This window comes from Cyprinodon tularosa, unplaced genomic scaffold, assembly GCF_016077235.1.
Source record: "Cyprinodon tularosa strain WSP-4 unplaced genomic scaffold, ASM1607723v1 ctg126, whole genome shotgun sequence".
Classification (NCBI taxonomy): domain Eukaryota; kingdom Metazoa; phylum Chordata; class Actinopteri; order Cyprinodontiformes; family Cyprinodontidae; genus Cyprinodon; species Cyprinodon tularosa.
Window position 1 is genome coordinate 38,338 of NW_024038070.1, and position 71,801 is coordinate 110,138.

General features: G+C 37.4%; 4 protein-coding genes across 5 annotated transcripts; 3 read left to right on the forward strand and 1 right to left on the reverse strand.

The window, feature by feature from the left end:
* Positions 1-18,061: 18,061 nt before the first annotated feature.
* On the forward strand, positions 18,062-31,221 carry sgsm3 (small G protein signaling modulator 3). Its single transcript, XM_038276615.1, has 21 exons — positions 18,062-18,263; positions 22,627-22,699; positions 22,834-22,919; positions 23,089-23,152; positions 24,490-24,701; positions 24,878-24,985; positions 25,256-25,399; positions 25,530-25,725; positions 25,803-25,948; positions 26,095-26,328; positions 26,420-26,602; positions 26,735-26,890; positions 26,988-27,042; positions 27,134-27,183; positions 27,303-27,455; positions 27,562-27,632; positions 28,434-28,482; positions 28,687-28,772; positions 28,866-28,988; positions 29,280-29,340; positions 30,258-31,221. Exons 2-21 carry the CDS (start codon positions 22,693-22,695, stop codon positions 30,339-30,341), a joined length of 2,268 nt encoding a protein of 755 aa, XP_038132543.1. The 5' UTR covers positions 18,062-18,263; positions 22,627-22,692; the 3' UTR covers positions 30,342-31,221.
* A 649-nt stretch (positions 31,222-31,870) lies between these two features.
* gtpbp1 (GTP binding protein 1) lies at positions 31,871-40,340 on the reverse strand. 2 transcript variants are annotated; one of them, XM_038276616.1, is made up of 14 exons: positions 39,939-40,340; positions 38,275-38,386; positions 37,971-38,151; positions 37,673-37,856; positions 35,279-35,443; positions 34,997-35,120; positions 34,760-34,874; positions 34,530-34,674; positions 34,226-34,408; positions 33,964-34,099; positions 33,425-33,603; positions 33,189-33,350; positions 32,907-32,957; positions 31,871-32,762 (listed from the first exon to the last, which is right to left on the reverse strand). In XM_038276616.1, the coding sequence occupies exons 1-14, from the start codon at positions 40,131-40,133 to the stop codon at positions 32,646-32,648; spliced, it is 2,049 nt and encodes a 682-aa protein (XP_038132544.1). In that variant the 5' UTR covers positions 40,134-40,340; the 3' UTR covers positions 31,871-32,645. The 2 variants fall into 2 exon arrangements, with proteins under 2 accessions (XP_038132544.1, XP_038132545.1); XM_038276617.1 differs by lacking the exon at positions 32,907-32,957 and having other exon boundaries at positions 39,939-40,338.
* A 14,034-nt stretch (positions 40,341-54,374) lies between these two features.
* Positions 54,375-56,034, forward strand: LOC119777699 (beta-galactoside-binding lectin-like). Its single transcript, XM_038276691.1, has 4 exons — positions 54,375-54,505; positions 54,784-54,863; positions 55,449-55,620; positions 55,707-56,034. Exons 1-4 carry the CDS (start codon positions 54,497-54,499, stop codon positions 55,851-55,853), a joined length of 408 nt encoding a protein of 135 aa, XP_038132619.1. The 5' UTR covers positions 54,375-54,496; the 3' UTR covers positions 55,854-56,034.
* Positions 56,035-57,252: 1,218 nt separating this feature from the next.
* lgals2a (lectin, galactoside-binding, soluble, 2a) lies at positions 57,253-63,470 on the forward strand. Its single transcript, XM_038276618.1, has 4 exons — positions 57,253-57,409; positions 60,936-61,015; positions 62,535-62,706; positions 62,799-63,470. Exons 1-4 carry the CDS (start codon positions 57,401-57,403, stop codon positions 62,943-62,945), a joined length of 408 nt encoding a protein of 135 aa, XP_038132546.1. The 5' UTR covers positions 57,253-57,400; the 3' UTR covers positions 62,946-63,470.
* The last annotated feature ends 8,331 nt before the right edge of the window (positions 63,471-71,801 follow it).

Consider the following 71,801-nt stretch of genomic DNA (forward strand, 5'->3'; position numbering starts at 1 on the left):
GGACAATGCTAGACCTCATGTGGCTGGAGTGTGTCAGTAGTTCGTGCAAGAGGAAGGCAATTAAGGAACGGACTGGCCTGCCTGTTCCTCAGACCTGAATCCGATTGAGCACATCTGGGACATCATGCCTCAATCCATCCACCAATGTCACATTGCAGCAGAGACTGTCCAAGAGTCAGCGGATGCATTAGTCCAGGTCTGGGAGGAGATCCCTCAGGAGACCATCCACCACCTTGTCAGGAGCATGCCCAGGCATTGTAGGGACCTCCCGGTCATTAAGGCAAGTGGAGGCCACACACAATACTAAGCCTCATTTCGACCTGTTTTAAGGACATTACATCAAAGTTGAATCAGCCTGTAGTTTCCACTTTGATTTTGTAATGACTCCAAATCCAGGCCTCCATCAGTTGATACATTTTATTTTCATTGATGATTTTTGTGTGATTTTGCTGTAAACACATTTACAGCAACATTACAGACCTTTGTACAGAACAAAGTACTCAATAAGTATATTTAATTCATTCAGATCTAAACTCTTATGACACAACATTCCAACTGCTTATGAATACAGTTTTGCTCATTTCAAGCTATGTAGGCATTGTTAGCTTCATGCCCTCAGCATCATGTTTGTATTACGAGAGCATTGTTGAACTGTTGTCTTATAGTGACAAATGGTGTTGCTTATTATTTTGCAGAGCTGCAGCATCACAGCTGCTGAGCCTGACAGTCTCCAGGAGTGATAAAATGTATCATACCAAGAAAAAGTCTGGAATTATTTATAGTTTCATTCCAAGTTGCCAGGCTTTTTGTGATCTTTAAAGGGGTATTGATTAATAATTCTGATGGTCTGTTGAAGTTTTTATTTTTATTTTTTGTATCTTCGCTGCTTTTTAGAAGTGTCCTAAAACACTTTCAGTTTAGTATACAAAACAAAGATGATGGCACATCATGGTTTAACCACCTTTTGATTACTTTATATCATTCCAGGAGGTTGCAAATTGTGTCTTTTTTATGCAAGAAAATGTTGTAAATCTGATTCCAGATGTTTTCAAAGGGCTACTTGTGATGCTGTTTATATATTAATGAAAAAAAATCTCAAGCACAGACTTAGTGGTAGTTTGGATGTTTATTTTAATACTTGTTGACTAAAAGCACTGATTATATTTCTTTAATACGTGTGCAGTGGAATTATGATTTATCTCCAGAAGACATTTCAGTTTCTCATTTAACTTGCACACCCACTGGGATGCCTTTCCATGAAGCATCTGTAGTGAATCCCCACTGGAAACATTTTTAAAAACCATTTGCATCCAAATTGCACCCAGGGTTTTAGATAAATCTTGGCTGATCAATTTTAAAGTTGGTGTTTTTTTTAATAATGCTGTTGTTTGTCACACTGTTAGTCTTTCATTATCACAACTAATGGCTGTGAGTTATTGGCTGCTTCCTTTGTTTTGTAGCGGATTTGTAGTGCAAAACACTAGAAAGCTCCAAGTCTGCTTTCTTTCCACTTACACACTAACATTTTCACACTGAACAATCTCTTTTAGTACCCTCCTAGAAAGTCTCCTCTATACAGTCAAAACAGCTCAATTTTCTTTTCAGAACATGGACTTCACTTAAGCTCCAAATACATCCTGTGTTTTTACATTCACACATGTGTAAATGAATAAAACAGTGTTTTTGTATAGATTGCATCTATAATAGATGATTGCATTGATGTAGAAAAAAAAAGCTAACTAAAACAACTTTCTGCTGCATTTGCCATTATTTTAAAAGTCAAAACATGGAAAACAGGAGGAGAGAGAAGGAGGGATAACATACAGTACCGTATTTTCACGACTATAAGGCGCACTTAAACGTCTTTTTTTCCCCTCAAAATGTGCGGTGCGCCCTATGGTGCGGTGCGCCCTATGTGTGTTGTAACTGCGACTTTTGAGACCACCTCATTGAGGAGATGATGAAAGAGTGGCTGAATGGAAGGAGACCAGGTGTTTTTTTTCCACTCATCACCATTAATCTGTGACTCCATGCGTGCCCATCTAACAGCTGATGTGAAAAACATGGGGAAACAAATTAACCCTGTGCTCGCTGTTCAACAGCTCGACATCGGTGGGAACCGGACCCAGCAGGTGCAGCAGAAGCAGCGAGTTTACATGCAAAGTCAATGGTTGACGCGCGTATAGGTGCAGCAAAAGGTCCTGCAGCGCGTTTTGAGCCGCAGGTGCAGCACGTCGGGATCATTTAAGCATCTGACGCACCGCCAACGCGCTGCTGCTGCTCGAGATGGAAAAATTGAAGTTTTGCTGCTGGACGCGCCGCATCAACCAATCAGAGAAGCTGATCTGGGAGCTGACAGCGAGACAGACACAGCGCTCTGATGACATATGATATTAAATGAAAAAGGCTGGATGGATGAGGAGATGATGAAAGCGTAGCTGAGGGAGGTGTAGCCTATGTGAGGAGACCAGGTGTTTTTTTCCACGCATCACCATCGCTGCGTGCCCATCTCACAGCCGATGTGAAAAAAAAGGTGAATCAATGAACGCTGTGCTCGCCGTTATCCGGGGGGTCTGACAAAGGAGCTTCAACCGCTCGACATCGGTGTGAAGCGGCCCTTCAAAGTAAGGCTGCGAGCGGCGTGGGAGCGATGGATGACAGGCAGAGACCACAGCTTCAGGATAAGTGGAAGGCAGCGCCGGGCAAGTTACGCCACCGTTTGCGGATGGATTGTAGATGCTTGGAATAACGTGTCTGCTGGCTCTGTTGTTCAAGCTTTTGCAAAAGCAGGCATTTTTTCTGAGGAGCCGCGCTGCACGGAAAGTGACTCTGACAGCGAAGAAGGGGAAACTGGCATCTCTGATTTAGCGCAGCTGTTTAATTCAGAAACAGAGGATGATGACTTTGATGGGTTTGATTAATACTTTGTAATAAATAGCCTACATGAATAAAGCACAAACATACTCAGTTTTGCTCCCGCTCTATTTTTCTACCTGAAAACTTAATTCAACAGCAGCCTCAGGGCGCGTCTCCTCCTCTTCACCTCGGTGGCTGGCAGGTGTTTTTTCATCTAAATAATCTAAATCTTGCAGCTATATTTGCTGTGATCAGTGGGAATAAAGTAGTTTTAATATGTTTTTAAGTGAGAAAGTCCACCTGAAAACTTCATAATTGCAGTCAGTTCATCCAGATTATCTATTTCTGTCGGAGCCGCTCAGACCCCCACATACCAGCGGTGCACCGACAGCAGAAATCCTTTCGTTCACAGCGGCTGCTGGCAGGTGTTTTTCATCTAAATAATTTAAACGGCAGGCACTAGGATACCGGTAATAAAAGCGAACATATTCTGTCGGCAGGTTTCAGGATTTTAAGTTAATTTAGGAGTGACCACAGCGCTGTGTCATCTGCGATGTGTCTGTCTCACGGCCAGCTGCCAGGTTTGATTAATACTTTGTAATAAATACATGAATAAAGCACAGTCATACTCAGTTTTGCCCCCGCTGTATTTTTAAATACGCAGTAGAGGTATTTAAAGGTAGTAGAGGACATGTACCTGTATATAAAAAACGCGCCCTATAGTCCGGTGCGCCTTATGTGTGTGTTAAATACAGAAATGGGACACATAACTGAGAGTGCACCTTTTAGTACGGTGCGCCTTATGGTCGTGAAAATACGGTAGTATAATAAGGATTTGAACTCGGCAAAGCTGAACCAAGGCCTTCAAACATCAGTCGCATGTGCTGTATGTTTACATTGTACAGAAAAAGTGTTGAGAAATTAAACTTAATGGAAGGCATATTGGCACCCCCAACTACTCGACGTCCTTTCACTGATAGGATATGAATTTGCTTTCTTTCTATAACATTTAGCAATACTGGAGCACACAAACATCCAACAGAATTCTGGGTCTTCTCTAAAGTATACTCCACAGGTTTTCATTAGGCTTTGAGCTGGTGCGCTGTGGTGGCCATGGTGGAAGATTCATTTTATGTGAACCTTTTTTTGTGTACTTGTGACCATATGAGTTGGATCACTATCCCGTTGAGCATGTTAAAGTAAATTTTTGCAGATGCAAACAGATTAGGTTTGAGGTTCAATTCCCGGCCTGGGGTCTTTCTGAATGTAGTTTGCATGTTCTCCCTATGCATGTGTGGGTTCTCTCCGGGTACTCCGGCTAAGCAGGATGGATGGACGGAAGGACGGATGGATGATAATTTGAACAATCTATCTTGCCATGCTCTCTTAAAAGGTTCCAATAAACTTTAGATAAGAAACATACCAGCAGCCTAACCCAACCTGCATCATGTCGAACAGTAGGTGGGTAGTGATCCTACACATCCTTTTATATTTAAGCCAAAGCAATTTAATGTATTTGTTTCTTAAAAAATCGATCGTAGTATAAATTGACTAAAAGACTCTCCAGATTAAGTCCCAGTAGAGTTTAACAAATGGCACATGCTTCAAATTGTGATTATGAGACAGAAAATAATATTTATGCCAAGATAACTTGTCATGTAAACAGCATCATTTTTACAGAAAATTATGCCTGCAAGGTTCTATTCCTTCATACAGGTATTTAACATAGCATTTCAAAGATTTTATGTTGTTTTTAACAAATAATTAAAACTCCTTGTTCAGCCTACAGTTAAAAGAGGCTCAATAAAATGTGTTGTTTCTTGTTTTAACCATTTGACAAGCAGGAAGTCTCAGATCACTAATCTTGTTTTCCTAAAAAGTCATAAAATGATTCATATGAGTGCTGTAAAAGATTTAATTAAAATAAAACACTTGCAATTTTAACACTACTGAGTTTTTGGTTTTTTTTTTAAGATACATAACAAGATTTGGGATTCAGAAAAAAGATTCATTGGATCAGGACACAAACCCAGCAACAGTAAGGGATTCATACATTCCTATACCCTTGTCTCACAGATGCAGCTCCCTGCAGCCTTTCTAAAAGAAAAATGAGGAATATTAGATTTTCTGCTGCAATTGATTTTGACAATTGATTTTTACTATGAGATACACATCGTTCAAATGAAATAAACCATTTTCATCATAGTATGAATCATGTATAAAACCGTAGGAAAACATTTAATTATAATGTTGGGCTTTGTGTATGTTTTCCAGGGGAAAAGCAAGACCTTTGTTTGGAGTACATCTTTAAATCTGGAGTGAGATTAGTATCATCCAAAACAAAACAACTACAAAAATATATCAGTTCCAGATAATTTTGCTTCAAAACATTCTTTGAGATTTATATTACAAGTCTGCTATTCCAATAGTTTAGTGTGATTTCAGTATTTGCAACAGGACATGTATATTAGACAAGGAGAGTTTAGTGAAAACTGGCAGGCTAAGATGTCATGGATATATAATTTTCTCTTCAGGCATGGCATTGCAAGATGTTGCTTGGTAAATTTCCTATCAAACTTTGTAGATGATGAACTGTGTTGAACTTTAATTAAATGTCAATTGATCCAAACTAATTAGTTGACATGAATCCAACTAAAAGCCCTTCCATATGGTCGAAAGATTGGATTTGAATCTTCATTAATAATTTAGGATCATGGGAATAAATAGCCCTAAACAGTTTTTTGGGGCTGTGAATTTTAAAGTTGTTAATATCAAAACCCTTCTAGCAGGTATACACCCACTTTTCACTGATTCCATACTTCTGTGTTAAAAACAGTTTTTATGTATTTGATGTAGGCCTAGTATTCTTATCTTAGAAATTAAATATCTTTAGCTGTAATTTATAAAATTATTATATTAAAAGAAATGAAAGTTTGAAATCATCAGCCATTTTTAACTCATCTAATTATATGTTTCACTTTTTGACTGAATTACTAAAATAAATGAAATTTGACACTCTAATCGATTTAATGGGACCTTTGTCTCTTGCTGTGTTCAGTTTTGTCTTCCTTTGTTTTATTTTCCACTGCAGCTACTGACAACATGAATGATTAAGCAAAAGGCACAAGCTTCCTCAATTCCAGCCCTAAAGGTCCTTCACATTTTAGATGTGTCTCTGCTTCCACACCTGAATCAAATTGCTGAATTACCGTCTCAACAGTTGTCCAGAGTAATGCTAATGACCTGATTATCTGACTAAGGTGTGTTGAAGCAGAGACACATATAAAAGGTGCAGGAAAGCGGTCCACAAGAACTGTATCTAAGGATGCCTGCTATAGAGGATAAATAAACTGTTAAGGAAATAAGATATTAGCTTCTTACAATGTACAAGTATAATATGTAAGGTGTAGAGTTTATTAACCCTGAACCAACCCCCAAACTTTTGAGGGAACATATTTTATGGTCCAATGGAACAAGGCTTGGGCAATAGTTATTAAAAAATTTAGCATTAAAAAATAAAAAAAAATAAAAGTTCAGTAGCATTAAATATTTAGAAGCTGTAAAACAGAATAATTTATTTCCAAAATAGTTTTTATTGTCAATCTTTTTTAAGTTACAGACAAAGTAATTACTTGAGCAGTCTGTGATTGAAACTGGTTATGTTGTTATATAAAAAGCAAAAAAGAGCATTTGTGGTTTAGAATTAAAATTGATTCAATGGGCTTTGTTACCCTGTCTACTTTTAAGGGTAGGCTTACAACTTTCCTTTTTTATAAAGCTTATAGTTAGAGTGGTTCAGTTATCCTGAGCTATCTCTATAGTTATGCTGCTATAGGCTTAGACTTCTGGAGGACATAGGGACCCCTATTTCATAATTTTGCTTCATTCTATCTCTATTCTCCCACTCTGCAGAATCTGTTAGTTTAATATCTTACATTATGATCTCTCTGCCTTTTCTCATAGTAGCTTTGCCTCCTCTGTTCCTGTTTGGCTGTGAAACCAACCTGGAGAGAAATAGGATGTGCTGCTGCCATCAACACCCTTGTTTATAGATGTTGGAGATCAGCCTGTTTTCCAGTGTAGTCCTGTTTCTCTAACTGTGACTGGCTGGATGCACTCTCTTCAACCTCTGACATGGGAGTTGGTTCGTAGCTCGTCTGCCTGACTGTGTGTTTCCTGGACAGGGCCGCCTTTTACAGCTGCTTTTTGTATCTCTGCTTCTGTCTCCTTGAACCCCAGTCAGCCTCAGCAGATGGCCACTCACACTGAGCCTGGTTCTGCTGGAGGTTTCTTCCTGTTAAAAGGGAGTTTTTCTTCTCCGCAATCGCTACAAGCATGCTTAGTGTGAGGGATTGCATGCAAGTCAATGATTCGATGCAATCAACTAGTTTTCCTTAGATAGAAAACTTTGAATCAATTTGACTGTATGATCGGGTGAACTGTACAGTGCCTTGAATGAATTGAATTAAATGTTATCTGAATCGGCTTACAAGGGAGGAAAGTAGAAGTAGTGTCAGGCTATTAGTAATTTGTTTACCAGTGGTTTGACTACGGTAGACCAGGGGTGGGCAATTCCAGTTCCTGGGGGCCGGTATCTTGCAACTTTTAGATCCATCCTTGGTCCAACACACCTGAATCAAATGGCTGAGTTACCTCCCCAGTATGCAGTCGGTTCCTGCAGAGTCCTCCCAATTATCTGAGCACTTGATTCAGGTGCGTTGAACCCAAGGCACATCTAAAAGTTGCAGGATACCGGCCTCCAGGAACTGGAATTGCCCACCCCTGGACTAGACTGTTTGATTGTTTTCACTGTTTGTTTGTTCTAAATGCCTGCTATAGACTTAAGCTCCACTAAGTGGTTTAAGGAAATAACAGGGTGGCGATTCATACAACCTCAATTTTTCTCTAAAAAAAAAAAACTTACTTTTCTTAGCCCTGTTTCAGAAAGTGGGATAAGTCAGAACTCAGAATAATTTATGGGGTAAATCCCTGCATACGCAGAATATTCAGCTTTAGAAAGCCATCCATCCATCCATGCATTTTCTGTCACGCTTATCCCTGCTGGGGTCACAAGGGGTGCTGGTGCCTATATTCAGCTGTTAATAGGTGAGAGGCGGGGTACAAACTGGTTTAGCTTTAGAAAGTCAGATAGCTGTTATCCTGAAGAAAAAAGTCTTCCCTCAAGTTACTCCATTAATTAACTCTGGTTGGCAGCAGGATTTCTAGAAGTTATCCCGAGTCTGTCACACATTTGAAATGACATAAAAAACAAGAAAGGCCCTTGGATGTTGGAGGGCAAATGCTCAATATGCTCTACATGATTAGATTCATTCGATTACTGAGCCTCACCATTTTTTTTTTCAGAGTCAATAACTTATCTCAATAAAATTTCAGCCACAGATCACTCATATGACATAACGGTGACAAGTTCTTTGTACTGCACTTCATTTTAATGCTGAAGGCAATTGCAGGGATTTAGCATTGCAGTGTTAGCACACAGCTCAAATAACTATCAGATTGATCGGGGTTTCTTCAAAGCATCCTTTAGCAGAGAGGGGAGCATCTCTTCCTGCAGTCCATAACATCAGGGTTTAATTCCAGACCAGGGTTGGAGTGCTCATGTAGTCTTTTTTTTCTCATCAATCACTGAGTAGCTTAGGTTTTGTTTTATTGTATTTTACAACAAAGATTTGCAGATGAGAAAGCTCTATAAACATTTGTAGAGTAATTTAATTACTCTGTTACCTTCTGCTGTCGCAGCTTTGGGGTTATACTAAAAAAGCAACAGCTGGCAACATAAAGTGACTGTTGAAATCATTGTACATGAAAGCCTTTTATCTTGACAAAGATATTATTTTTTATAAAAATACAATCTATAGGATCTATATGCCAACAGTATTACAACCAAAACAGATATATATTTACACAACTTTATTTTCTTACTGACAGCTGGGACCAACCTTGATTATCTTGGATTCTCACAAGCCTTAAAAGTACATAGGACAAGCCCTTGCAGCCTCAAAGTAATTTTTAATATGAACAGCCATTCAGAAAGGATCGATTATATGCCATTCTTGGGATGTTTTAGTAGCATTTCTTACCCCACAGGAAATGCACTATTGCACAACAAATGTATTCTTTTCAGGTTTTCCTTTCTTACTTGTTTCCATAGCCTTGAATCCTCATTGGATTAATAAAATACAAAATACCAGCCTGGCTAAGGATGATATGAGAGTCTTTTCTGTTGTTGTTTATGCTTAGCAACCTTGAAATTGAATTTAAAGTAGAAGGCAAATATTAGGACATGGATTTTCAGCCTGTTGGAATAATGATAGTCACACAGCCCTCTAATATTTAAGCTTAGATAAAATTCATGAAGATCTATATTAAGGTTTTTGACATCCAAGTACCTCTTTATTTATTAGAAGTGGATGATATCTTGAGACCTATAAGACAAAACATAGTCTGATGCAGGAGCACAGTCACATAAACGTGCATTTAGTAATTTAGCCTAGAACAGCTTCAGTGAATGATGGTGTTCCGCCCACACATTTTCATTATTCTCATGCTTTTTACCTATTAGGTTTTGATATGAGGTACATTCTTTTAAAAAAAAAACTGTTGAATGGTTATAGCCATTACTTTCACTACAGAGGTGTTTGAGCACTAGCTATTATTATGTGTGATATAATTTAGCACATGGATTAAAAACATACTGCTCTTTCATCCTCTTGGGGTGCACTTAGTCACAGATAGGAACCATAAATGTGTAGCTGTAAGTCATGTTTTTATTTTTTTATTTATTTTTTTCCTTCATAGCATCTTTTGTGTAACCTATTTTTTTAATACACAGAGACAGGTGGTAGATTAAAAAATATTTTTATGTGCAGTGTATGATATTAATTCTTGAAAAGAAAAAAAAAAAGGAAGAATAAATAGAACGCAAGAAGCCGCCACACAAATCTTTTGCTCTTTGAACATTTTTGTCAGGGTGAACTTAATCTGCAATCATACATACATATATATTAGGGGAAAAAAGTCGGATTAATAAATCTGTTAGAATTATACCAAGGTCATGGAGAGCACATGCAGCGAGTGATCAGAGGTGAGGAGGATTAGTGTTGCTGCATTATCCTTTGATCTGTGTCTATCACTATGTCAAATTATGTTTGCCCTCCTGACTGCTACAAACCAGCAAAAAGGACACAGTTGAGTCATGTTATAGCTTCAGTATTCTAATAAAGCACCACAATATGTAACCCCCAAAATAATGAGATATTTGCAGTCCTATTCAAAGGATTACAAGCACCGTTTTATTGCATGGATGTCATATTTTGAAGGTTTTATTCTTTATTTGTTTATTCCAAGGGATACGCTTGTAGACAGGGAATGAAAGCAGCCCTGTCTTTGACTGAATAGACGCACTATCCACATGCACACTTGCAGACACCAGTAGTGTCATCCTGATATCTGAATAATTTAAAATTCACATTTTAATGCTAATGAAAAAAAGCTTAGATCCACATCATCTGTATGTTGCTTCGTTCAGGAACTTTCTCGATTTCCGTGGCATCCTTGAAACCTTTCATTCTAATTATAAAATAACTTTATCGGTTCCAAGAGAGAAAGTGTGAACTTTAATGCAATCGCAGCAGTTTGACACATTCCGTAAAGATATGATTTTAACTAATTGTGTGTAAAGTAAATGTCATAGACCTTTATCCTGGCTGATTTTTGGTAACTGCCTCTTTCTTCGTGCTGAATCTATAAGATCAATTTTAGAGTAGATTAGCTATATTTATTTTCAATCTCATGTGGTTCTAAGAGTGAAGTAATTTCTTATTTGATTCCTGGATTTGCTATTTTAATAGCAAAAATGTCTAATATCAAATATATCTTTGAATAATTTAATTACCTATGTCTTTATGTCTAATTAATAACTGAAATCAGAACTTGTGTTAATTGTTTCACTATAGCTTGCTACATGATGAATTAGGGAAAGAGAAAGAGCAATATTAGAAAAAAAAAGCAACAAAACTAGATTCTCTTCTGAAAATGTTGGTTTAAGGAACTCAATTCACCCCATATTGCACTGAATACCATGTCTTTGAGGTTTAGCAAAGATTATGTAAGGTTTATCAGTGGTATTCTGTAATTTTATTGTCATATAAATCTAGCTAGCAAGGGGGGTTACTGTTTCCTTCAGGATTTTCGCTGTAAATGTAGCTCGAGTGGAATTCCTCTCTCTGTCCCTCATTTGGACATACTCAAGAAATTGAGTATGTCCAAATGTCCACCTTAACCCCAATATAGAGCATTATATATGCCCGAATGTCTAGCGAATTAAAAAGTATGGACTCACAAAGCACCTTGAAAAGTAGTGTGCATCAATGGTCACTAAACAAGCAGATATATCCCCGAATGCTTTCAAGAGCTCTGTTTACAAATATTATGTGATTTGTTTTGGGGATAAAAAAGAACAAAGATGGCGCAGGCACCGTGTGGTTAGCTGGAATCATGTAACCAACAGGGAGCGAAAAGTAGTGATCATCTGTCCAAATGGTCGGTTAAGTGAGTTCACAATTAATTCCACTATATAGTCCCCACTCTATGTAGTGATTAAGGGGTTAGGAGTTAGGGTGGACATTTGAATATAGCCACTGAAAACTGAGGAGGTAATTCAGCCGTTTGATTAAAAGTGGCAGGATATCAGCCCTCTAGTGCTGGAGTTGCCCGCCCCTGCTGTAAATCCTCAAGAGGGTGTTTTTCCACTCTGTGTCCTGCTTATAGAATCTAGTTGGTTTGTTCTTGCATATAGGGCTGCACAGCTACTGGTGCTGGTAATTACACTGAATTTAAAAAACAAGATGTTAACATTGAAATAATACGTTTTTTACTTCCCCACTCTCTTTCTTCCTATGTTTTCTTCCCACCATTTCTCCAACCACCCTCCCTCTTTTGTTTCTTGGCTACTATTACTGTCTGTTTTTCTCATTTTAACAGATTTTCTTTTCAGTCTCCCGGATATGGTTAACAAGAAGATTGATGGTTTCATAATAGTTCCACAGGCAGGTAAACAGGAGTAAATGTGGCTCCTATTAAGGAAACTTAAGTCGCTGTTTTTGTTTCCTAGTTGTTAATAGGCTTGAGTTTTGGTGGTTCATGAAAAGCTGAACTTATGCTGGACTCCCTAATGCAGAACATCTGCCTTGCTGAAAATTTGGCAAATATAAGGAAAAGCGTACTCTGAGCCAGGAAAGAAAGCAGTCTAGAGAAAATCCATCAATTTTGATAAAATAAGTAAATTAAGCCAGAATTTAGTTAGAAGCTTGTTGATGGCTAAGGGTATATGTTGATATTTGAGCCTTAGTTTATCATTTTTAACTCTGAGTGGGTTTAGGAGAATAAAAAATTAAGACATGTTTTCAAAAATTAGTGATGCTATATAATAATTTATTATAAACTATATAAAAAGATTTGTTAAAATGAATAATTAAAAGTCAGTAATTAACATGATATTCATTCTATCGGTTTGATTATCTTAGCACACACCACAAACATAAGCAGCTGTATAATTGTACTTTTTGTACATGGTTGTCCACGCTTCTTGCAAGCGTTGCAATAAATATAATGAAATTACAGACGTAAAGAATACCACACAGCAATGCCTTCATTGCATTACAGGAACCAAGATTCCTTCAGTGGAGTTTACTCCCTGAGCTGTATTTTGTCATGTCAGCATAACTGCATCTGTTTTATGGGTACTGTGCAATAATGTCTGTCTTTTATATGCATCCAAAACAGAATCTGCAGTTTTATTATCAATAATCTGTACTTACTGGCCCTGTGTTGTATATCTCACATAAGAATGCACGTTGGCGCAAAAAAGGGTTAGACTCTGTGTTTCTGCATGGAGTTTGTGCTCTCCTTGTGCATGCATGGGTTCTCTCTGGGTACTCTGGCTTCCTCCCACAGTCCAAACACATGACTGACTCTAAATTGTCCTTAGGTGTTAGTGTGTGTAGTTGTGTGTCTCTGTGTTGCCCAGCAACAGAAAGATGACGTGTCTAGGGTGTACCCCGCCTCTTGCCCTTAGACTGCCAGGGATAGGCACTAGCCCTGCGATACCCTGATGGAATAAGTGAGAAAAGACAGATGAGATAAAAACGTCTCATATTCTGACTTCGGCTTTCTTCCAGCTTTAGCGGCCCCTTTAGACCCCTGCATGCGATGTCAGTCTCACCTCCTTGTCATCACATTATATCAACTCCCTTGGTATAATAATATCTTTACAGTGCAATAATTGTAATGATATTCTTAACTAATGTTCATATGTGTCTTCTTCATCTGTATCCGGGAAGTGGGTCTTGTACTTCCCTTTCCCTAGACACCTCATGATATATGATTTAGGGTTATGTATGTATTGCTAATTACTTAGGGTTTGTCATGGTGGGGTGGAAGTTTGACCCAAATGCAGAAGCTCAAGTGGTTTCTTGAAGATTTAATAACAAAAAAGGGTAACAGAAGAAAAAATCCAAAAACATAAATCCACAGAAACTGAGAACTAGAAACACTCACAAAACAGGGCAAAAAGAAATGACAACAAACCAGCAACAGTGACTGAGCAGGTGGTGAATATATGGGAGAGAGAAACAAAGACCAGGCTGATCAGCAGATTGGGAGCAGGTGTGAACAGAGGAGTCTAGAAAGGAGCTAAGGAAAAGGGGACTGACACAAGAGGGCAACAGAGGGCAAACAAGAAATACATAAGAACTCAAATAAAATAAAAAATAAATAGAATTACACAAAATGCAAATAAAACCAATGAAAACTCAAAGATAAAACTTAAACAGAACCAAAACCATGACAGGCTTAAGCTTACGGTCCGGGTTAGGCCATAGAAATAAAAAAGCTTTACGAACGTAGGTGTGACACAATTTGTCTGTGTTTTATTAATTTAGTTATTCTTTTTTTGGATCTGTTTTAATATATTTTTTTTTGAATGATTGTTTTATACGTGTTTATTTATCCTTTTGAAATTTATTTTGATATAGATAAAAATAAAATAATGAAAAACACATTTTTATTTTCAGATTTACAGTATGTAGTACAACTGTGTATTTAACTTTAAAACCTGTTTCTTCTATTATTCAATTAGCGGTTATGTTTAACTTGACAAGCAGCAGAGACATAAAACTCACAAAATACCACTTCCATTACAGCACCCATGAGAAATGACTTGCCATTTCAATGTGTAGCCACAGAAGCCCCTTACCCTTCAACTGTAATCTTCCTTGTCCCAAGAGAAGCCCCCTGAGACCAAAAAAAAAACAGCTGTCTGAGAGACTTTTGATCTAAGCCTTGTTTGACCCAGCCTGAGCTTATTTGCATTGATGAATTAAAACATGTCAAAGGCAGAGGCCACATCATGCCCGTTACATAAACCCATGCGCTGTGCTCAGAGGCAGCCCTGAAACTCCAACATGACAGCAGAGATGTGCAGATTAATTCATGTGTTTTCATGGTGTCCTGTAGGCTCCAGTTGCTAAATGCAATATGCAAATGAAATATGAGAATGTATATATAAAGATAAGAAAGCTGCAAGTCTGTTGTGACTGTTGGATATATCTTTTTTTTTTATAGTAGAAATTATTATATAAAGATATTCATTTTTCTTTCATATATTCAAATTTGGTTCCCTTTTCCTGTCAGTTCATGTTTTTACTTTGGTGCAACACAATACTGCTATCTTCTGTCCTCAAAAGTAACTGCATGACTGCAGCAAATTGAACTGCCTTGAATAAGTCGCTCTTGATGTCTTTGATTTCATTTGAATTTAGTGCAAGCTACTGATTTACCTAGTTACCATAAAGAGGACATTGTTCTTTGATACATAAAACAGACTGACGCAAATTAGCTTCTTGTATTGCTATATTTTACTTTTGTTTTTTTTTTAATAAGACCTTGATTTGTCTTTGGATTATATTCTTAAGAATGTGTTTTTCTTGTCCTTCTTTAATTAGGAATATTGCATTTCCAACCATGCATGTATTGTAACAAAAATCTTAATGGTAAATTTTTTGTATCATTATCTTCTATTTTTCCACTTCGTATCAGTGACCATTTTCTTTTATTTGATCTCTAATCCAGTATTCTGCTTTCTATTCCTCGATCTCTGTCTTCTTACTCCTCCCATAGCATCTTTCCCTCCAGTTTTCTCTTGCTCTATCTGACATCATTCTAATTACAATGCAAGGTTCAGTGCTTCTTTGGCACTGCAAATGGTTCTTAAAACAATTACAAAAGGAGTCAGACAATTTAAAAAAGGGAGGTAAAAGGAAAGATGTGGCAAAACACATGATGAAGCCCCTCCCACACCATTTTGATATGTCAGGTAAATAAAGTGCCTGGACCCCTCAGCGCAAACTGCAGGCAAGGTCGATGCTTCAGCATCTTTAATGATGTGAGTCAATCTGGCATGCTGCAGCAGACCGAGCATGCCGACTCAAAAGGCGATTTAAACAGCGGAGAATGTCACATGATGCGTCAGCACAAAGACGCAAAGGTAAGGCAGTTTGAGTAACAGAGACTGATAAGATGGTAAATATGAATTTATTTTTATGGGACCATGAAGAACCTTTGAATGAGCAGATGTCAACTGCATAAGAGAGGAGAAGGGCGGCAGGAGCTAAGGGGGAAATGCAATGATTAATGCTAGAGAAACATACAAGTGATTATCACTTCAGATTAAAATTGATTTCTTCTCAAGAAGAGTAAGAAACCTGTATTCTAGAGTTCACACGATTTGTAAAGTGTATGAAAGGTAGTAAAACATTTTATAATTTAATAACAAGTTTTAAAAATGAATTTTAATTCAGATGAAAAGACTTTGGGCTCCATGAAACTGCTTCTTAAGAGAAGAAGGAGGCATCAGATTGTAGTACTTTTTGCTTCCTTGTTAGTGCCCACCTGTTGGACCAGATTTGACAGAGAATGTTCTTTTTTTTTTTTTTAAAGGAACAACTTGGTTAAAGATGTGGCTTTACAAGTATCCTTCATATGAAGTGATGCAAATATTTGAAGAGAAGAAAAGATACATCAAATAATATATAATTGCAGAATTTATCTATTTCTGTATGTATTCTTATGGCTGTTTTTCCAAATTAACTGTTCCCCAACATACTATAATAATACATTTACAATTAGGCTGTTGGCTTTTGGCATTGGTTCTCTAATGGACCTCATCAGATCGGTGCCTGAGTGGGGCAGTCTGCGAGCACAAGGTTATTGCTTTGATAGCATACTGCCTAATCCTTCTGCGATGGAACAGTGGTGCCCCACACATGGCATCACACTGGATTCAGGATATGTTATCAAATTTAAAACGGGTAAAAATCATGTGTTATTTAAGCTCTGAAAAAAAAAAGTCATCAAATGTTACTTTTCTTTGATCAGTCTTCACCACAGGTTCAGGAAAAGGTGCATCTCAGCTAAATCGGTTGATCCAGTTATATATTAAAACATGTTATATTTGTATACCTTCTGTATCTATCTTAACAAGAATGAGAACTGGGTTTGTTCCTTATTATGAAGGGAGATTTATTTTTCTCTCTCATTCTTCATGCTTCAATAAATATATAATACAAAAAAAGAAGACAACATCAAAAACACATACACACACACATACATATATATATATATATACATCCATATATATATATATGTGTGTATATATATATATATATATATATATATATATATATATATATATATATATATATATATATATATATATATATATATATGTATAATCTAAGGCTAGTACTCATAGGAAATCAGTGTCACAACATACACTGTATTCAGCAAGGTTTTCTCATAGATATATCCAAATGGTTGTCTTAGTTATTACTGTAATTAATTTGAAACAAGTCAGACCAAAGCCAGCAGTTTTAACAGATCCTGTCAATCTTCCTTCATCTCACATAACTAATTTGCCTTCTTTATGTAACTGGTCTTGACCACTAAAAACTGTAACCATTATGCAACAGGTATAAACTCTGATATCCCACTGTGCTCTACTTCAAAGTAGTTGACATAATTTGCCACCAATCCAGTTAATAAAGCCTGCATACTGATTGAACTTACTTTATTAAGCAACTTTCCAGGTTGAGATAACTTGAAATGATCTATCTATCCTGGTTAAATAAAGGTTAAATAAAGAAAAAGAAACACAACTGTGTTTTATTGTATACCGGTATCTGCTTTCTGGGGTAAAGCAAGCTAAACTGTGTAGCTGAAAAATCTTGAATCAGGGAAGGATCAAAGCTTTCATACACTTCAACAAAAGACACAGATTTAAATAAAAACTACCCATATGAGAGTTTATTTCTTTTTTAACATAGAAAAGCTCTGAAAAGAAGCTTTATTAATGTTCGTGTTGGGTGCTGATTGTCCAATCAGAATGTAGAATTGGCCTTCCTCCTGTTGGGTATCAAGAATATAACAGCACAATCTTTCTGAAAATGAGTCCTATGGCTCTTTCTTTTATCTGATCAGTGCAATTTTTATCTGATTATCTGATCAGTATATATATATATATATATATATATATATATATATATATATATATATATATATATATATATATATATATATATATATATATATATATATCTTCAAAAAGATGCAAACTCATATATATATATATATATATATATATATATATATATATATATATATATATATATATATATATATATATGAGTTTGCATCTTTTTGAAGACTATTATTATTTTCAACACAACAATGTAAGAAAAAGACAGAAGAAAAATAGACTGAAGATTTTTTTAATTTGTTGTTTTGTCTGTGTGTGTAATATGCATTCTAAACATAACAAAATTGGAAATGAAAATGCTAAAAACAAACAAACAAGCAACTACCTAGGAGCAAAAATTTTCAAAGAAACGCTCAGATGCTTATAAGGAAAATATAAATGACAGTTTACCTGTGCAGATTTATCAAATATAAACCGCAAAATATCTTTGGCGATATGTCAATTTTAATTTTAATAACATTCATCTATTCTGCTGTAAAGTCGTGACTTGTTTGTTTCCGAGCACTGGCATGAATGAGGGGCGTGTCTGTCCATACGTAATGAATGGAACGTCGTCACAGTCGCCTTCGCGGAAGGATATCTTGCACTGAAAGGTGACGCTGCTGGGTGTAGAACAAGGAAAACCCTCGGGGTGTAGGAATACACAGAAGCCACACTCCGCCTTTGGCAGGTGCACAACGTAGATATATCATTAATGAGAAGTGATAGCCATGCGATATGGTGTTTTGCATATTCTACTACAGACGGCATTTTACACAAAACCATCCCTGTCTTTTCAGCAAAAGATATAGCGGTACGTAAAAATGACCGGCTATGTTGTTCTGTTGTTTCCAACTATTAGCTTAAGCTAAATTTAGCATGTATGGCTAGCAGCTAAATAGTGACGCTCGTCTCTGTAATGTCTGGAGTGTTCTCCAGGAAGAACATTTTATTTTAATTTTTTACTGCACCAATTGTTTTGTTCTATTTTTTTTCCATCAGCGGACAAATGTCAGCGTGGATAATATATGTTGCGCGGTGTTTTTGTGCACCTGACGTCAGCTGTAGCTTGACGTAACGGTAATATATCAGCTGACAAATTAGATTAAACTACGCTAGGTAATAAACAACAGTCGTATTTTTACCTTGTTACTCTTATTGTTTCATTTATTCCTTGTTTGTCTCCTGCACTTCATTTGACATCCTTATTCTAAATGGTGTGTTTTAGTCTATTTATAAGGATTAGTAATAAACTTAAAGGTAGTATTATACCTGCTTTCTGTAAGTGAAAACTTTCAGTTTTTTACTTTTTTTGAGGAAATGGAAGACAAAAATATTTCTGTGACACGTGTCTATGAGGAAAATGAGTCACCAGTGTTTGGGTTACTATGAGGAACATCTGGAGGAGGTGTGCGGAAAAGCTGTGGCATGGCCTGCTGGACTGGTTTCAGGGAAATATCAACTCTTTAATCTGGAGGTTACATCACCGCTTACAGTTACAGCATTTTTTTTTTTTTTTTACCAGGATGTAGTAATTGCTGTCGGTATGGCGCAGTGTTTGACCAATATCTGCAAACATAGATGAACAAGGCCACACCTGTTTGAACTGAGATGTTGGTTTCAGGTTTTTCAAATGTATCATATCTCTTTAAACTATTCCAAGTCAAATTTTCTCCCCTTTCAGAGAATATTGCTTTAAGTCTTCTAAACAGCAGTGTAAAGCTTTGGATTTCTCTAAATTTTTGGCAAATTTGCTCTGCACACTATACTGTTTTGCTAAGGAAGATGATTTGTCACCTAATATCCTGATGATCCACCATTTCAAACATAAAAATAAAATTTCTAAATATCTCACAATGTAATGTCATGTTTTTTTTTCTCCATATGTTATCTCTTATAATTAGTTAATTTATGAAGAAAACTAGAACTAGAAACATCTTTCTGATTACTAGCATTAAGTACCAGCATCTAAGTTAACTAACATTTCATGTAAATAGAGAGGGGTCAGCATTTAAAATGTTTCCAAAATGAATAAACTTAATTTTCCCAATACATTGCAAGGAAAATATACTATATGTGTGATTATACGTTTTACTGAGTAGAGATGCATTAACCAAGGCTTATATCCGGTTGATGTTAGTGGTTGTTTTTTTCTTTTTCTTGTAATGTTATCAGCTGATGCGTACATGTGTTGGCTGATTCATGTGCATTCAGCAACCATCCTTTAAGATCCCATGGAGTGTGTTGCCCCTCCCCTACATTTGCTATCTGTTAATGTTTTGCTCAAGTTACTTCTGTCTACTCTATTTCCTTTGGTGCAGAATACATTCATGTTGGTGTTGGCATCGTAACTAAAAGTAGATATGTATATATTTTGGAACCATCAACAGTTATGCAACTATTATTTTATACTGTATTTTGTTTGTTGGAATGTTTTTTGTTTTGTTTTTTTTTTATGTGTTTTTAGTCAAATTTGGGCTTTTTCTGCACAACTTTGTTTAAAGCAATTAAATAGATAAAAACCCAGGGATTTAATCTGTACCTAGTCGAAAAAAGTGTCTAACTTTATTTATAAAGCACTTAAAATAAAATGAAAAAAGGCACCAAAGTACTGCACCAGAGGGATTAATGAAAGTAAAAAATAAGCATTTATAAAAAAAATGAAATGAATAATTGAAGTAGAAGTAGCAACATAAAATACACCATTAACCACAAGAAAGTAAAATCGATTAACACCTCATTTTGGTTCAAATGCCAAAGAGAAAAGCTGTGGCTTAAACACAGATTTAAAAATGTCTTTGAGAGGCTTTCTCTAATTTTGCATCAGCAAAGTACTCCATAGATTTAGAGCTGAAACAACAAAAGCCTGATTCCCCCTGAGTTTCAGTTGAGAGATCAGCTGATCTGTAGTGCTGTTTGTGTGGCAGTAAGGGAATGTAGCTCCAGATGGTAGAATTATTATGGATATGTTGTCACATCTGAGAGTTTAAATACTTACTAGATAATCTTAAGTAGTAAATGTTGATTTATGTGCAAGTAGTAGCTCTTTAAGTTGCATCTGCATACATGTGTCTGGTTGAAGCTGTGTCACATATTGCAACCATGCTCTCATTGCTACACTGGCGTGCACAGACATTTCTGGGGGCAGGGGCTCAGGTTGGGAAAAGGGAACCTCTTACGTTACATGAAACCACCAAACAACGCTGATGTTTTAACTATCTTCTGCAGTCCATAGGTAGCAATGCCGCATTGGTATCTTGATTTGAGTGGGCATATATGACAATGTGCAGATCAACTAAGATTTACATATGAAATATGAAAGAAAAAAACTCTATTATCTTTAAGTGCATTATATGTAATAATCTTATTTTAAGGTCATAAACTCTTGTTCTAGTTCATCTTCTTTTTCTGCTCATATCAGGGGCAAATACAGTTATTTTCAGAGAATTGTACATATATTCAGGTCACCTTTTGCAGTCCAACATTTCAGTGAACACAGAATTGAAAATGCAACTTCATACACATGCCCCACTTAAACTGAATAAAACCTTATTGAAGTTATTTTTACGAATTGTGATCATTTGGCTTTATATGTGCTTTTAAAGGAAATTCTAAGCAGATGTAACTTGTGTGCTAGAGTTGTTTAAAAAAAAAAAAAAAGACATAAGTACAGTAGATGTCATAAGGGAGTCCCTGTCAGGGACCATTATAGCAAATCAATAATTACATCTATTAGATGCTTCAAATGATTATTTTTTTCTAATTTATTCAAAGAGTAGCAATTTAAACTGTTAATACGCTTGTTTAGTTACCTGGATGCTTAGCTGGCCCTTCACCAGCAGGAGAGTTTGTCAGCACAACTTTTTGATTCTGATACCAATTTTTCAGCTTGTAGTATTGATGGATACAGATATTTACCCAATAATATAAGAGCTTGAATCATACTTTTATTAATTACTTTGTAGTGTGGAATGTTATAAAAAGCTTTATCTAGCTATATTACTCAAACTGAACAATAGTCAACAGCAACAGGTATGAGGAAAAACTGACCTATTTTATTATTAACCAATGGTTTACATAAAACCCACACAAAAGCAGATGGAGCAGAGTTTTTCTATAAGGCTGTTTCGATCAGAGACTTTAGATGCATGTGAGTATGTTCTGATATAAAGTTTTTGAGCTGATTTCGACTTAATTTCTGAAATAAGTATGGGATCGGGACCTCCTTAATTTGCAGTAATAATTTATGATATTTGGCCTGTGAGTAAACTAGTAATGTTTCTGTAAATAGGCTCTAGAGTCTCTCATTTCCCCTGAGTTACACACAGAGCTTCCCAGCAAGGATTTGGCCCTCCTCCCAACTTCAAATTGATTTATCATCTCTCTTAACTCCTAAATCCCCTTCAGATGCTAGAAGCCTGCTGCTAGAATGAATCACTTTGGCATGGTGTTTGCATATTGGTGAGTTCCCTTTTAGAGTTGCAGTTTATAATCTAACCTGATTTTACTTGGCTTTAAAGTAGTTTTCATTCACAAACCTGTACAATCATAGAATAGAAAAATTTGCAAACTGCTTGTGTTGGACGGACAGAGCTTAAAGGTTCCTGTTGTCAAAGAACCAGTTGTGTTAAGAAACTTGGTTTGCCAAACTTTCTGTAACTGTGCTTCTGTGGCATGCATTTTTCTATCTCTAGACCTTTTTTTTTTGGTTCAGTTATACAAAAAAATGAACTGCTTTGTAATTTTCCAAAAGTATGCAGATTAAAAAAAATATATATTATTAGTATTGACACCTGTTAAACAAAGCATTTTTTTTTTTTTTTGACCCGAGTCATTTTACAAAAAATAACAAGTAAATGCAGAATTAATTTTGGAAAAGGAACACTGCTGTAATGAACTTTTTCTCATTTTCTCCATTGTTATGTTGCAGGATTTATTAAAATGTAAGGACTAATGCTGGAGTAGAATTTGCTAGCTACACATTGCTTCTGATCGAGGATCTAGAATCCGTAGATGAAATAAAACTGATTTTAAATTGGCCTCACATGACCTGCCTTTTAGGGTTTCATTTTAAATTTTTGCTCTTTACTGTGTTATCTCTTATCTCTTTGTCTTTTACACATATGCTTCTGAATTAACATAATTTTGCAGTCATTGTGCTTGTTCTTTTTTCACAGACTGACCTAATGCATCTTTGCTGGATGATCCTTTGTCTATCTTGGTGACCAAAGTCAAGCGACAAAATGTCTGGTAATCAGTCCCTGAATATATCAATAGATTAATAATTTATTTTAGGCATTTGTTTTTCCAGTGTTTTTTTTTTATTTTTTATTTTACTTTCAGTGTTTTTCTGATTGACATGTTCTGTCCCCTCACTGTGTTAGGTACGTACACCCCAGCTCCTGGTGGATCCTTTTCTGCTCTCACCCCAAGCATGTGGCCCCAGGACATTTTAGCCAAATATCATCAGGTATGAGTCTGACTTTAATTTCATCAGAAACCTTTTTTTTTTCTTCCTAACCCAACAGTATTATATAACAGGCTGTCATCTGCAATTTTTTCTCCTACATTTTATTTGTTTTATCTTGGCACTTTGATATGCAGGAGTGTGAAACTTTATATTATTTTTGTCTGAACAGAAAGATCCTGCAGAACAGCCTGAACAACAGTATGATGAGTTTGGCTTCAGGATAGACATTGAAGGTACTATTTTCACACAGCAAAGCACATGAGAACATTTATTTCAAGCAGCGCTGGTAAAGTCCCCTGAATCAGAATTCTCTTTGTATCACAGAATAGAGATCACACATACCAAGCCCATGTGATCTTAGTTTTTTTTTTACTTTTTTCCCCCCTCATCTTAAGAGATGAATACATGTTTTGTTCTTCCTCTAGATACATTTTCAACCATCACAGTTGCAGCTGTAGAGGCTTTTTTTTTCTCTTGAATTATCCAATATTTTTTTTTTAGTTACATTTTAACATCAGTTTAGTATCAATGCTTTCTTTATACTTTAATTTGTCGTCAAAATGAATGGGTCTGCTAAAGAGCTAAAAATCTAAGGCTAGGCGCCTTTTTTCTGTTGCCAGGTAAAATTAACATGGATCATACATTTTGCCAGCTGTACCTTCTGTTGCTTTTGCAACTTGCTTTATATAACATGCATGTACAGTTCACTGGGGTATTCATACTTCCTGGTAGTCTTTCAGTTATAGACCAGCACTCATGATTTTTTTATAACTAAAAGTTATTTTAGCATTTTCGAAAGGCTCAAACAGTCTTGAAGGAAAGAAAGCTTTCTTACCTCTAAGAATTGAATCTTAACATTAACGTTAAACCGATAAATAAAAGGTATAAATTATTTTTCTTTTGTTCCGTAAAGTGTACTTCTTTTTTTTCTTACCTAAAATGTATCATTCTTTTACATTGTTTCAAGTAAATTAAAATTGTCACAAAATCATTTTAAGCCTAACTTTGTCTGTTTCAAAGAAGTGTTTGCAAAAAATGTACACAAAATAAGGCCTATGTTAAATAAAATGTCCAATCTAAGATCTTGTCCACAATGTTCATTTGTATAGGCTGGAAGTTCATGTTGCTTTCACTTAAAAGTTCCAAGCAAGGCTTTTTTATTTTTGTTTTTTATGTCATTACGAAATAAACACTTGTTTTGAGTTCTAAACCATAGCTGTTTTTTTATTTTATTTGGCTTTTACTGTTATTCTTCTCAGTGTTAAGCAGCACACAAATCAAGCAGTTGTATTTATAATCTATTTTCTTTTAATTATTCATTTACATACATGCACATTGCATAGAAAGAAAAGATTATCTTAAAATGCCCTGTCATGTCGCTTGTGTCACACTCATTGTTTATCTTCTATGTGGAAGCTTCTATCATTTAGCTGTTTCCATATTTAATTCAATTTCTTAATCCAGTATGACACTCTTATTTATTTAAAAAAAGTTTAAAGTACTTCCTGGTGTAACATTTTTTGGAAGATAAACCTAACTAATTGTGGACTTTGTGCTCTCTCCTTCTTAGACGACGGGGAACCCAAAATAAGATTGGGCACTGAAGGCTCACCCCAGTGTGAAGACCCTCAGCAGCGGCTCCGCTGGCAAGCACATTTGGAGTTCACCCATAACCATACAGTGGGGGACCTAACCTGGGATCTAATCGATCCTGTCCTTCCACGGTCCGAGCGTCTGCGGTCCTTGGTTCTCGGTGGCATACCTCACAGCATGAGGCCACAGGTAGACGAAGTATATTGTTTTGACTAAACATAGGGCACTAGGAGCTAATGTCCATTTAAAGCTATTGTATGTTTAGCTAACAACTGCTTCTCCTTGTGTTGATAATATTACCCCACTAAATATCCTATTCTCTATTTTTTTTTTTATATATATATATATATATTTGCATGTTCAAGTTATGGATGCGTCTGTCTGGAGCACTGCAAAAGAAGAGGACCTCTGAAATTTCCTACAAAGAAATCGTCAAGAACTGTTCTAATGATGACACCAGCACAGCTAAACAAGTAAAACCCCAAAGCTTCCATTTCCCAGACAAATATATGCATCCTAAATAAGAACATCTTAAATGATATACTAAAACATTTATCAAAAGCCTTATCAATCCCATTTGATCTAGTATTGATCATTCTCCTCTTACTGTTTTTGGTTTATTTGTTAGTCAATAACTGCTCTCTAGTTTGGAGAGTTCGCTGCATATAACAGTGGTATTATAAACTGATTATTATTGAAACTTTGAAATGATAATATGTTGATTCTTAAACTCTGCTTCACAGATTGAAAAGGACCTGTTACGGACTATGCCAACCAATGCATGTTTTAGTACTCTTAATAGCGTCGGAGTCCCAAGACTTAGACGGGTCCTGAGAGGCCTGGCATGGCTCTACCCGGATATTGGCTACTGTCAGGGCACTGGCATGGTAGGACACATAACTTCATTTTCCCAGCTGTGCATTTGTTGTTTTTCATCCACACATTTATGCCTTATTTTTTCTTTTCTCCCTTTTTTTTTTATTTTTTAATCTACATAAACGTTATCATTTAAATCAGGTTGTTTCCTGCTTGCTGCTCTTTATGGAAGAGGAGGACGCATTATGGATGATGTGTGCTTTGATCGAGGACCTCCTTCCTCCATCTTACTTCTCCTCCACCCTGCTGGGCGTCCAAACAGATCAGAGGGTTCTCAGGCAGCTCATTGTTCAGTACCTGCCTGCTCTGGACCGCCTCCTCCTAGAGCATGACATTGGTAATGTTCAGTTGGAATTAAATGAGTAAATGATGCATATTCTTCCCATTGTAACACCTTCCTTTGTTTACATGCAGAGATGTCTCTAATCACTTTGCACTGGTTTCTGACATCATTTGCCAGTGTGGTTGACATCCGTCTGCTTCTAAGGATCTGGGATCTGCTCTTTTATCAGGGCTCGGTTGTGCTCTTCCAGGTCACACTGGGTATGCTGAAAATTAAGGTAGGTCCACCACACAGCTATTTTTCCTTGGTTAAAATGAATTATGCATCAACTCATCTAGGACACTTTCCACTGTTTCCACCAAAGGTTGAAAATTAAAGTCTGTCAAGTTTAGGTGTTATTCTCTATTTGTTTTCTTCCTGCAGGAGGAGGAGCTTATTTCATCAGAGAACTCTGCATCTATTTTTAACACCCTGTCAGACCTACCAAGTCAGTTAAAAGATGGGCCTGCAGTTCTAGGAGAGGCTATGAGGATAGCAGGGACGCTAACCCAGGAAACTCTGGAGGCTCATCGTCACAAGCACCTTGCTTATATTCTCAATGAGCAGGCACAGCTGAACAACGGCAACAACTCAACAATCAGTACAAACCTCAACAAGGTTTGTTTTATGATGTTGGACAACCTGATTTGCTGTTTTAGTGATGTTCTCTGCTTTTCTGAGAGGTCATCTTGTTTCTGTGGATACTTAGGTGGTGAGGAGGCAGTCGCTGCGCAGGAAGTCCACACTGACATCTCTGCTGTTTGGGGAAGATGAGGCTGAAGCCCTGAAATCCAAAAATATTAAGCAGACTGAGTTGGTGGCTGCTCTAAGGGAGGCTATAACTCGTACTGCAGAGCACTTCCACTGTCTAGACCCCCGGCATTCCAACACTGTAGGTTGAAACGTTCAACCATGCATTGTTTCCCTCCTGAATATTTGGGGGAAATATGTTTGTTTTCTTGCAACCCGTGTCCTGATGGGTTGGTGCACTTATCGAGTTTGGGTCCTTTCTTTTTCTCTCCAGGACCTGACCCCAGATTACTCCATGGAGAGCCACCAACGAGATCATGAAAACTTTCTGGTGGTGTCTCGTAACAGACGGAGACGGGCAAAGGCTTTGCTGGACTTTGAGCGTCATGATGATGATGAATTGGGCTTCCGAAAGAATGACATCATCACTGTGAGCCATACTGAGATTAATCCTCCTTTTTTTTTTTTTTTCTATGAATGAAATCATTTTCCTTTGTGCTCCTTACTCTACCTTATCTGTCTGTTAGATCATTTCACAAAAAGATGAGCACTGTTGGGTCGGGGAGCTCAATGGCCTTAGAGGTGTGTACTTTTATCAGTATTGTATCATTATAGTATAGAAGTGTTTTATGGGTTTATTTTACCATTAAACATTTGTTCCTTCTTGTTATAGGTTGGTTTCCAGCCAAGTTTGTTGAGATTCTGGATGAAAGAAGCAAGGAGGTAATTTGTCTGATGCGGAAGTCCATAGATAAGCTGTACACAGCTTTGAGCATCTGTTCACCTGATTATTATCCCCTGTCTCTTGCTATTCATTGACTGTTGAACCTGCCTGCATCCAGTACTCGCTAGCAGGAGATGACTCAGTGACAGAGGCGGTGACTGACCTTGTCAGAGGAACTCTGTGTCCTGCTCTGAAGGCCATCTTTCAGCATGGATTAAAAAAGCCCTCCATACTTGGAGGGCCTTGCCATCCATGGTTATTCATAGAGGAGGTAAATTTATGATATAATTTTCTAATGGCTATATTAATGAAATCTTTTGTCAAGTACAAAATAGGAATACATTATTCTGTTATGCTTTTTTTTTTCCCTCTTTCAGGCAGCTAGTTGTGAGGTGGAAAGGGACTTTAATTCTGTCTACTCCAGACTTGTGCTTTGCAAAACATACAGGTAAAATAAATGTTTATTTATAATGAATGCTTTTAAATTTTTAAAGGGTTTATACTAAATAGTTGTCTTACTAAAAACACATTGTTTGTTTGACAACCTTAAATATAAGCTTTCTGCTAAACCTCCTTCTGTTTAAAAGTGATAAGGGCTCTAAATAAGTTGATAGTGTTTCTATTAATCATTTTGGAAAAAATGGTAATCATATTATCAATGTGATTAAAATGAGATAGAATGACATGGTGAACATAGTTTTGCACATTAACTAATTCAGGTAGTCAAACTTTAAGCAAAAAGAGAAAAGTAGCAGCTCAGGGTCGGTATCTGCAGATTCTCCAGCACTCCGCTGCTGTTTGTAATGAACCTCATAGAACGTCCAGATCTCTATTTATCATCCCCAGTAATTCCATGCTGAAGACCACTTTAGGGTTCGACTCATTCGGGAGTGATCAGATTCCCCATTTGTCATATTTGTTTTAAAATAGCAGACAGAGGCAGCCAATAGCTGCAGACGAGCTCTTCAGACCCACACATACATGTGCTGCACACAAAGCACTTTGGAGGAAAACTGGATTGTGACCTTTAAAAATAGTAGGAAACTGAAAAGGATGAAATATTAAACATGATTTGTCAACAAAATATATTGACATTAATTGGCTTTATTGGCTGTAATCACTGCAGTCTTTAAACTAGGTTCTTTATAGATATTTCTTTATTTGCAGTTGTAACAAAGTTGAAGCATTTGAATGTATTCTGTGATAAATTACAGAATTTAGTTTTTCATCACAGCCTGTTATTTACCAGGTTGGATGAAGATGGTAAAGTTCTTACACCAGAGGAGTTGCTCTACAGAGTGAGTATGCATAGGACCCAATAGATCCACTGACTGATGAAATCGTTAATTTGAGTCTTAATATAGGAGAATTTGTAAATAGTTTTACTTAAAGTTTCCACTGTTTTATTCATATATATGTATTGTATTAAAGTTAGGCCTATAGCTAAAAGTTTGAAAGGAGAACTTAGTTTCTTCTCTTTGTTTTTGTTTTGTTTTTCCCAGGCAGTGCAGTCTGTAAACATGAGCCATGACTCTGTTCATGCTCAGATGGATGTCAAGTTCAGATCTCTTGTCTGTGTTGGCCTTAAGTGAGTCCCTCTTGAGCTCTTTAGTTTGAAATGTAAATAATTTTTACAATTAATTCTGAATATCTCCTGCTTAACATGCATCCATCTTTACAGTGAGCAGGTGCTTCATCTGTGGTTGGAGGTGTTATGCTCGAGCATGGCTGCTGTTGAGAAATGGTATCATCCATGGTCATTTCTTCGCAGTCCTGGTTGGGTGCAGATCAAGTGCGAGCTCAGGTATTAAAGACATGTGACAACAAACCTAAAATAGATCCAGCTACCTTGTTTGTCAGTTTGTGTTTTCTATTTTAACGTACCTATAGTTTTAGTATTGATTGCAAACATTTTATTTTTACCCATTTTTTTTATTATCTTAATAAAATATCAATAAATCATGGAGTTGGTTCATCATCACATCTCCATTTAGACTTTACCCTTTCTTTTTCTAAACACCTAATGTTTAGAAAGTGTACTCTATTTAAAAAATTTTTTTATTAATCAGCCCATTTTGAATGTTTGTGCCCTCAGGGTTCTGTCAAAGTTTGCCTTCAGTCTCTCTCAGGACAGTGAGCTGCCCGACAAAAAAGTGGTGAGTTAAACTGCTCGTCATACAGCAGCAAATCAGTTTTATCAGTACAGTGTGTTGCATTCAGGAGGAAAACCGTTGACGTCATCATACCATTTCAGAAATCTGCTATTCTGAAAGCAGAAGTTATGGATGTGCTGGTTCAGCATCACCTGTTTAGTTGGGATCTCTAGGTAACCTCCTGCTTGAGACTGTGGTGGCTGAAAGATAGATAGTAGCTAAAGCCAATTCACAGTTTCTGCTTCTTCATTCCCTTTACTTTCTGTTTATTTTGTACTAAACACCATAGGCCCCAAAATGTAAAATTAAATTTAGAAAAATTGCCGCCCATCATTATTTACCAGTCCCCAAAAACACTCAGTTTATCCTCAGAGATGCAGATACCTTGAATTGGCTTTAATCTTTAAGCTCAATGAACAACTAACACTCTACTGTTTCCTTATATTTAGCAGTTGATGTCTCGTACAAATTTTTAGTGGCTAACCACCTTAAAACTAGAAATCACTCTATGTAAGGAAAATGGACAACTCGGCACTAAAGGTACCACACCTCACACTAACTTGCCGTGGAAGGCGCAGCTAGTATATGAAAGGCGGCACTCAAAGTATATATTTTCTGTTAATTCAGAGTGCTGTGTGTGATGGCAAGGAGTGCGCCCAAACACCATCCTGCTGGGGGAAATATGGAAGCCTATAGGGAAAATGGAGTCATAAAAAGTCCTAAATATTTTCGGAACGAAGTCTAATTGAGGTTGTCTTTGTCTAGTATTCACAGCTTTGTATTGGTCTGTTAACATTTTGATTGTTTGAATAGAAAGACTTAACCATAGTAGGAGCATAGAATAGTGCTAGTAACTTCTCAGCTCTTTACCTTTTTCTATAACAAATTGTTCTTTTTTTTTTTTTATTTGTCTGTTTTAGGAGAAGGAGCAAAAACCACTAAAAGAAGGGGTGCAGGATATGCTGGTGAAACATCATCTCTTTAGCTGGGATATCGATGGCTGAACACAGCTTTACCCCATGATACGCTGGTGTAGATTCTCAGTCATCCTGGACGTATCAATCTGAAGTGCTTCAGTAGAGATCATCAGGACCTCTGCTGTTTCTTTGACCTCTCAGCTAAACAATATTTTTCATTCTGAAAATAACTTGAAGCATCGGGCTTATAAATGTTGTCAGAACAACTGCATGTTTCTTCCAACCGTGTTCAGATCTGAATTATGTGTAAGAGACAAAATGTCTTTAAGAAACTAAAGAGGTCCATTTGCTTTCTACTTGAGCAGTGGGCTGCATTCTAGTTTGTATTTCAGCTACTGGTTGCAATCCACATCCAATTTAAAAACATCTTCTCCCGTTGGTCATGAGCGCCAAAGTAACGACTGAAACCCAGTAATGTTCATCTGTTTTGTACAGACTAAAGTTTGGTGCATACTTTATTTCTCTTTGAATCCTGCATCAGAGGTTATGCCACAAGACAAAACTTCCATGTTGTACAGAATAATCTGTACTAGTAGAACCTGTTAACACTAACTTCTGTGGATAAATTACAAGTGCAAAACCCATAACTGATCATCTAAAAAATGTTTTAAAATGACCTTCACTTCCCCATGCTGTCAACTCCTACATTTTAGTACCAAAAAGGAACATTCCTAATCATAAGTCTGTAAAGAGAAACTATTTTTGAATGTTACTTTCTTCAGTACTCTAAAATTCATTAAACATGTCAGATTACTGTCTTATTTCATGTGCCAGGTCAGCCACAGATCATGAACTGTGTCTACTACCTTAATAAGGGTAGTACAAAACGCACTTGTATCATTTAAAATAATGTAGCTACTTTTTGTGTTACATCATTACATGTTACAATAAAATAATATATAATGAATACTTTGTTTTTATTAAACTGTAACATAGTAAAAATCCTTTAGGTACTTTACACTTGTAAAAGGTATATTTAAGATGATTTTTTTTTTTAAAGTTGCACATATCGGGGAAATTTCATTGTCTTTTCTCTTTATTTTTTAGAGTTTCTTGCACCTTTGAAACCTTGACATTACACTAGAAATTAGCGTAGTGGTAGCTAAAATTGCTTTTTTTGTTTTGTTTTTTTTTTAACCAATTTTGCACCCACACATTTTCAACAGCAAGGTTTTAATGGACTTGAATGCTCTCTTGTCAAGTGTATCGTCATGTGACTTTATGGTCACTTTATTATTTTCCCTTATGTGGGGCAGCAAACTTTTGTAAAGCACATCACTGCCACAAGGCTGGAGTGAGAAAGTATGTTTCCTGCTCTTGAATATAATTAAGTTTTTAAAAACGACTTTATTGCAATTGCTGTTAATAGTTTAGCCTGACTAGAAACATACCCAACAATAAAAATGTTCCCATTCCTAGGTCCAAAAAAGGCATTAAGCTTAAACAGTAATTTGGTAGTTTTAAGTAGGAAAGGACTTTACCCATTTTAGTTCTTTTATGGACGATGGAAATCATTGTGAAAAAATTTAAAAGAAACACAGCTGTATAGTTTTTTTTTTTTTCATTTTTATTGTTCTTTTTGCAGAAAAATGTCTGAAATTGTCACAAACGGCAACAGGCCATACCACACAGGAGTACTAGATTAACAGGAAAAGCATTGGAATCATTAGCAACTGCTTTACTGTGCTGTTATTTTATTAATGCTAGTATAAGGTAGCCACCAGTTAAAGCATGACAAATACTACTGAATCTAAGAGTGCAAGTGAGATTAAATATAGTCCAACCATCTAAGAGTAAATGTACTGCTGTTGTGCCAAATAAATAACTAGGGTTAAAATAATGCCACAGCTTATTTTGTATAGCTTAAACTTGTTTCAATCATTTTCCCCCTTTGCTACATTCAGTTTTTTTAAATTTGCATACAATTTTTACAAACTCAAATTTGAATTTTTTACACCTAATTTACATTTGTAGTATAAATAGTCCAACTTACTTTGTCATTAATACACAGTCGATGCAGGAGGAAGTGAATATAGCTGCACTTGCAGAAGCACGGCCCTTCTGCTGTCTCCAGCCAAAAGGCCGGTTCCACTAAGGTAAGGGGGGGGGAACCTCATCCTGACTGAGACTGACCTCTAACACCTCATTACTTTTTTTCAATTTGTAAAGGCAGCTGACATTGAAATGCATAACATTTGTTTCAGAACAAAGATGAACTTGGTATGAACAGGCAGGATTTTTAAATCTCGATTCAAACATCTGTCAAAGTTGTGGAATGACACTTTGTGAACTTAAAGATGGAGATGTAAAAAAGAAAAAAATTCCAACAATTCAGCAGTTTCCTGTTGCTGTGGAGGAGGGTGCTGTCATTGAGTTGGCGCTGCTATTTTGGCCTTTTCCTTTGTGCCTCTGGCCACCCCTTCTCCTTCCACCTCCTCCAGACTTTGGCTACAGAGGACAGGACAGAAAGCACAGGTTTAGGTGGAACACCCCTTCAAAGTAGTAATGAGACCGTGCACACATCAAATTGCAGAGCTTTTACTTCAGCACTTTATTTTGGCCTCCTGTTTTTTCTGGTTCATACACATTTACCTTGTTCTCTTTGTTACCCTCTTTTAATTGAGGGTCATCATCTCCCTCCCCCTTTGGATTCATCCACGCAAGCAAAGTAAAAAAGATGTGATGCAATGTGGCAAAATTAAAGTTAGGGATGAGACAAACAAGTCAACATTGGTTAAATGAATAAGAAGATGGGGAGACAAAGGATATTAGTGAGTTAGAATTGGTCGCTGCTTTCCAAAGATTGGAAGAAATCTGCATAAAGTGTGAAAGCTTCAAGCGACTGGGTGTGTCTGTTGATCTGTGTTGACTCACCGGCTGTGACGTGCTGGAGCCAGCCGGCTGTGCTATCGTTGCTGCATCGTCGCCAGTTGCCATGGTGCCATCCTCTTTCCTAAGAGGCACCTTCTTTGTGGACTGCATTTTAATTTGTGGAGGTTTGGAGTTAGATGGCATGTTATTAGTAGAGTGCAACAGCTGAAAGGGAGAGGAAATAAGACAATTTAAAACTTGATTTTCACTTTTTTTATGAGTCGGCGGAACCTGTCTACCTTAGTGATTGTTCCCACAGCCTTGGTGCGGCCCTCTCTGAACACCAGTCTCTGGTCACAGTGGAGATACTCTGGCGTTTTGATGAAGCGGAAGTGGACTGAAGCCTTGTCCCCTGTCCTTAAGCAGTCTCTGTTCATGGACAAGATGGTGGCTGTCTGTCGTATACTCCCACAATGGACTGATTGTTGTATGAGGTAAAGAATAGAAAGACGCACACTTTAATGAATCAATCCAGTACAAATTCCTTTGTAACACATTTATAAAATGTTTTTCTACACTCTTTCATGTTAGAACTATATTACTTCATTGTATTTTGTATTGCTTCTTTTCAATGTCACTGGTTGCAATGAAGGAGGACCAACTTTTTCAGATTTTAATTTGTGAAAAATAAAATCATACATTGTACATTTTTTTCTTTCTACTTGACATTTATGAACTGCTTTTTGTTGGTGCATCAAATATAAAATCGGAATAAATAAAGGGTATATGTATAGGTAGAAATGTGTGCATAAAGCCTCTCAGTAACACTATTACCCACCCATCGCCTGGTATCTGGGGGATATCGTAGTCGGATGATGCAGAACCAGAATTTCAGCCTCAAACTCCCAAGTTGCCTGAGGGTTTAACTTCGGCGACACCATCACCATTCCTTTCCTTATAGTCGACCGTTTGATCTTTAGAGAAAAGTGAGAGAATAGCATTTTTTAAGCCTTTAGCAAACCAGACTAAACACCTTTACTACAGAAGGTTCACAAATCACATGTTTTAATAGATAACATGGAGCATTTATTCTTTCCAACCTTTTTCAAAGCAAACGAGGCAGTCTGTCCACCTCTAACCTCCTTAACTGGCATTCGTTTGCGGTGGATTGATTTAACAGCAATAGGAATGAAGGTTCCAAGAGGATCCGGACCCAGTAGCATAGTATCGTTCAGACGTATGAGCCCGCGTAAGGTAGTTCCTGATACTACAGTTCCCACTCCCTAGAGAGGAAACAGGACACGGTGAAAATTCAGTGAGCACTTAAAACTATTTCAGTAAGGTTAGTTTAATTACCACTGTAAACTACATCTAGGAATGAAATTTTAGCTGTGCTTCAGGTACCGGTACAGAATAGGTATCATCTATCTGAAATTCGGCAGGCTGATCGTCTCTGTACGATGTTCTGGAGGAGAGTAGGTTGAGAAACATCTTAAGCAGGTCCATGTTCTCTCCAGTTACATTGGAAATCTGAAAGATGGGGCACATCCTGGGCAGAAAACACAGATTACAAGCAAGGCGTTTAGTTATGACTGAGTTGATATTTTAGTCGTGCAGATAGAGAGACCCCGTACCTCTCTGAACTGAAGTTTGAGGCTGCGACTATCACATCATCTTTGCTCTGTACCAGGACCGGAATCTTCCTGCAGCCAGGAGACTTCAATAACCTTTGGAGTAACTTCAAGGTCTCTGTTGGACAAAAGATTTTTTTTTAGATGTATGTTTATTTTTTTTTAAAAAGGAAATAAATTTTAACTGAATATAATCAGCACAGTGTTTATATAATATGTTAGGAATACCTGAAAACTAACCTTGTAAGATGTTGGCTGGACACATGTCTATTTTAGTAACCACTACAAAGACCGGCACGTTTAGCGCTAAAGCTAAGCCAAGGTGTTCTTTGGTCATTCCTACAATACCAGCATTACTGCCCACCTGGTGAAACAGACAGAGGGAAAGAAAGAAAATCAGTTTTTCTGTTTTTAATTGGTTGCATTCAGTCTAGTCTAGAAATCTAAGCCTAAAATACTTCTGATTATTATTTTTTTTTATCTAGGCAAACAGACAAACACTAATGCCCCTCACTGTCTAACCATCAGCATGCAGAAGTCTGGAAGGTGTCCAGTCATCCCAAACACGGTGGTCTTCAGGTACTTCTCATGACCGGCCAAGTCGATGAAGGTAATGACTTTGGAGGACTTCTCACAGATTTTGGTCCAGTCCAGGCTTCCTCCATGGCTGTCAGGTTTGTTCACAACCTGGGGACGCACAGGAAACTGGTGAGTCAGTAATAAAGGTTTGAAAACGGTAAACAACAATCCACAGTTTGCTATGTGCAAACTGTGGATTGTGGCTGGTTAGCATGTTGTAAGATTTTTAAGTCTAGAGAAACTTTTTGTAATCAATTAATTTTGTTATACTCAAAAACTTTTTTTTATTATTTTTATCAGACGGGCGTGTATGAGTTACTAACATTATACAACAATGAAACCACTGTTAATGTTCGGGACTTTTCAGGAATTTGATAAACTGTTAAATTCCAGATACCAATAAATGTAGACAATCTTACATTAAAACTCACATTAATGTTTCTCTTAATTTTCTATAGTCGTTTTTCTCTCTTGTTAGTCTCTTCCTTTGTTAAAGTAAGGATTTATTTGTGTGTAAAAAGACTACATCTTGTTCTTTCTGAATGAAGCAGGATGGGCGCTGCCCATGACAGATTTGGAGGAGTGTCAGGGCGCCATTCCATTACTGTCAACGCGTAGTTCAATGTTTCGAGAACAAACCAGGCTTAAGTGCAAACGATATTTATGCTCGTATCCAGTGTAATGTAGGTCTAGGTAGGCATTGTTGAAAACTTCTAAAATAAACTCCACTGTTCATGTTATTTTCACTCTGGGTGAATGAGAACCCATCATGTTCTCAAGCTGATGATAATGCAGAAACCTGGGAGCTGTGTCTGTTTCGTGTTGCTGTTTAAAATTCATCGTAGTGTTTTGGACTTTGTTCTGCATATTTTGCATGTGTTAAGTTTTAACAATATCGGATCTATTTGATGCACACTCAGCAAAAAGGTCTTTACCAAAAATGTTCAGCACATACACTCACCGGCCACTTTATTAGGTACACCCATCCAACTGCTCGTTAACACTTAATTTCTAAGCAGCCAATCACATGGCGGCAACTCAGTGCATTTAGGCATGTAGACATGGTCAAGACAATCTCCTGCAGTTCAAACCGAGCATCAGTATGGGGAAGAAAGGTGATTTGAGTGACTTTGAACGTGGCATGATTGTTGGTGCCAGAAGGGCTGGTCTGAGTATTTCAGAAACTGCTGATCTACTGGGATTTTCACGCACAACCATCTCTAGGGTTTACAGAGAATGGTCCGAAAAAGAAAAAACATCCAGTGAGCGGCAGTTCTGTGGGCGGAAATGCCTTGTTGATGCCAGAGGTCAGAGGAGAATGGCCAGACCGGTTCGAGCTGATAGAAGGGCAACAGTGACTCAAATAACCACCCGTTACAACCAAGGTGGGCAGAAGAGCATCTCTGAACGCACAGTACGTCGAGCTTTAAGGCAGATGGGCTACAGCAGCAGAAGACCACACCGGGTGCCACTCCTTTCAGCTAAGAACAGGAAACTGAGGCTACAATTTGCACAAGCTCATCGAAATTGGACAATAGAAGATTGGAAAAACGTTGCCTGGTCTGATGAGTCTCGATTTCTGCTGCGACATTCGGATGGTAGGGTCAGAATTTGGCGTCTACAACATGAAAGCATGGATCCATCCTGCCTTGTATCAATGGTTCAGGCTGGTGGTGGTGGTGTCATGGTGTGGGGAATATTTTCTTGGCACTCTTTGGGCCCCTTGGTACCAATTGAGCATCGTCGCAACGCCACAGCCTACCTGAGTATTGTTGCTGACCATGTCCATCCCTTTATGACCACAAGGTACCCAACTTCTGATGGCTACTTTCAGCAGGATAATGCGCCATGTCATAAAGCTGGAATCATCTCAGACTGGTTTCTTGAACATGACAATGAGTTCACTGTACTCAAATGGCCTCCACAGTCACCAGATCTCAATCCAATAGAGCATCTTTGGGATGTGGTGGAACGGGAGATTCACATCATGGATGTGCAGCCGACAAATCTGCGGCAACTGTGTGATGCCATCATGTCAATATGGACCAAACTCCCTGAGGAATGCTTCCAGCACCTTGTTGAATCTATGCCACGAAGAATTGAGGCAGTTCTGAAGTCAAAAGGGGGTCCAACCCGTTACTAGCATGGGGTACCTAATAAAGTGGTCGGTGAGTGTATAACTGTCATCTGTCATTACACTCCTTGTGGGTAATTATGTTTAAAATGGAACAGTTTACTAAGTAACTGGACTAAACATAGCAGCACTGGTTTTTTAATGGACCTGATTTTTTGAAAGCGATTATTCCAAATACCAGACTACACCTATCTAGCCCTCACCTGACCCTCCTGGTCAAACCCCAGGATGTCATTGCCCACGCTGCTGGTCCTGCCACTCTCCATCTCATGTTTGTGCCTGAAAAGCTTCTGCCGGGCAAAACCCCTGCCGTTGTCCAGCTCACCATGTGTCAACACTCCCAGCAGAGTGCTCTTACCGGCGTCCACATTCCCCACCACTGCAACTCTGGGTGGGACACAAAAGCACCAAAGTAGCTTTAAAAACACCAGACAATCACTGGTTAATCCTGCTATAACTGAGGAGACAAAGCTTCAAAATTCTGACATGTCAACTACTGACCTGACCTCCAGGAAGTCCAGCTCACCCACACGCCTCCGAATCAGATAGTCACGCACCATTCCAGCAGCCTCAGTGCGCTCTCTAAGGGGGATCAGGTCAGAATCCAGCTGCTCACACAGAGAGTGGACTGTTGCTACCGAGGCCTCCATATCTTTTTCATCCAGACCCCAGTCACCACCATCTATGCAATAGGGCATAAAAAAAGTGTTTATAAACTGCAAGATGAGGGGTGTGTTAAAAAAAAAAAATGGTTTAGTTGGCTCAGAATGCTGTGTATCGGACAGATTAGCTGTGTGTTTCTTACCAGAGCCCATTCCAACCACATAGATTGTCTCCCCACAGCCCTCCTCCATCCTATCCCGAAGCTGTCGGAGTAATGAGTCATACTGCTCCCCATTTGGGCTTACAAGCGCTGACTGATGGGGTTCAAGAAAAAAAGAAAACAAACAGAAAATACTGATTAATAAATGCAGAATTGATTTAAGTGTGTTCTTGTTCAAGAGTGGAGGGCTACATATAAGCAACTTTAATAAAATGAAATGTTTTTGGGGAATGCCCTGCGATAGGCTGGCGGCCTGTCCAGGGTGTACCCTGCCTCTCGCCCATAGACAGAGATAGGCACCAGCACCCCTCATGACCCCAGCTGGGATAAGAGTGTTGGAAAATGGATAGATGGTTTTGGGGAAAGGGAGTGCAAAAAAAACAATTTTCTCACAAACAGAATCCCAGCTGTCAGTTTTCCCATGAACTACTTCGTTGCACATTTACTCAGGCTATCTGATACACACACAAAATATTCCATTCTGCAAAGCTGTACTACAGGGAACACTGATTTAGATTATTAACAGGAGTTTATAATGCACTACTCTTTAACATGGATTACATTTTTCATCTTTAACTACCTTAAGATTGAGGAAAGTTTGTTACAACTCTTATATTTACAATCATGTTCCATTAGGTAGTCCAAAAGGAAAGCAGCAGTACTAAAAAATATCACCTATAGGAGACTGCAGATACATCAGAACTACAGCAGTGGATAGTTTAAATTCAATGCATAAAATATGTATTTAAATCCTTTTAATGCATAATTCACTAATTAATGTATAATTTTAAGAAGCAATAATTTCTGGTTATTTAATCAGAATTATCAATACATTGTCACTGATATTATAAGTAAATGTGTTATTACTATTTAGTACAGCAGAACATGAAGATTGTGTATAAATATGCTTTAGTATAGGTGCAAAAGGATAATGGAATGCCATTTTTGTCACGCATTTTTTTTACCAGGAATAAAGTAAGCAGAATATTTCTATTTGTGATGCAACACAGTGCAATCTTTGCAGTATGGCATTACACCTCAGTAATAGGTAATCTGAAGCTTCCAGGAAATACCTTTATTGCTCTGTCGCTTGCATGCAAACAATCAGGGTTACATCATGTAATATATTGTGTCCATTTCATAAATCGGGGTTCTAAATTAGAGCTGTTTATAAACTGCAAAATCAGTGGTGTGATCGTACAAAACAGCATACGATGCAATGTTTACACACTGTATGCTATTTTGATTTATGAGCTGGGTTTTTTTTAGTGTAAATGTTAAATTACTCCATTTGAGTCGTGAGAAAAGACGTATCTGTCCACACTCTCGGATATTATTTCCGTGTAACATTTGTTAAACGTGTTATTGTTTGCATATAAATCATCTCTCTATGCCGGTTTAAGGTAGTACATCAGCTGGAGCTAATGTTAGCCACAAGGCTAACTATTTCAGTTAACGTCAGAAAAAAATGGCAACAAGCTCGACATATCGCTATCCCTGAACCCCATGTGACCAAACCTAATATTGATCAATATATCTATATTCAAAGCATGCTGGTAACAATGCAATGTGAATAACAAGAATTCATATTTTCATTCATTCAACCGCGTTAGCATTAGCAATGCTACATTGAGGCCTAGCGCTACCTTGCTGCTGCAGTCGATCCTCCGATCCTCGGGCTCGCCGTTGGTCAGCTCCCCGTCTTCGTCGATCTCGTCGCCGTCCTCTTCCCCGCATCCTCCCCGGTCTGGAGCGAATATACTGGCGGGGACTAAAGCATCAGCCAGAGGTCCCGTTCCTGGTGTTAAACCTGGCTCAAGCCCCGCCGCTAATGATGCCATTTCGATGCCAACTGTCTAGTATTAAATGCCGCTCAGACAGTGCAAAGTGTGACGACGACTGGCTATGAAACACACCAACAGCTGGCGACTAAATTGTTTTAACCCCGTCTTTGCTACACAAGCTAAATACATGTAATAAAAAATAACGACACACCGGTTAATAACAAGGCTTTTTATTCGAAATGTTTTAAAATAACATAAAAAAGCCACCACCTCATGAATATTAATAACTATCAAGTGAATAGGCGTATTTTCACCCTGTGTTCACAAATAGGTTGATTCTCTGCTAGCATCGGACCAATAGAAATAAGGGGGATTGTTCATATCATTAAAGTTAGAGCCAGCCTCTTTAAAAAGAGGTAGCAGTGCCACAGGAATGTTGTAATAACCCTGTAACAAGTCTACACAACAATTGATTATATACGTCTAATGAGAAATGTTATTCTAAAGATAAGTGTGTTTCTATAGCACATCCTATGGGGTTCCATTACTCCCAAAATATATAAGTATACTTAGAGGTGTCAAATAAAGAAAGTACAAATACTTTGTTACTGTACTTAAGTACACTTTTTAGGTATCTATCTAGGTTTAGGCAAGGCAAGGAAAATGTATTTCTATAGCACAATTCAGTGCAAAGGGCTTTACATGACTGAAATATAGGAAAATAAAACAGAATCAAAGCAAGTAGGAAAAAAATTAAATAAAAAATGCAGAAACAAAACAGAACATTAAAAATACTTGGAATAAAGAAAATAAAAAAAGTTGAACTAATGATATTACAGTTGAACTGTTTAACTAGAACAGTCGAAGGCAATCCTAAACAAATGTGTTTTTATACTTGATTTAAAGGAAATCAGGCTTTCCGCACTTTTACAGTTTCTTTGAAGTTTGTTCCAGATAAGTGGACCATATGAACTAAATGCTGCTTCTCCATGAGTTTACTCCATTACCTATTTTTCTTCTTACTTCTGACTTCTACTCATTACATTTTCACACAAGTATCTTTTACTTTCTATTCCTTAATTTTTAAAACAAACGTTACTTGTTACTCTTGCTTCGGTTTAATGTTTATAAATACTTAATTCACGTCATGTGCGCCATCCAATGCAGATCATTGGCGCCATCCACATCTAGTGAAAACTTGTGTAATTGGATGAGTCATATAACGCAAACAGTCATTGGTTAGCTAAAGGAAATCAACAGAAGCAAGCAGGTGTTCTTCAATCTGCAAACGTGAATTGTCTATGCCATGCTACAATGCTGGATTCAGAAAAAGATTCTGAAATGTCTGAAAGCATATCGGGAGATGGAGACCAACAAGTCCTCCCTCATCCTTGGCCTTATCTCAAAGAATTTTTCAAAATAGTTGAAAAATTAAGCTTTTAATTCATATAGTGGCATCTGGCTGTTTTTTTTTTTTTTAAAGGTTACTTTATACTTTTATACTTCAAGTAGTTTTTGGAGAACGTACTTTTTCACTTTTACTTGAGTAAAGAGGTCAAGTTGATACTTCAACTTTTGCCAGAGTGTTTTTAAACTGCAGTATCTATACTTATACTTAAAGGAATAGTACACCCAAAACATGATTAGCCTTCATTTTCTACTCACCCCAGTGCTGAACAACACTCTGGAGTACTTTTTTTGATATCTCAAATGCATCTGGAGATCTGGGATGCTTCTTGCTGTCTGCTGACATTCAAATAATGGAGGTCTATGGTGCCCGAGGCAGAAAGGTCCATAAAAGTCCACAAAAAACGTGTCAATATTCCTCCATACTGCTCGTCCAATGTATTCCAAGTGTCCTGAGTGGGTAGCATCCATAATTTGCTCGAAATGAAGTCATTTAGAATGTTTTTAGAGCATAAACAGTTGTGTATAGGATTTCCTGAAAGCGCGCCCCTGCGAGTCCACGACGCTACGGAAACCGCGGCAGACCAAACCAGATGAAAGTGCGCATTCAGCTCGGCAAAGAACTCATGCTCTTCCTCAACACTGAAGTCCTCAGACATTTTTCTTTCGTTGTTTCTTTCTTTGCACAGGTAAACAGCACATTTCTTCTTCTACGCTTGCATTATCGGCAGAGCAGACGCTGAATGCGCACTTTCATCTGGTTTGGTCTGCTGGCTTCCGTAGCGTCATGAACGCGCAGGCGCGCGCTTTCAGGAAATCCTATACACTACTGTTTATGCTCTAAAAACATTCTAAATGACTTCGTTTCGAGTAAATTCTGGATGCTACCCACTCAGGACACTTGGAATACATTGGATGAGCAGTATGGAGGAATATTGTCACGTTTTTTGCGGACTTTTATGGACCTTTCTGCCTCGGGCACCGTAGACCTCCATTATTTGAATTTCAGCAGACAGCAAGAAGCCTCCCAGATCTCCAGATGCATTTGAGATATCAAAAAAGTACTCCAGAGTGTTGTTCAGCATGGGGGTGAGTAGAAAATGAAGGCTAATCATGTTTTGGGTGTACTATTCCTTTAAGTATCAAACGTGTGTACGTTTGACAGCACTGCGTATTGTTGTCTACATGTATGTACTTGAATATTTTTCTATGTAAGATGTATATGTAATGTCTATATAATTTGTCTATGTGTCTATGTTAACTGTATATGTTCTGTGTCCATGTCTATGTAAGGTGAATATGTGTTTGCATTTAATTCAATTCAGTTTATTTACATAGTCATAACACATGTCTTCTCAGGGCACTTTACAGAAACAATTCAACCAGATCATGTAGTCATATTGGTTCAAAGTTTTCTATCTATTGAAAACCAGCTGATTGCATCTACTTATAATTAGATCTTAACTTTATTGTCATTACACTGTCACAAATACAAAGAAACGAAATGTGATTTGCATTTATCCATAAGTGCTATACAGGATATAAATATTTATATACATGTATACAGAAACTATGTATGTATTGACTATAAATGGCATATATAAACAGATAAATTTCAATAAAATATATAAATATGAAGACTAGATACAGATTATACAGAAAGGTTAGGATATGGATTATATATATAATATACATAAAAATTATATATATATATATATATATATATATATATATATATATATATATATATATATATATATATATGCTCCCTTTTAAAAAGAAGAAGCCAGGCTACGGGTTAGGCTGACTGGGGTTCAAGGAAATAGAAGCAGACATACAAAAAGAAGCAGATATACAAAAGGTAACTGTTCCACACACACACTATGTCCAGGAAAGACACACCAAGGAGAGGAGGTCCAAGCCAGTTCCCATGTCAGAGGATAAAGAGAGCACATACAGTTAGTCATTGTATGAGAAACAGAACTACACTGAAAAACAACATTTATAAACAATGATTTTGATGGCTGCAGCCCAGCTAAATTGAGGGAAATAAGTATTTGAACACCCTGCTATTTCGCAAGTTCTCCCACTTAGAGATCATGGAGGGGTCTGAAATTGTCATCGTAGGTGCATGACCACCGTAAGAGACATAATCTATAAAAAAATAAAATCCAGAAATCACAATATATGACTTTTTTACTATTTGTTTATATGATGCATTGCAAATAAGAATTTAAACACCTATCAGCTAGAATTCTGACCCTCAAAGACCTGTTAGTCTGACTTCAACATGTCCATCTCCACTCCATTTATGATCCTAAATTAGATGCACCTGTTTGAGGTCGTTAGCTGCATAGAGACACCTGTTCACCCATACAATCAGTAAGAATCCAACTACTAACCCCAGGCTCACACAGACTCCGGTCTTACCGTTGCGGTGCGGTGGGTGCGGCGCCGCAGTGATTCCAAGTCATTAAAAAGACGTAAACCTCTCTCACCGGCTGCTGAGCTGTCCGGCTGCGGTTACCGAGACACTCCGGCGCTGCAGAAAATTCCGCAAGAAAGCTATCCTTGCGGCGTACCGGAGCCCTCCGCAACAAGCTCTCGCAAAAATCCTTTATTTGGGCCGTGTTATCGCGTGAAGTTACGTGAACTCAAGTGAACTTCTGTTAAATCTCCGGACCTGTTGCCGGAGCCGCAGAGCCGCACCGCACCGTAGTCAAAAGGGCGGTGTGAGAGGGGGTGTGCGGGAGTTGCGGTCTCCGTCGGCTCGGTTACTGCACCGGAGCCAGTGTGAGCAAGGGGTAACATGGCCAAGACAAAAGTGCTAACCAAAGACACTAGAGACTAAATCTTAGATGTTTACAAGGCTGGAAGGGACTAAGAGGAAATTGGCCAGCAGCTTGGTGAAAAAATCCCCACTTTTGGAGCAATCATAAGAAAATGGAAGAAGCTAAACATGACTGTCAATAGGATTTTAAGGTGTATTGGTCATTCTAATTTTTGCTTTGGTCTAAGTTTAGTTATTATTTTTTCTCTGATGGATTGGGCATCTGTTAACGTCATTACCTTGATAGGCAGTGATAGCAGTGCCATATTCTGCATCCTACTGTTCTCACTCAGGTGAACGATTTCAATGTTTTCCCTCATTTAGAAATTAATTTTTTTTCCCAATTCCATCTTTTTTTCCCCACCTCACTGTTTTTATGTTTCCACCTTATAACACACAGCAAAGCATACATACATTAGCATTTTTGTTTTGTTTCTAATATTATATGCCCGTGGATTTAATGTATTTGCAGTAGCCCCTGTTTGACACTGGAGAGCAGTGCAGTTCAGCTTCAAAATGTTTGGGCACTGTTTTTATGGAAAAGGGACCTATGCTATGCAGTAGCAGTAAGTGTTTTTAATGCAAAACACAGGGTAGCTGAAAAATGTAATCATCATATTGAACTTTCAATATTATCTCAACAAGACAAAATATACCATTGCAAACACCTGCTATCTGTTTACAGTTTACTGATAGATCTGTAAGACTATAGCTGTTTTTTTAATAGGTAAATAAGATGATTTACCAATGGAATGTTTTTTTTTACTCTTAAAATAAGAAAATTAGTCGATTGTTTTTGCTATCTTATTTTAAATGTAAATTGTCTTGTTCTGTTGCCAATGTGTCACACTTACCACCTCAATTAAAGAAAAAATGACTTAATTAGATTTTAATTTTTCGCAGCATACATCAAAAGAAGAAAATGGCTAGTCATATTTCAAAAATTTCTGTTTCTGCTTCTTATTCAGAAAGAACTATAATCTTGTTAAATTCTGTTAGTCTTTTGTCCTCTTTGAGTAAAGAAATTTTCAATAGAAAACAAATACTTATAGTTTTTCATTTGATAGTATGTACAAAATTAAATACATCACAAGTGAAAAAATTTCCAGCATTTTGTTGTTCATAGCATAAAATAATGCACTAAGATAGCAGACGATGCTAAATTCCTCATTCGGTCACATGACTCACTGAGGTGCTGCCATGGCGCTGCCATTTTACATAGCAAGTCAATATTTATTTACCTTTGTGATTGAGTTTTTATCCTTAAACAAGGACAAATATGAAGCAATAAGGGTCTTGGTGGTTTTATTAATGCTCGCTGGTTTAATCACGGTTGCTAAATGTTCTTTGATTTTATGCAGAGCCGGTGGATTTAGTTTAAACTAGAGTCTAACCTTTGTTTGAAGAGGGGATCACATGATTCGGATTGGTTCTGTGGTGGCTGGGTTTGGTTCGTTGGCAGCCTGCTGCTACGGCCAGGCATGAAGGCTGGCTGTTAGTGTTGGAGCCCTGTGTGCTGTGCTGCGGTTCTGAATAGTAGGCTGTGCTGCGCTGCTGTGCCTGGACAGGGAAGGCTGTCCCTCAGTAATCCAATTGCAGCGAGCGGTCCAAACACCGGATCCTCTCTGCTGTCCGGGTGGGAAACACTGCCCTTTGGATGTGGTTATTACCCGGTCCGGCTCATGGCTCCAGGCCGGTGGGGTTCGAGGTGTGGGTCTCCGCCTGCGGTAACTGACTGTGATCCTTTGTGGTTCTTCTGGAGCCTGGACCATAATGATATTGAAATCCTTCAGGAGCTACGGCTATACTAAACTGTGCAACTAGCTAGGTTTATGTTTAATGAAATAAAATATTTTATAGAAAATAAAAAATGCTTTGAATCAGCTTTATTGCCATCAGGCACTTTATTAACGCTAAACAACAGAGAATACAAGTCGTTAAATCTTTGGTATATTGAATCCATCTGATGCTGTGAGAGCAGGATTGATGATAAAAGAATCAGCCGTGAAGTGATCCGAACATAGCCGGGTCCTTCGGATAATTAAAAATTCCTTTTCCCGATTCAAAGTTATTCCTGCAATTAGCAGTAGTTCAATAGCCCAGTGTAATGACGTTTTAACTATCCTTTCGCATTGCCTAACAATGCGGGAAGAAGTGGTTCTATAAACCCGCTCAAAGAAGTTTGACTATATTGACGTCACAGCTGGGTTTCGTCACATGTCTGCTCTACAGGCACTTGAGGCAAACAGCATACTGTAAAATTCTCTCAGTTTTAAGACTTGGAGTATTTTTAGCCCAATTTAGATCAGCCACATAGAGAAAATAAACGATAATCTACATCAAACACAATAAAACTGCTGTAGATGCACTCCTTTCTATTTGAACTTTACATATTGAATAAAGCTAAAAATGTGAGGCACATTAGTTGTGACTCAGAGATGCAAGCTCTCACTTTTTCTGTAAAAAAAGAAAATGTTTTTTCGGAAACATTGCTGGCCACTCAATCATAGTGTATGTTACTGAGAACCAAAGCAGCTGGCTTTACTAAATATTTAGCTGTCTCCCTGGTGACAAATACATTTCTGTTTTTGCCCATGACTCTGGGTAGTGTTCCCTCTCTGAACTCCACCACATTTGAACTACTACCGGTAACCTAATTTAGCAACTTATCAATAAGTTAACTTAACTTCCCTAAACATTGCTGTAATAATTTAACCATTATTTTGAAAGTCAAGCAGGCACTGCTGAGCAGAGGGTCACTCAGGGGGAAGGGACCTTTCACTCTGCATTGTTCAGTCAGCTGTCTGGGATGCTGAGGCACAGCCCTGCAGCTCTCTCCCTTTTTCTCAGCTTTATTTGACTGTCTTTATCTACAAGGATGATTAAAGTCAGTACATTTCTATCAGTATTTGCAAAGTTGATTGTGTACCAAGCTGTACTTCATAAGTAATAGCTGCAGACTTAGGTCACATAAATGGGAAAATAGCAGTTGTTGTGCCTTTTGTGTACCTTCTGCTGAATCCACCTTTTGACAAACCAGTCTCTCTTTAGATGGCTCTTACTATGAGCAAATGATTCACAATAAAACATTAAAGTTTGTGATATGACTAAATGTGAAAAGTGAATAACTATCCAATTCTTACCTCCGTGGTAATTCTAACACATGCCTAACAGAGTATCTCTTATATTAAAAGAATGTTTAGCCCTTGTGACTCTTGTCTCTTCCTGCCAAGTCAGTTGACCTTTTTTTTTTCAAATTCATGATCTGTTTGGTTTTCTTAGAGTAAACATCAACACAGCTCATAATGTGAATCTTAATGTGGCAAAGTCATTTTAAATCAGAAGATTATATTGCCATTTTACTCTGGATTGACCATTAGGTAATTTTTTTGGTCTTTAAGGTTATTTTTATAGGGCTGTTTAAGATTCTTTTCAAAGTAATGCTGGAGTAATTACATATGTTTTTCTTGTTCCCAGTTTTGGTTACTTTTTGTTAAGTTAGTCATTGTCTAACCTGAGAAAAAATTAAGTTCCACATTTCTCCAGTTAGAGGAGAGTTATGTTGAGAATAACATCCATCAGCGCTTCTCCTATTTTACTCTTTAGCCTCTGTCAAACAGCATTATAACATTATTTTTTTGCCTAACCAGTTTACAGGATTAAACCTATATAAAAGTGATTATGGCGGGGTGGCTTTGTGAAAGCTCAGGACTATGTTTCTGCCTCTGGCACAAGAACTCTACTATTTTACTTTGTCTCAAGATGATCTATGACTATTCTTCTCCTCCAATCGTGTGAAGGAAAAGATCATCACAAACATGTCTTTCAAAGTTGGAAAACAATAATTATTGTTGGAGTAGCTAAACCCAATGCTTTAAAGTGAGTATTTAAAATACATTTGTCTCTGCATGTTTGTACGCTTTTATGTCTGCCATGTCATTTTATCTTTTTTATTTTTATTAGGGTGGAACATACACAATAAGCATAGATCAACACTTCAAATAATCTGATGGCTGCATCACAGTGTAAATAGAAATTACTGGCCCAGAGCACCCCACCCTAGAAGAGCTTTAATATAAACAATAAATACAATAAAAAATCCACTGTGTTTTTCAAAACCCCAATTCAATTCAACTAAATGAAAAAAAAATATATATATGTATATATATATATATATATATATAAATGAAAAAGTTGCGGTGACCTGCATATTCCTGCTCCATTAAAGTCATAAGACTGAAGTGAGTCCTTCTGCCTGCTCCCTTATGCAGGGGTCACCATAACAAGTGGTAACAACTTAACACAGAGTTGGCAGACGTTTTGCACTGGATGCCCTTGCTGACTCAAGTGGGATCTGAACCTCGGTACGACTTAGCTCACACAGCTCAGAGGGACAATCTGAAGGAAAACTACTGGGTTTCAGATTGAATACAATATTCTGACTTGTTTCAGATACATCAAGAAAAAATCCAGAAAGACATTACCGGTACCACTAAAACCAGGACAGTCAAAAATGTATTCTGCCTTTGTTCAGGTAGTAAAATGTTTCAATTTGAGTATTCATTTTAATTGAATTTATTTACACAGCACCAATGCAAAACAAAGGTAACAAATGTTTAATAACATTTACAAGTTGTGATTCATTTTCAGTTTTACACAATTCAATATAATCCACATTGGTTTTACCCTAACCCTAAAACTGCATTAAGTCAGCAGCAGATACTGAAAAAGAGGAGGAGACGAATGATAATGCTTACTTAGCTCTGCTTTGAAAAGACTGTCGAAGTCAAGTCTCTGGTCTGTAAACTTTTAAGGAAGGGTACTACCTCATTATAAATAATAAACGTATTGATATCTATAACCGGGGGTTATAGTTAATTAATTAATTATTACAATCTTGGGTAAGCAATAATGGGATTCTTGGTCAAATGATCATAACTGCCCATTTGTTCAGTTACGGGGTGTTGTTAACGCAATTACCTGTGAGGTTGAACATCTGGATTGGCTATTGAAACCCAGCTTGTCTTCATCACCAGTTAATGTTAATAACCTGGATTATAATTTCAAGCAGAGTTATTAATCATTAAACACATGGGAAGTATTTTAGCTGTTGAGGTTGTTAACACAAAATGGTGATATTTCAGCTCTTGGAGACAATTGGTCGCTGTTATAAAAATGATCGAAGAATACCACAGTTTAGCTAGGGGCTCTTTATTAACCTAATACTCTGCTTAATAAACTACAGGAACCCTACAACCTACTGAAATAAACACTGGATACATGAAAGAACCAGTGTAAAATAGAAAAATCAATGAGTCAGCGAGATACAATATTTGATAGTATTCCATTAATTAGGTTGGCTTCACTAATACATTGAAAGCTATCCATTGGGTTAACAGTGAAGGTAATGTAAAACAGCAGATGTGCAGGATCTGCAAGATTCAGATCAGTTAAGTTTTACTTTATCCAACAATGGACAATTACCAATAAAACAGAATACATTTGATGTGACAGCATTAAAATGGATATGGAACCAAGTGGTGAGGTGAGGGTGAAAGGCTTTTATTGTCAAGGTAACTGTAAACCTGCAAGCATGAGAGGAGAGAGAGAAAGAATAGGGATAGCTTAGCGCATTTGCGGTTGGCCAGTAGAGGGCGCTAGGGTGTCGCCCCACCCACCTAATGACCCTGATTAAGACATCTTTTCTTTTTTTTTTATTTAATTTTAATTAACATTTGAAATATTTCAAAATATATTAATATATATTTTCTAGATGTGTGAGATAGATATTTAATCTTTAATGGCTAGCAAAGCGTCATTACATTTTTTGTCAGATTGGGCCCGCCTGTTCCCTAGACCTGAATCGCATTGAGTACATCTGGTGTCATGATCCATCACAGACTGTCCAGCAGGTGGTGGAATCTTTAGTCCAGGTCTGGGAAGAAATCCCTCAGGACAAAATCTGCCACCTCATCAGAAGCATGCTCAGGTGTTTAGAGAGTTCATATAGGCAGGTGAACGTCACCAGCACACAGCCTCCCTCCAACTCACGTGTGGACCTTTTTCTATGTGCTTATGTCAACATTTGTCACTTTAAAGGCATTACTTACCAATACTTACATCATAGAATTGTACTGCTGAAATTTTCCCACTGAAAGAACCTCAATTTTAGGTTATTTTTTATGGTTATTTCATGTGGATAAATCCATAATAAGATCCATCTTGCCACAGTATGACAGGGATTTTCCTTAAATATGAGCAGTTAATTTTACCCATAAGTTAGAACATCACTGGGATAAACCAGATAAATAACCACTCAACAATTATTTCTTTCCAACATGGGACTGCATTTTCTTTGTCTCCAGATTCACTGCATTGTCTGTCATATATATGACTACAGTCAAACAACACACGGTTGTCATACCAAGATAAGAATGCTTGCGTGTGTCTGCATTATGATCAATGAGATAAGATACAGTTTAAAAATCTATTTAAAGAACCCTATCTTCCAGACTCTAGACTTCCAGACTCAACAAATCATTTGTATATAAATATTTTTTTTAGACATCTATATCTACACATGCAGGCTTTCATGTCAGGTCATATATTTTCTTTAAATGCATTCTCTAAATGCATCCAAGTATGTTTTATAAAATACTATTAATTCCATCAATTTATTTGACATTTATTGTCATTTAGTAAAGCAAATGCATTACAAATAAGGACTTTCTCAAGGACTTTCCCAGCCAAGGTTAACAGGATAATTTAAATGATTAAATACATTAAACTTGTCTGAAGATGAAACCTATTCAAAACGTCATTGCCCTTGTTTTATGTAAGGTCTCTTGGATTGAACATAAGTAATTTTATTATCTTAAACAACAAACTTTGACTAAAAGAAGAAAACAGAAGTATGTAAAGGGGCCAACACTTTTATCATGGTACTGTACTTCTGAGATATTCACGCAGACAAAACCTCAATTCTAAGCTCTTGTTAAAAATTATTTCATGTAGTCATTTCCACTATCAGATCCATCTTTCCACAATTTGTAGTAGGGTTGTTCCTTCAATATGAGAAATTAATTTCACTGGTAGGTTAAAATGTTGCTATAACTAATGACTTAAAATTTTTTTCAAATATGGGATCAGTCAACTGGTTCCCAGTTGTTTAAGTCCTCTTCTTTAAGTCGGGGTTAGGTTTAGGGCTAAGGTCATTCACTTTAGGTTAAGGCTAAATTAATCGATGTAAATGAAATGTCCCCATATGTCAGGACAACAAAAAACTGTGTGTACAATAGTGGAATCAGATAACATTTGAAAATCTTTCAAAAAACCCTATCTTCCAGACTCAACAAACCATTGGTATGTGAAAATTTTTTAGAGATCCATATCTACACATGCAGGCTTTCATATCAGGTCATATATATCTTGCTGAAATCTAATCCATCCATCTTTTTTTGCTTATTAATTCAAGCTCTCTGTGTTTCTCTGGCAGTCTATGGGTGAGAGGCGGGGTATACCCTGGACAGGTCGCCAGTCTGTTGGAGGGCCACACAGCCGTACAACCATGCACACACACTCATGCCTAAGGACAATTTAGAGATGCAAATAAATCCAACAGTCATGTTTTTGGACTTTAGGAGGAAGCCAGAGTACCCAGAGAGAATCCATGTATGCACAGAGAGAACAAGCAAACTCCATACAGCAAGACCCCTGGCCAGGAATCAAACCTGGAACCTGCTTACTGCAAGGAAACAGTGCTACAAACTGCACAACTGTTCTGAAATTCTTCAAAATGTACTTAGCTTAACTTCGAAGCATGGACCATTGTCATCAAAAGTATTTTGGATGCTAAGTTTTGTTGTAAGGTATTTTCAAAAGCCAAGAAAATCTGTAGAAAAAAAAGGACAAATTTTTTGCCGTTGCTTTCAGTGTTTTTTTTTAAAGCAAACAGGCATCACATTTTACATCTAAATGCATCATAGAATGTTTTGTGGATCTTTATTGAAAGAGATTCAATAAAACCAATTTATTTAATACTTATTGCCATTAAGTAAAGAAAATAGTTCACAAGAAAAGAAACTGCATTTTGAATCAGTCAAGGGTCACAGGATAATTAAATTTTTAAACCCATGAAATAAAGCTCTGTCTGTCTGTCTGTCTATCTGTCTGTCTTTCTCAGCCCAGAGAAAAGTCCTCTCAAATTATACCGAAGAAATAGAGATTAAATTATGATCTGCAAATCCTATAGGTTTTTGAAACTGTAGATTTAGGACTAATCTTAATAAAATTATTTGGGAGTACATAAACTTCAGATTATTTCTAAAAGCCTATTTTGTGTAATGCAAAAAATAAGCCCGACCTTATTGGAATAACATGTGAAGCAATAAATGTGAAAAATGTCTAAGGCCCCGTCCACACGAAGTCAAAACGAACACGAAACGCTGATATTTTCCAAAACGTTTGCCGTAAAGACGGAGACGTAAAATAAATGTGAGCGTCCACACGAATGCATGAAAACGTTGCAAAATGTATGCCAGGCCTGTAAGTGGCGCTGTGGTGCCAAAGCAAAAATAAGCGACGAAATGTTGGGCATGCGCACTAATATTTATACATGGTTGCCCTGCGGGTCCATTTTCGTGGTTAAGTCAAATTCAGGTGCTGAACTACACTATATTGCCAAAAGTATTTGCTCACCCATCCAAATTATTGGAATCAGGTGTTCCAATCACTTCCATGGCCACAGGTGTATAAATTCAAGCACCTAGGCATGCAGACTGTTTTTACAAACATTTGTGAAAGAATGGGTCGCTCTCAGGAGCTCAGTGAATTCCAGCGTGGAACTGTGATAGGATGCCACCTGTGCAACAAATCCAGTCGTGAAATTTCCTCGCTCCTAAATATTCCACAGTCAACTGTCAGCTGTATTATAAGAAAATGGAAGTGTTTGGGAACGACAGCAACTCAGCCACGAAGTGGTAGGCCACGTAAACTGACGGAGCAGGGTCAGCGGATGCTGACGCGCATAGTGCGAAGAGGTCGCCAACTTTCTGCAGAGTCAATCACTACAGACCTCCAAACTTCATGTGGCCTTCAGATTAGCTCAAGAACAGTGCGCAGAGAGCTTCATGGAATGGGTTTCCATGGTCGAGCAGCTGCATCCAAGCCATACATCACCAAGTGCAATGCAAAGCGTCGGATGCGGTGGTGTAAAGCACGCCGCCACTGGACTCTAGAGCAGTGGAGACGCGTTCTCTGGAGTGACGAATCGCGCTTCTCCATCTGGCAATCTGATGGACGGGTCTGGGTTTGGCGGTTGCCAGGAGAACGGTACTTGTCTGACTGCATTGTGCCAAGTGTAAAGTTTGGTGGAGGGGGGATTATGGTGTGGGGTTGTTTTTCAGGAGCTGGGCTTGGCCCCTTAGTTCCAGTGAAAGGAACTCTGAATGCTTCAGCATACCAAGACATTTTGGACAATTCCATGCTGCCAACTTTGTGGGAACAGTTTGGAGCTGGCCCCTTCCTCTTCCAACATGACTGTGCACCAGTGCACAAAGCAAGGTCCATAAAGACATGGATGACAGAGTCTGGTGTGGATGAACTTGACTGGCCTGCACAGAGTCCTGACCTCAACCCGATAGAACACCTTTGGGATGAATTAGAGCGGAGACTGAGAGCCAGGCCTTCTCGTCCAACATCAGTGTGCGACCTCACAAATGCGCTTCTGGAAGAATGGTCAAAAATTCCCATAAACACACTCCTAAACCTTGTGGACAGCCTTCCCAGAAGAGTTGAAGCTGTTCTAGCTGCAAAGGGTGGACCGACGTCATATTGAACCCTATGGATTAGGAACGGGATGTCACTTAAGCTCATATGTGAGTCAAGGCAGGTGAGCAAATACTTTTGGCAATATAGTGTATGTCGTCGATATTGCTCTGTTCTTCCTGGAGATATTCCAGAAGAAGAAGATTCTGTTGTAAGCCCGACAGCAGGGTGAGTAGCATGAGCAGCAACGGCGCCATTGTTGTTGTGATACTGGTCGCCAGGTTGCTAACCAGTTTATTGGCTCCTCCCATACTCTACTGTATATTTACCTGGAGAAGCTGAGGCAGAAACACAATAGCTGTGCACAGTACTCAGTTCTTCACAGTACTATCTGGTTTTATATTCCGCATCTGCAAAGATGAGTAAGGTGAGTATTCTTAAAAATGGTTAATTTAATTTATTAAATTCATTGTTTAGTCATGTTTTGAATTAGAAATGTATTGCTATGGCAGATTTTTTTTAAGGCAAACAGTTGCATTAGTTCCCAAAAAGTGTTAATTTTAGTAACACTTAAGGCTTTTCTGATTAAAAAGAGAAAGGATATTGAAGTGTTTATGTGATGCTACCTTAAGTTGAATTTGTAATGCCACATTATGAAGTAGGATTGTGATCATCCCCATAATTGACATATCTCCATTTTCATAGGGTATGGAAGTAAGGAACATGTCTTTTAAAGTTGGACAAACCATGACTGTTACCGGTGTCTGCAAACCTGACGCCGGAACGTAAGTAAAGTTTTCTTTGACTCTTCGATCATCAAGTCTGCACATTTTCTCCTTAAGCTCTCTCCTTTTTTTGCTATTTTTTCTTCTAAATTAACATCAAAGAGCATGAATGAAGAAATAACTGGAAAGATTGAATTTAATTATTTTTTAATTCTTACATTTTTCTCATCCTTAGCAGCAGATCAGGAGAATTAGTGACATCACTGTAGATATCAGGGTGCTGAATGCAGGAGCTTACCGGGGTCTAACCTCAGCACCGGCTCTGTGTCGTTGTGACACTTCTCCTGCATTTCCTACTGATTGTACCTCTGTATGGCAGTGGACCCCGAGGCTCCAGTAACTTGCGACCAATAGTGTGTATGTGTGAGTGAAGGACCGAATATAGTGTGAAGTGCTTTAGTGTCCCCTGACTTAAAAAAGGCACTATATAAATGCTGGCCAATGATCATCTTGAGTCAGACGTGGAATGTTGTTTCTAAGCATGAAGAAGTGACCATTTTACTTTTAATGCACGAAATATGACTTTCTTTGTTTTTTGTGGTGATTTATTTATTTATTTTTTACTGTCTATGTTTTTCTCTATAGCTTTGCAGTTAACATAGGGCTGGATGCAGAGAACTTGGCTATCCACCTCAACCCTCGTTTTAACTGGGAAGGAAAGAGAAATGCCATTGTCTGCAACTGTTACCGTGACGGCACTTGGAGTGATGAGCAGAATCATGAGTGCTTCCCTTTCCAGCAGGGAAAAGAATTCAAGGTGTGAGAGGCTTGTCATTTTATGTAAAATTCTTACTGTGATCCCAAATTTTTATTTTTATATTACTGCTCTTCTCACTACCTCAGATCGTCATTCAGTTCACACAGACGGGGTTCATGATGAAACTATGCGACAGTTCTACAATCAACTTCCCAAACCATCTGGGTGCAAACAAGTACACCTTTTTCAGCTTTACGGAGGACGCTCACATTATTAGCATTGAGGTCAAGTAAACCATAAGTCAGTTAGAAATGCTGACCTCATACACATATTGCCAAATGTTTTCTGCAACTGCTGCTGGCTTTCAATGCTTATAATGGAATCATAAGTTATACATAAATGTATAACTTGTTGGAAGCAGATATAGATATCATTCAAATCTGGCTTCAGAAAAATAAAATTGTTTTCAACAAATCTTCAGTCTCTGTTACCTTTTTTCCAGTTATGGATGCAGTTGCTGCATTAAAATAGAAAACGAAAAGATAATTGGAGAGAATTTTTATGTTCAGCTGGAATCAACTGTTTATTTCAAAAGTTCAGCATTAAAATAAGGACAATAACGGAATATAATTGATCTCTTTTTAAATGTTACTGCAATATTATTGTACACAAATCTTTGGCTTTCATATAATGTACATGAATCAATATAGAGGCAATGCCTTTTGTCCAATACATGTCTTTTAAAAGTTTGTATAAAAAAGATGTTTTTTTCTTTACACTTGTGCATCTCATCTGTTAACTTATGATATATACAGTGAGGAAAATAAGTATTTGAACACCCTGTTATGTTGCGAGTTCTTCTACTTAGAAATCATGCGGGGGGTGGGGGTGTGTGGGGGGGTCTTAAAGTGTCATCGTAGGTGCATGCTTGCGAACCTTCCGACACAACAATCCTGCCACCTTGATAATTAACCAATCATATTCACTTTATTCACTCGTGTAAAGTCGGGCATCACTCAGGAGGATTCGGACCTGCAGCGTTTGGAACAGCTGCTTAGAATGAATGTTAGAATGAAGAAATAGAATGAATGTTTTTGCACATAAGGCACATGACTATTTTACAGATAAGCCCAACCTTCTGTTAAGACTTGGAACAGGAAAATGTGGGGTGGGTGAGTTGCATAAGAAGAAGAAAATGCTTAATTTCACAAGTTTCTTCTTTTCTTCATATTAACAGGAAAATGTCAGGTTGTAATATTCTGTGAGCCATGTGTGTCTTTTGCCATGTTGGAGTAATGATGGCAGTTTAAGTCATTCAGCTGAAAATGCATACAGCCGCTTGCAACTCATTTATGCAAACTCCCTCTTACTTTTCTGTGAAGGAATAGAAAAAAAAACTTTTTTGGAAATTCTACTTGCCATGTGATCATACTGTAAGTTAGTGATTATCAAGGCAGCTGCTTGTTCTAAATATTTAGCAGTCTCCCTGGTGACAAATGCATTTCTATTTTTGTCCATGACTGGGCAGTGTTCCCTCTTACACAGGCATTCTGAACTCCACCACTTTTAAAGTACTAACTTAAAATCAGCAGCTTATCTATCAATTTACTGAACTTTACTCAGGCTTGCAGTAATCTTTAAACTGCTATTTTGAAGGTTAAGCAGGCCTGCTGGTGACCAGGGGCAGCAGTGTGTATTCTGAGCAGGGCGTCACTCAGTGGGAGGGACCTCCCACTCTGCATTGTACATAGTCATCTGTCTGAGTGCAGAGACGCTGAGCCACTGCCCTGCAGCACTCTCCCTTTTTCTCAGCTCTATCTGACTGACTTTATCTGCAAAGATGATGAAAGTAAGTATATTTTACCAACATTTGTGAACTCATGCAACTGTAACACAGCTGTACTTAATAAGTGCTGCAGTCTTAAGTGATGTTAATGGCATATTAGCTGATGTTTGCCTTTTTTTGTCAGCTCATGTAACTGAGTCTTGCAAATCTATAATCTAACGATTGATCCTTGCATTGAATCTTCTACTGCATTCACCTTTTGAACGATGGTGGTTTCTCTTTATCTACCTTTTATGGGCAAAATATTCACTTCAGTCCCTGCAACCAAATTAGGGATCCTGCTATGCAATTACACCTTAAAAAAAAAGTCTGGTGTTAATATTCTCATAGAGTTCCTCTAATAATGATAATGATGATGCAATATATGGTGGTATGACATACTTAATGATAAAATAGTTTTAATAGCATTAACCTTTTTATTAACTCAGGTGTCTTCTGAATAAGCAGATATAAAAGAAGGCCTTTTCATTATTGATTATTTTGGTGATGATCTGGATAAAATAATATTAAAGAAAATCATATCAAAAATGTATGCTTACTGGTACTTGGGTACGTGATATTTAAAACTTATTTTTGTCCATACTGTGACATTATAGCCTCAGATTTTAATATATTTTCATCAGGACTTTATGTTGGCAGAATGAGGCTTCTGTCCTAACTGTGACATGGAATTGAAAATCAGTCGTTAGCTGCCAAAATAAACTGCATTTATTGTGTTCTTCACAATCCATTTTTAAAACCCATCTAAAAACTTTAAAACATCTTTACAAATTGGCTTTCAACCCAACCCCAGACTTGATTTTACTTTATTTTTCTTTTAATTTCTCTTATATCACCTTTTATTAATTTCATCTATTTGTTGCTGTCATATTTGATTATTTTATTCTACGTATGTACATATGTATGTTTAGCTTATCAACTGATTGTAAGGTTTCTCTATTTCATTGTTCTTTTATCTTTGATCTACAGCTCTTTGTTTCAGCTTTGGCTGTTGTTGAACTGCTTTATAAATTAAGTTAGCGATAATGATGATGATACAGACTCAAAACTAAATAAGACTGCAATGTATGTTGACATAAATAATTGAAATAAAATGTCAGATCAACCTAAAAATATGTCACGTAAACATACCAGATGGATAATTCTCAATAGAATGCAGCCTCTCAAAGCGCACATGGAGCATACATGCAGACTTAGGTCAGCTTTCCTCACCCAGAATAACTCGATCCTTACAAGTGTTGCATGCCTATTGGATGTCCCCTGGCATATACCACCCGATTCAGTCAGATTACAATTTTTTTAACAACCCTGCTAAATTTGATCGGAATTTTGCACTGGAAAAAAATTGAAATCTAGATAAGTAATTTTTTCTTAAAATAAGTGAATTTTTCTTGGACTTAGGAGGTAAAAGAGACATTTTGCCAATGGAACAGGACAATTTACACTTAAAATAAGAAAAAACAATTGTATTGTCTTATTCCAAGTGCATAATATCTAATTATCTAATTTTAAGAGTACAAATAATCATTCCATTGGCAAACCATCACATTTACCTACTCAAATAAAGGATAAATACACTATATTTAGGATATTTTTACTTATTTCTAGATCGTTTTTCCAGTGTGGCTACTGGCATATTTACATGACTTATTTTTCCATCGCCTTTTTTGCATAACTTACAGTCCTATTATTACCAACAGACCTAATCCTACTTGGTCATATTGTTGCAAATAGACCAACAATAGCCCACTGTCCCTTTCTAACATGGTAAGGCTGATGCTCCCACTCCACAAACCCTGCAAAATAAAATAAGCGTTAGGAGATAATGGTTAATGAGCCTTAAAAGGGTTCAGAGAATCTGTAACACCTATTATTTCGGTTCAGATCGGATTGGGTGGAAGTCATGAGGTATCAGGACTCTCCTTGTTTCAACATAGGTGTACTAAAGCAGTCTTCAGGCTGACCAAGTGTCCTTCAGCTGCATCACAGATTCATTCTGGCAGGTCAGATCCTGTTCGCAAAAGCAAAAAACATCAAAGGAGGGTGTGAACATAAATTAATACACCACAGAGTAGAGGTACATACGCTCTAGAGACAGTAAGCTGTTTCTAGCCTAAACCAGTCCATTATCAACATCAGCTGGCCTTGGTAGAAGTAGATTGTAATTATCCTCTGACTAAAATTTATTAAACACAATCAGTTGAGAAAGATTTAAAAAGATGCCAAAGGGCAGCATGCACTTTGGCATAAGACAAAATATTGATAATGCAAAAACCTTTTGAGCAAAACTTGATAAAATAATAATAATCATGGAGGAAAATGTTCAACGACAATGGCCTTTTACACTTTTCAGAATTGTTTTAGTGAAACACTGAAAGTCATCTACTGTTTCCTTTAACTTATAAAACTATTTCCTACTTCTGATCCATAAAACTTAAGTTTATGGCTGTAATATTATGTGATATATGATATATGTAGGGCACTATATAGCTTTTCTTTTGTAGTGGAATTAAAGAGTTTCTAAAGTGAAACCCTTAATTATTTGTCCCCCTAAATATGTTAAAAGTTTTGCATTTGCAGTCACATCTTCTTCTTGTGTAATTTCTGAAACTAATGAAGCCATATAAAGTATTAAACACTAGCAGGTTGCAGATTACAGAGGGATGACATCAGTCTAATACCTATCCAAAACTAATCTCATATCATTCAAACCTCTGTGATAATTATGACACATGCCTAACAGAGGCCCTGTCATGTTAAGAGAATGTATAGCCCTTGCTATACAAATTTGCCTCCTCTTGACCAGTCAGTTTACTAATAAATGTTGTTTTCGTATTTAGGATTAGTTGTTATCCTTTTAAGTTCATTACTGTACATGTTAACTCTGAGATAACGAGGAACTAATTTACGCAATATATTATGATTGCATTGGATTCAGCAATCTTTCCTTGTAAAGAAATTCCTCCCTTTAAGCTGAAACGCCACAGAATCAACTAGAAAAGCTATGTCTGGATATTTAATGGCATGCTATATGTATCACATATTACCTATAAGGTATACTTTAAGTCAGTTCCGTGTGGATAAATCTTAAAGACCTCAGAGTAAATAAACACCAACAGAAGTATACGTTCCTGATTGTGGCTCATCCCAGTCGCAACAACTACAACTAAATTGTATATTTGGTTTTTTGTTCTACTGTGCAGTTAGCATTCTACTGCGGTTTCCTCCAGAGGAAAGTATAACTGAGAATAACAGCAGTCAGGGCTTATTGATTTGCAGCATCTACTGTTTCTGTCCGAGCTGGCAGTATGCAAAACTTTCCTTGGCAACAGTGAAGCCAAAGAACATTGAAGTCTTTGTCCAGCCAGTTGATGGGATTGTAATTGAAGACACATGTGGAGAGGTGGATTGGAACAACCTCAGGCCTACTTTTTTGCCTCAGATATGTGGAGGCAGAAACGTAGGCCTGTGCAGTATTACTATGGAACAAAATAATGTCTAACTACCCTTCCTTTCCAATTGTGCACAGGGAATGATCATCAAGAATATGTCCTTCAAAGTCGGACAAACGTTGACTATTGTTGGAGTAGCTAAACCTGATTCTACAAAGTAAGTATTTAAATACATTTACCAATGCTGCTGTGTCTAAGACTCATGTTATCAATATCAAATTCAGATAACATTAAAAATTTGCTTAACATTTGCAAAAAAAGTTATTGTCATGGGATTTTAAAAGGTTGCAGTATCATGTGATTATCCCGACTGCAATGAAGTCTTAAGACTGAAGTGAGGGAGGTAGATGCTCCTTTAGGCAAGTGACAACTTGAACATAGACTTGGCAGAGATATTACTTAGGATGCCCTACTGCTACTAGGATTCAATCCCAGGTTACCCCATTTAAAGATGAGGCCTACCACACCACAAATGGACTTATGAGACTTACACAATCACTCCCATCCACTTGGATTCTGGGTCTTGTTGTTTCAGATACATCAGGGGAAAATATAGAGACACAAATACTCCTTTCTGATAAATACAACAAATTTAATGTTTTGCTCTGTTCAGGGAAAACATAGTGATTTATGTCCAGTTTTTCTACTATTTAATCTTATTAACATTCAATTTAACTTAATCTGGTTCATTCTGCTACAGTTTATTAAGAAGATTCCGATCTAATGAGAAACAGTCTATTAAAATGCTTGCACAGTACTGTCAGATTTATTTGATCATAATCTGACAAGTAACAAGATAATGCAACTCTATCATGAGTGACCATGTATTAATCCCTTATCTTAATAAAGCCTCTAAACAGAGTGAAAAAGGAACCATCGTTGCTGTGGAAACGGATATATTCATAATAATAATTGAACTTTATTGATCTCAATTTACCTCTGCATTGGGGAGCAGTGGGCTGCCAATGTGGGGCGCCCGGGGACCAAAAGTGGCAGTACATGAGACTAGGTTTCAAACTCACAACCTCAGGGTTCCAAGCTATATGCCCTAAACACTAGGCCACTAGTTTATTTTTAATATAAAGAATAAATAAAAAAAACTAGTGCAGTCGATCACAAAGACGAGGTTAAATACAAAAGGGCCCAAGCATTTTGCATTTTGTTGAACTTACAGAAAGGAGAGAAATTAAAAAGTGGCAATAGTGCTGTTAGTGCATCTGTCCAGGAAGAATGCATCTATAATAAAAGCCCTGCTCTCAGGCTTTTCTATTGAAAGTGTGCCTAAAAAGATATACAAAGCAAAGAAATCAAGTTTTATGAGAGAGTTGTTCATAGCTTCGTTAGGAAAGATGCAAATTTGAATAGGAACAGGACTATATTTAACAAAAAAAAATAAGCTGGAAAAATGTTACTGACAGCATTTATGCTAAAGTTTGCATATGTTCAAAGTAGCACAATGGAAATGGTGGAAGAGAAAAGCGGTTGATTAATCCTTCTGCACTAAGCCTACTGTATATCAGCATAACTAAAGACCTGACTCAGAAAAGTTCAAAGCGACTTCGGCTGTATGCTTTTTCAAAAATGAAAGTTTAGTCTCAAAAGTAGACATATTCATGTACACAACTTATTATGATGGTAAAATTTCATGCATACCTTTTTTTTTCCCGAACCTGTAGTTTCGCCGTGAATATCGGTCCTGATGAGCAGGACGTCACCATGCATATAAATGCTCGTTTTAACGCCCATGGAGACGAGAATGCTGTTGTCTGCAACTCTTATGAAGGAGGCAACTGGTGTGAGGAGGTTCGGGATGGAGGCTTTCCTTTCCAGCAGGGAGAGGAGTTTAAGGTTTGCATTATGGCTGCAAAAAAAAAAAAAAAAAAAATCTGTTCACTTAATTTTGATGCTAACCTTTATTTTATTTTCCCTTTGAAACTTAGATCATCATTGAATTCACCTCAGCTGGGTTTGTTGTGACCTTATCAGATGGCTCAACGATCAACTTCCCCAACCGCATGGGTGCTGAGAAGTACTCAGTCATCAGCTTTGATGGAGAAGCTCGCATCCACAGTATTGAGATCAAGTAACGACTTTCCTCTGAAGAGTATCTAAGCAGAAAGTCCCAACTCACACTGCATCCTTGTTTTCAAATGCCTCAAAATGTTTTCTTTCATATTTGACTTTAAGGAAACTCATAATCAAGTCTTGGCTTGGTGAGACCAGATACAATCACATCAAAAAGCAGACAGAACTCACATTGAAAGATTAAAGATTTTAGGATTTGCAGACAGAAGAGTGAGTTATGTAAATGGAAGACTTAGTTGTTGTAAATCTAGTATCTGGCTAAGAAGCTAAGAACATAGACAATGGTTTATGGTGAGAATTATTAGATTGGTGATTTTAGTTAGATTTCTTAACCTTAACCATGCATACCTTTACACTCATTATTTTTCTTCCTTGTTTATGGATCCATTTTTTTCTTTGACATTCCACTGGTATCACAATGTTTACCTGTATCTAATAGAACCTAATCAGATACAATACATAAATACTTTCAAGGATGTCAGAATTTTTTTTTCTCTGCTCAATAAAATATTACTATTTGTAAAACACTTTCTTGCTTATTTTTCATTTTTTTTTTTTACAACAAGGTTGCACCATGCACTGTACATGTACTTCACCAATCTTATGTGTGTTGTTCACTGGCTGAAAACCATAACCACAGTTTTACACCCGCTGTCTTCAGGACCTGCGTAAAGTATCTATTAACAACATTATTCGCTTGATTGGGGCTTTATTATCCCACCACACAACTTTGATTTGAATGAATCTCACACCCCCAAAGAGCAACTTAGCTGTGAGCTCGATATGCATAGTTTTGGTTGAAAACACTGACTTAACTTTGAATACTAAATGCACTTGTTATTTTAGCTAAATACAGAATACAAAATACAAGCTTAACTGGTATAGTGGCGAATCTGGTCATCTGAGCTGGTAAAGCGCCCCAGATAAAAACACGTCCTGAGTTGCAGCGGCTCGATTTAAATGTGAGCCAACTCAACTTATCACTGCAGGGACTCATTTTTTTTCTTTCCCCAGTTACTGCTGAAACACAATAATCATGGTCAATGGCTGACACGCATAAAGACATCTTGATGCATCTGAGCAGCTGAAGCAGGGCCTCATGAACTTCTGAGAATCTGAGGTGCGTGATATGCTTCACAAAGAGCAGCTGCAAAAGTTGGGAAAATTGAACTTTTACTGTTTGACACACCACATCAACAAATCTTAGAAGCTGATCTGGGAGCTAGCAGGGAGACAGACACAGCACTCCTGCTTAAGATTGCTATGATCACTCCTCTGAAACATTTTATTAATGTCTGAATTAACTTAACATGTTGAAACCTGGAAGCAAAATATGCTTGATTTTATTATTCTGGTGCCTGCACTTTTTATTACATACATTCCAGCCACGACAAACAGTAGGGAAAAAACCAAATAGGCCACCTGGCCTAAAGAGGCCTAAGGAGGCTGCTGCTGTGGATTCCAAGTGACAGCCTACCACCAATATATGGGGGTCTACGCGGCTCCGACAGCAAAATATTTAAAGGCAGGATCGTAATCTTGATGAACTGACTGCACAGATTATGTTTTAGGTGCACTTTCTTGCATAAAAATATATTAAAACTACTTTTTACATCACAGCAAATATAACAGAGCCACCCTGCCATCGAACACAGCAGCAACACAAGCATCAGACGCATCTGTAGACACAACTGGATGCACTTCAGTAGCATCAAAGATATAAGACATATGAATCGTACCGTGGAGAACACGTATATTTCGGTATGACACAATGTAGTTATGATCCTCCAACCCATTGATTGCCAAATCTCTTTTTTTGGACACCGCACAAACATTTTCTCTCCACCTGCTAGCTTTCTCTGACAACATTCCAAGTTGATTGGCAGGACCGGGAAGCAACAGGTAGTCCCAAGCATCACACCCTGTGACTGGAAGTTAGTGGCCGCCATATTGTGCACCTAGCAAATTGAAGCTTTGTATTCAAGATGGATTTTGTGGAAGTGATCGGCATCTGGCTCAACTCAGACACCATTCCAACTCCAGGTAAGGTGAAAAAAGTAAGAAAAACAACAACCTGTCAAGTATGAGCGTGAGGAGCATGAGCTACTACAACAAGTAGAAAAGTGCGATAGTTCTGTGTTTTGGCCACAGCCCTTTTATTTTCCTGTCACTCTCTTTTGCCCCCTATTGTCACCTTCCTTCCGTTTTTTTTTTAAGTTTTTCTCTGCACACCTGCTCCAACTCAGATAATTACTCCGTTCAATGTCCTGTTAGTTTCGTCCTCATTGTACACTGCTCAAAAAAGAGACATTCATACCAGTGGCCTGCTGTAGGTCATTTTGTAGGGCTCTGGCAGTGCTCCTTGCACAAAGGAGCAGATATCGGTCCTTCTGATGGGTTGTAGACCTTCTACGGCCCTGTCCAGCTCTCCTGGAGTAACTGCCTGTCTCCTGGAATCTCCTCTGGTCTCTTGAGATTGTGCTGGGAGACACAGCAAACCTTCTGGCAATGGCACATATTGATGTGCCATCCTGGAGGAGTTGGATTGTCTGTGCAACCTTTGTAGGGTCCAGGTAGCACCTCATGCTAACAGTAGTGACAGTGACCCTAGCCAAATGCAAAACTGGTGAAAAAGAGTCAGAAAAGATCAGGAGGGGAAAAAATGTTTATGGCCTCCACCTGTAAAACCCTTTCTGTTTTGATGGCTGTCTCGTTGTTGCCCCTCTAGTGCACCTGTTGTTAATTTCATTAACACCAAAGCAGTTGAAACTGATTAACAACCCCCTCTGCTACTTACCTGACCAAATCAATATCCCAGAAGTTTAATTAACTTGATGCTATACTCTCATTACAAAGCGTTCCTTCAATTTTTTGAGTAGTATATATATATATATATATATATATATATATATATATATATATATATATATATATATATATATATATATATATATATATATATATATACTCTTCCTCTGCAGTGTGTCTTCGCTGGATTGTCTTCATTACCTCCTGTGTTGTTCTTTTATCTGATTTCTGTGCCTGTTCACTCTGGATTAGTTCTGCTCTTGCCATTTCCAACAATAAATCTCCAAAACATCAGCTGCCTCTGTCCCTGTACTTGGGTCATCATCTAACATCGACAGATTTGACATCTATTGGTTGTTCCCACTAAAGTTAAACTCTTAAAGATCAGATGCAAGTCAGCTTCAAGACCATATATTAATGTGTGGTTGTTTTAAATACCCTAACCCGACCACTTGACTCCAAAGGTCAGATGTGGGTCAAATTTGCTTGCAGGTTAAACAGGGCCTATGTGTCTGTAGTGCCAGATTTGCAGCTATGGGAGGGGCCAAGGCAGTGTGTCCTTAGAGAATAATTTTTTTCGTGCACGCATAGGTGGATAATCAAGGCCCAGAAAGGAAAAAAAGCTCTACAGAGATTAGTCCCAACCATTTGCATTTCTATCTCCACAAAAACACAGGGGCTGATCACCTGGTTGAATGAACAGGATGAAGGAAAACTAGAAAGGGTTTTTACTTTTTGGACCTCGATTATCAACGTCTGCCTGAAAGGGTTTATGAAGATTTTTCAACAGATGCTGATAAAACCTTTAATGGAAGAATCAAGCCAAGTATTTTTTCTTGGTTTTCCTCTCCTCTTCCTCTGGAGAACATTTCACCAAATTGAACTCTTTCCTAAAGCCCAAGTTTGCAGAAAGATATCTGGTCTGAGTAGAACTAACCTTTGCACTAAAGTGTTAACAAACCAAAACCAAAATTTCGATTACCAATCTTCAAGTACATTCCACCTGTACTCTGCCTGCTGCCCACAGATGTTTTATATTTCCTGGCACGTCCTCATTTTTCCCAGAAAATCCAACAGCATCTAGCATCCAAGTTGCCTCAACCCCTTTCTTCTGAGTAGTTATCAATTCTCAACTCAGTAAACCAATCTGGTCGCAAACAGGATTTGTTGAACTCATTTAAGCTAAGATCTGATACAAGAAATGTGTTGTGTCTGTTACTGTAGGAGCCTGTATATGAGCAAATACTCACCATGCTCCATAAGGTTAGATATAGCCTATTTTTTGTCTGGATTCAAATGTTTTTGTGCATTACTGTTTTTTTTTTCCAGAGTCAAATATATATCTCAATTAAATATCAGCTGTAAATCCATTAAATGAATGCAAGAAAAAAATAAAATAAAACCTGCAAATATCACCAAAGACAATAATTTAGTTGGTATCAGATTTTGATATTTTTAAGCATTATCTATTCAGACATATTTGAGTTTTCTAGGCATAAATTGAAATCACATTCAATGCTCTTTCACCAATTAAAGGATATCATGCTTTATTTTACATGTTTTTCGATTTAACTTGTTTTCTATGTTTTCTTGTAAATATGCTTGCTCACACAAACACGTGATAACTAAGTGAGCCAAAATTCTCCCAAATGCTGGATGCTAATCACTGATTTGCTAAGTTGAGAATTGTTTTTAGCATTTACTGTAAATTTGTATTTATATGATATTGACTTTACTTTAATTTATGCATTTGTATCAGGTACTTTTCCCTAGCCCTTTCAGTAATGAAAAAAATAAAGTAAAAAAAAAGAAAAAGCTTTTTTTAGCAGGTTGTTCTTTTGTTTCTGTTTGCCTATTTTAATACTTCCTAGAATTATTTGTTTCTTTCTGTTTCAAATCTCTATTTCCCCCCTCTTTGAAAAAGCCATTTTAAACCAGACAACATTAATACTCAGAGCTGTGTTTATTTTGTGTTTTCTTTAAAACTAATTTCATTCAATAAATGAATCAAATTACATAGTAAATCTTTAATTCAATTTTTCTCACATTTTTTTGTTTCCAATCCAAGAATCGAAAGCAGAACTGGAAAGCTCCTTCAGTGACAGATTGCTGCACCCTAAATGCACCAGTGAGGGTCATCACGTCACCTCTTAGCAGCTGTAAGACTTTAGAACAAGTACTGTTCCCAACAACATCAATAAGTTGTTACATTCATGCTGACTTTTGCACAGTTTCTGTCTTAGTCCGTTAAATAACATGCTGCTGTCATTTTGCACATTTGACGTTGCTGCTATTTATCACATATCCATTACTGTAAAAATGTCCACAGCTGTTTATTTATTGATTATTCACTTTCCAGATACAGAGCATTAATATCAGAAAAAACTGTGTAGAGTACAGTACTTACTGTATTTGTTTATTTTCTTAACTCTGATACATATACTGTTATTTTTTATACACTTTTAAGGTCCTCATTGTGTGACGACTTCTACTATAACCCTTTGCTATTGTAACAATAAAGGGATTTTCTATTCTATTCTATTCTGTTCTATTCTATTCTATTCTATTCTATTCTATTCTATTCTATTCTATTCTATACTGACAACCGCCTTGCCGTCTTGTCCAGTAGGTGTCAGTGTTGCTTCATTTTAAAATGAATTTCTGCCTCTTAATCACAACTTCAGCAATTTCTCTTGGTTCTGAGCTTAATTCTGTTGCTTGCCAGGGTTTAACAGAATTACAGTAACAACATTTATCAGATAGAATGCTTTTAGAGCTATTTGAAATGCAGCTGATATTGGTGGAAAGGTTAGACACCTAAAGGCATTACTCCTTAGGACCCATTAAAAACTTCCCAGGAACCCAATTCTAATTTATCACATTTGTCTAGGCTGCAATAGAGACAGAAATGATTGGATCCATATTTTATTCACAGTGCCATTCAGATTGTAGGTTGACATGGCAACAGCTGCTACACACCCCAACACTGATACAATCAGTGAGTTATATAATGGCCATTGGTGGGGTTATTACTGGCCGCACTAATTGTTTCTTCTTTTCTCTCATCATCTCTCTCAGGACATTATTGGCTAACTCACTTTAATATGAGGTAAAACATATCAGTTGTAATGATAGTTTATTACTATCTTCTTCTATTTTATATATTTTTAATTATGATTATTTACTTCTCATCCTCACAGTACAGTGGTTTTATTAAGGTATAGACCTGAAGTGTCCAAAACAAATGTTTTTCGAAGAGGATGTGTGTGGGGGGGTTAAACTGTGAAGCCCAGAGCAGGGTGTACATTTGAGGTGTTCTACTTTCAAGAACAGGGTAGGCTACTCAAATAGGAAATACTTTATTCATGAAATGATCTGTCAATATATTTTCCATTATACCCAGGATTTGAAACAGGGGTCAAACCTTTATGCACTTAAGTGCAGTTGACAGAAATAGTTAATGGTGTCTTGCAAAGTGGTCATATTCTTCACCCTGATACCTATGAGTAAAACCCATTGAAACCAGCTTTCTTCAGAAGTCTTCTTTGTAAATAGAATCTCCCCGTCTGCCATTCAATCACAGTCCCCTGTGAAGACCAAGGAGGTTAGTTAGAGGAAAAATAAAGTTTAAACATCAATATGAAGACCAAGCTTAGAGTAAAAAAAGATCAAGGAAGGCTGCAGAAACATTTGAAGTAGGGCTAGGTCACAACACTAATTCCCATTAGGCATCTCATGAGAACGATTCAATCAGTGCATCCAAAACTACAAAGAGCCTCTGCAAAACAACCAAAACAGGGCCATCAGCCTAGACAGGCGGGCTGGGGCATCGATGCAGTGAGAGCATTAATTAGAAATTTAGAAAAGTAGCCAAGCGGCATCTCATCTGTTGACAGGATAACTATTAATAGGCCAAACCAAAAGGTATCTTTGGTGCAAGAAGAAAGCCACTGCTGAAAGAGTTACATAAAAAAAAAATACTCTAAGGCGTTAAGGGGACACAGGAAAGGTATAGAAAATGAGGTGACACCAAAAATGAACTTCTTTATCAGCATATACTTTCTTTTTGGTTTTGAGGAAGAAGATAAAACCAACAACCATGTGCATCGCATTATATATGCCAGCATAATTTAGAATGCTCTTCTGCAGCTGATGAGTTTATCGGAGGGATGGAGCTAAAACCAGGGTAGTCATGGGCAGAAAAACATATCCAGTCTCTAGATGTGCAAAGCTGATATACGTAGACACTTTTTAAAGGAACTGCATTTGACTGCAGTAAAGGATGGTGTTGATTCAGGGGGCTTTATACTCCAAGGTGCTCCACACCTTGTGTGCAGATTTTTGTGTCGACAATTTAAAAAGCATTAAACTGTGTTCTTCACTTAATCATTTATTGGTCTATTATAAAAAAATTTTTTCCAATAGAATGTATTAGAACTGATTCTGACTTGACAAAATTTACTTTTGCAGAACGCTGTATGTTTAGTTAACTCAAGACAATGATCCATTTAAGTCAATATCAAATATCTCATAGATGATTATCATGAGCCAAACTCCATGTGATACACAGATAAGGAAAAAAAAAAAAACTAAAGTGAAACAAAAACTAGACTAGACCTCATTGTTAAGCATGTTCATGTTTTAGTCTGACTCTAGAGGATTGAAAACAAGGCAAAAAAGCTAAATGTGATGTAACAGGAGGAAATTAGCTGAATATGGAGACGGACAGCAGCAGCCAATGGAAGTTAAAGAAGAAGGTAGACATTCTTATTCTGTGATACATAACAATAAAGCTGATGCTCACTGATTTCTTCTTGTTTAGGTTTTTTAAAGTGCCAGAATCTCAGTTTCAAAAGCGATCCACATAGAGGAGGAGAGTTAGTTGGCATTGATGGCAACTAAAGTCCACTTTAGCATAATATTTAACCCCTTTTCAGACTTTTTAACATTTCTTAAGCTTGTTTGTCTTCTTTTTGATGAATTTCTCTTAGTGGTATGTATGATTCCTCATCACATCTTGTTAGGAATTCTCTTTCATTTATATTGTGTCAGACAACATTAATAAGAAGTGTTTTATTCATTTATTTCATTATTTATTTATTTTTTGTTTGCATCCAGATTGAAGCTGATGTTTGTGCACTCAACCAACCCCATACTCCATCAGACAAGTTGTTTCCAACTTCTTTTTTAGTGGTGGGTTGGGAGTTAAACCATGCATGGTAAAGGTAATGTTTGACAGAAGTGTAACAATTCCACTTATCAGCCCACATGCAGTCACTCATTTCTCACCACTCCTCTGCACATTAGACTCTCTTTGCTCATTGTAAGCCTTGCAGGGACACAAAATTGCACAAAGCTGAAACAAAGAAATTGCACAAAGAAATGTAAAGAGATGAAAATGAAACTATCTTCACTCTGCATATGCTTAAAGATCAGTCGTCCAGTTCCTTTTTCATTTAATTAAGCTGAACGCCTTCTAAAGCATCAACCTTCTGTTTACCTGTACGATGTCACTTATTCGGCTTGTGTGAGTAAATGTGCCAAAATGTGTGGAACAGAATGATTCACCTCAGCTTACATAAAACCTCTGTCTATATTTAGCACCAGCATGACTCCAGATTTCTGCACCAAAGCTATCAGCCACACACTAAGATGTGCGTGGGTCTGCCATGAGCTGACTGCAGTGCTGGATTCACGCTCTGCAAAAATAACAAATAAATGATGCATGATTGTATACAGTTTGTTCTATGTGCGGTCGCTGGGGAATATTGGGAGCTGCTCTGGGCGGAAGTCTACATGGACATAAATGTTAAGGAGTTATTGAGGTTTAAATTAGCTCTTGGATTTTTTTTCTGCTTCCCTCTGGGGTTGAGGGACTTCATTTCCTACATCTCTAATGAAAACAAATCTGTTGCTCAGCATTAGATTACCGTTGGTGTTGCGTAGCTGAAACAGTGAAGCTCAAAGATTTACCACAGCCTGATGTTTCAGATAGATTTACCACAGCCTGATGTTTCAGATAGCCTTGATAGCTATATTCAAAGTTAAAT

What these genes read in the sequence shown, in the direction of transcription:
- sgsm3 (XM_038276615.1), top strand. An exon ending in TGGGTATGCTGAAAATTAAG is followed by an intron (nt 25,949 to 26,094) that starts GTAGGTCCACCA and finishes TTCTTCCTGCAG; the next exon opens with GAGGAGGAGCTTATTTCATC. An exon ending in AGCTGCCCGACAAAAAAGTG is followed by an intron (nt 29,341 to 30,257) that starts GTGAGTTAAACT and finishes TGTCTGTTTTAG; the next exon opens with GAGAAGGAGCAAAAACCACT.
- gtpbp1 (XM_038276616.1), bottom strand. Translation starts at nt 40,133, where the DNA reads ATGGCATCATTAGCGGCGGGGCTTGAGCCAGGTTTAACACCAGGAACG. An exon ending in GGATCGACTGCAGCAGCAAG is followed by an intron (nt 38,387 to 39,938) that starts GTAGCGCTAGGC and finishes GAACCCCATCAG; the next exon opens with TCAGCGCTTGTAAGCCCAAA. An exon ending in ATGATACCTATTCTGTACCG is followed by an intron (nt 34,409 to 34,529) that starts GTACCTGAAGCA and finishes TTTCCTCTCTAG; the next exon opens with GGAGTGGGAACTGTAGTATC.
- LOC119777699 (XM_038276691.1), top strand. An exon ending in TGCAAACCTGACGCCGGAAC is followed by an intron (nt 54,864 to 55,448) that starts GTAAGTAAAGTT and finishes TTTTCTCTATAG; the next exon opens with CTTTGCAGTTAACATAGGGC. An exon ending in AGCAGGGAAAAGAATTCAAG is followed by an intron (nt 55,621 to 55,706) that starts GTGTGAGAGGCT and finishes TCACTACCTCAG; the next exon opens with ATCGTCATTCAGTTCACACA.
- lgals2a (XM_038276618.1), top strand. An exon ending in GCTAAACCTGATTCTACAAA is followed by an intron (nt 61,016 to 62,534) that starts GTAAGTATTTAA and finishes CCGAACCTGTAG; the next exon opens with TTTCGCCGTGAATATCGGTC. An exon ending in AGCAGGGAGAGGAGTTTAAG is followed by an intron (nt 62,707 to 62,798) that starts GTTTGCATTATG and finishes TTTGAAACTTAG; the next exon opens with ATCATCATTGAATTCACCTC.